This window comes from Panthera pardus, unplaced genomic scaffold, assembly GCF_024362965.1.
Source record: "Panthera pardus isolate Hobbes unplaced genomic scaffold, ASM2436296v1 HiC_scaffold_20, whole genome shotgun sequence".
Lineage (NCBI taxonomy): Eukaryota > Metazoa > Chordata > Mammalia > Carnivora > Felidae > Panthera > Panthera pardus.
The window spans coordinates 82674207-82744410 of NW_026526766.1; the positions used below are offsets into that span (position 1 = coordinate 82674207).

At 51.4% G+C, this 70204-nt stretch overlaps 1 protein-coding gene and 1 long non-coding RNA gene across 3 annotated transcripts; one reads left to right on the top strand and one right to left on the bottom strand.

Annotated features, from left to right (window-relative positions):
• Nucleotides 1-11689: 11689 nt before the first annotated feature.
• On the bottom strand, nt 11690-15065 carry LOC128778642 (uncharacterized). The gene is made up of 2 exons (XR_008424343.1): nt 14894-15065; nt 11690-12732 (listed from the first exon to the last, which is right to left on the bottom strand). It is a non-coding gene; the product is annotated as an uncharacterized LOC128778642 (long non-coding RNA).
• An 805-nt stretch (nt 15066-15870) lies between these two features.
• On the top strand, nt 15871-48456 carry LHX2 (LIM homeobox 2). 2 transcript variants are annotated; one of them, XM_053908276.1, is made up of 5 exons: nt 15871-15993; nt 29912-30114; nt 31114-31517; nt 37161-37366; nt 47545-48456. In XM_053908276.1, exons 2-5 carry the CDS (start codon nt 29915-29917, stop codon nt 47830-47832), a joined length of 1098 nt encoding a protein of 365 aa, XP_053764251.1. In that variant the 5' UTR covers nt 15871-15993; nt 29912-29914; the 3' UTR covers nt 47833-48456. The 2 variants fall into 2 exon arrangements, with proteins under 2 accessions (XP_053764251.1, XP_019276729.1); XM_019421184.2 differs by lacking the exon at nt 15871-15993 and adding an exon at nt 27622-28402.
• The last annotated feature ends 21748 nt before the right edge of the window (nt 48457-70204 follow it).

A 70204-nucleotide genomic window follows, 5' to 3' on the forward strand; every position in this document is an offset into this window, starting at 1 on the left:
GGAGGGTGTCTTTAATAAGGGGTGTTGGAGATGCTGGGTGTGTTCCAGAAAGTCCCGAAGGCTGCTTCTGGAAGGAACCTGGTTAACATGGGCATAAAACAGACCTGGAGCTTTGGTTACACCCAAGTCCTTTGGCTAATTGGGATAATGTCCCCCTTAGGCCCAGAGAGGAAGGAGTGAGCCTTGGTGTGGTGCCCACCACACCCACGGGCGCTCGCGCATCCAGAATCCCACCCAATCCCCTCAGCACCCTTGCGGGTCAGTCTCCTTGTCCCTGACTCACAGTGAGAACTATAGGCTCAGAAAGGGCCAGCCACCTGTCACACAGCTTTAAGAAGAGCCAGAGAGGAAGCAAGGCCTATCTGACCCCCAAACCCAGTGACTTATTTCTATGAACTTAGGGGAATCATGTTTTATGTGCCTCCTATGGAATCTCTTCTGTCAGTCTCAGCCCCGGCCATGCTCTTTCCAGAGAGTGAATCTGGTGATGCCACCTTCTCAACCTCACCTTCGGTCGCTCGGAAACGTGCCATGGCCCTCTTGGCCTACAGCTCAAAGCTTCCTTAAGATGGCGGCTCCCTCCACCCTTCACTGGCCAGTGCCCACCCTCCCCCAGCCTCCTCCAGCCCCAGCAAGTGCCCAGTCCTTCTGATCGATTCGCCGTTCCTCAGTGGTGCCCCCATACCTTTGCCCACGCCTCTTCCGCTGCCTGAAGGATGTCCCTCCACCTAAATCTCTGCCTTTTCTCTCCTGGTAAAGCTCCAGCATTGCCTCATCCGGAAAATCATCCTTGGGGCTCCCACCAGGACCCCCCTACCACAGCCCTCTCTGTCACTGTCTATGAAGGGCCTTTCTCCCCCATGGCACCATAAACTCCTTGAAGGTCAAGGTACTTATGCCTCAAACTTCTAATTCTGGAGCTCATAAGATTTCTTTTTTTTTTTTTTTTTTAAGTTTATTTATTTATTTTGACAGAGGGGAGGGGCAGAGAGAGGGAGGGAGAGAGAGACTCCCAAGCAGGCTCCTTGCTATCAGCGCAGGGCTCAATCTCATCAACTGTGAGATCGTGACCTGAGCCGAAATCAGGAGTTGGACGCTTAACAGACTGAGCCGCCCAGGCGCCCCTGGAGTTCAAGCTTCAAAGGAAGCTTGAGGGCTATGATGAGGGCACATTTACCCCAGCATATGGTACCTACAATTTGCTAAGGCCTCACAATGAGTGAGTGTGCCAGGCACTTTACGTAGAATCTCCCATCGACTCCACACCCCTTGTGAGGTAGGGCCTTTTATCATACCCATTTTACCCATGAGAAAACTGAGTCCTGGAGAGCTTGAGCATCTTGCCCAAGGCCTCTCCAGCTGCGTAGTGGCAAATCCCAGATTGTTAACAAAGTCTGAATGTATTTTTTTCAATTAACCAAAATGTACTGAGGGCCTGCTCTGGGCCAGGTGTTGCTGTAGGCACTGGGGACGCAACCGTGAACACTAGAGAAGGTCTGTGTGAGCGTGCGTGTGAGTGTGTGAGCACGTGAGAGTATGTAAGTGTGAGCATATGTGTGTGTGAGAGTGTATATATACAAGTATCTAGGAACATATGTGTGGTGCAGGCTGCATGCGAGAATCAGGGAGGGCTTCCCGGAAGAAGTGATGCGTAAGCTGAGTGAGACCTAGGAATGAGAAGGGATTAGATCAGCAGAGAGGGGGTGTGAGGGTGCCTGTGGGAAGGGAACAGCAGGGGCAAAGGCCTGGGGAGAGAAAGAGCACAGTGGCTTGGGGGAGTTGGAAGGAGGGAAGACAGAAGCTGGTGACAAATGAGGCTGCAGAAGCAGGCAGGGATCTGTGCATGGAGGGCCATCCCAAGAAAAGTCACCTTCACAGATCTTTAATGACTTAATCAGTCCAGTGCCCTTTGGGGCCGGAAGAGGATTTCTGTAGTTTCAATGCCAAGAGATTTCCTGGGCCCACAGCCCTGCTGGGTGTTCCTCTTGCTGGACAACCAGACAGGGGGCCCCCAGAGGCTGGGAGGGAAGCAGCCTCAGCTCTCAGAAAGCTCCAGAGTGGAGGGTAGTATCTGCTGGGTCCTGGGCCAGAAGCCAGAAGCTGGTTTTGGGCCTTGGGAACTGACCAGCTGTGTGGGCCTAGGCAAGTTGCTTTACCTCTCTGAGTCAAAAGTTATTCCAGGTGAAATAAAGAGACAACTTGCCACATAGGTGCCCTAAAAAATGCTTGCCCCTTCATTTCCTCCCGGAGAAAAGAGCTTATTTTGCCCAAGAGAGCCAGCTCAGGATAGAATAAAACATTTATTGGACATGCTCTGATTCCTTGCAATTCCCAGCAGGCAATAAAACATGGGGAGGAGAAGCTGCCCCAAGGACTTTTCTAAGATACAAAAAGGGTGTCCGCCATAGGAAGGGCTCCCTACCGGCCTCTCATAGACCCTCTTTGCCAGCCCCTGGGCTGCCTGTCCACCCTGCCTAGAGGTCAAGTATGCCAAGGACTTTGACTTCTCCCCGCTTTTCACTCTGCCTCTGCACCAAAAAGAGTCTGACAAACAGGGCTGCCACTTTAGGCTGTGCTCCTTTGGGCAAGTCCCCTGTGTCAGCACATGGGCTCCGGGCACCTGGGTGGCTCAGTCGGTTAAGTGTCCCACATCGGCTCCGGTCATGATCTCGCGGTTTGCGAGTTTGAGCCCCGTGTCCGGCTGTCTGCTATCAATCAACACAGAACCTGCTTCAGATCCTCTGTCCCTCTGCCCCTCCCCTGTTCATATGCGCGCTCTCTCTCTCTTTCTCTGTCTGTCTTTCTAAAATAAATAAACATTTAGGGTCACCTAGGTGGCTCAGTGGGTTAAGCGTCCCACATCAGCTTAGGTCTTGATCTTGCAGTTCGTAAGTCTGAGCCCCGTGTGGGGCTCTGTGCTGACAGCTCAGGGCCTGGAACCTGCTTCAGATTCCGTGTCTCTGTCTCTCTCTGTTCCTCCCCCACTCAGGCTCTCTCTGTCTCTCTCTCTCTAAAACAAATAAACATTTAAAAAAAAAACTGTTGAAGCAAATAAAAATAAATAAACACACATTTAAAATCACACAAAAAAGGGAGTCTGGGTGGCTCCGTCCGTTAAGCAGCTCAGGTCTGACTTCAGCTCAGGTCTTGATCTCACAGTTCATGAGCTCGAGCCCCACATTGGGCTCTGTGATGTCAGCACAGAGCCCACTTTGGATCCTCTGTCCCCCTCTCTCTGCCCCTGGCCTGCTCGTGCGCTCTCTCTCTCAAAAAATAAATAAATATTTTAAAAAATTAAATTAAATTAAATTAAATTAAATTAAATTAAATTAAATTACAAAGTCACAAAACAAAACAAAACAAAAGAGCACAGGCTTTAGTTACTTCCTAGCTGTAAGGCCTGGGGTGTATCTCTGTGATATTCAGCCTCCTCACGTGGAAAACGGGTACCGCTGTGACGGTTCCAAAGGACTAAACAGATGATGCATGGAACTCAGTTGCCACGGTACCCGGCACGCTGTGAGCCCTCACTAAAGATCACACCGCACAGGGGCCCCTGGGTGGTTCAGTCAGGTAAGCATCCAAGTTTTTGTTTGTTTTTTTTTTTAATGTTTATTTGCTTTTTGAGAGAAAGAGAGACAGAGCACGAGCGGGGGGAGGGGCAGAGAGAGAGGGAGACACAGAATCCCAAGCCGGCTCCGGGCTCCGAGCTGTCAGCACAGAGCCTGACGTGGGGCTCGAACCCACGAACCGTGAGACCGTGACCTGAGGCGAAGTTGAATACTTAACCAACTGAGCCACCCGGGAGCCCCAAGCATCCAACTCTCGATTTCGGCTCAGGTCAGGATCTCGAGATTCACGAGTTCGAGCCCCACACTGGGCTCTGTGCTGACACTGCAGAGACTGCTTGGGATCCTCCTTCTCTCCCTCTCTCTACCCCTCCCCTGTTCTTGCGCTCTTGCTCTCAAAATCAATAAATTAATTTTTTTTAAAAAAGATTACATAGCACATTGTTCTTGATTTTTGTTTTTACCTTTTCATCCGGGAAGACATTTTATTAGAAATAGGGGCGGAGTGACTGGGTGGCTCAGTCGGTAGAGCATGCAACTCTTGATCTTGGGGTTGTGAGTTCGAGCCCTGCACTGGGTGTAGAGACTACTTAAAAATTAGATCTTTAAAAAAAAAGAAGTAGGGACAATGCCAGCTTTGGGTTTTTTAATGGTGTTAAAATATTCATAATTTAGAATTTATCATTTTAACCATTTTAAGTTTTCAGTGCCATTAAGCATATTCACACTGTTGTGCAACCCTCACCACCATCCGTGTTCCACTTTCTCATCTTCCTAATCTTTTTTTTTTAAGTGGGCTTCATGCCCAGTGTGGAGCCCAAAATGGGGCTCGAACTCACGACCCTGAGATCGAGACCTGAGCTGAGATCAAGAGTCAGACGCTTAACCAACGACGGGGCCACCCAGGTGTTCCTCTCATCTTCCCAATCTTCAACTCTGTCCTCATGAACATGAGGACTCCCCATTCCCCAGTCCCCAGCCCCTGGCAATCACCATTCTGTTTTCCATCCCTGGGAATTTGCCCATTCGAGGTACCTTATATAAGTGGGTCCGTATAGCACTCATCCTTTTGTGTGACAGCTGAATGTCAGCACAATGTCCTCGAGGCTCATCCATGTTGCAGCAGGGGTCAGAATTTCTTTCCTTTTTAAGGCTGGATAATAATCCACTGTATGCAGAGACCATATCTTGTTTGTCCTTTCGGCTGTCAATGGACCCTTGAGTTGCTTTTACCTTTCGGTTATTGTAAATAATATTGTATGAACATGGATGTTAGAGTCTCTGCTTTCAATTCTTTTGGACGCATATATCTAGGAGAGGAATTGCTAGATCATGTGAAAATTCTTTTTTTTCCAAGTTTATTTATTTATTTTTAGGAGAGAGAGAGAGAAAGAGAGAGAGAGAGAGCATGAGCACAAGTGGGGGAGGGACAGAGAGAGAGGGAGAAAGAGAGAATTCCGAGCAGGCTCTATGCTGTCAGCACAGAGCCCGATGTGAGGCTCAATCCCACAATGTGAGATCATGACCTGGGCTGAAATCAAAAGTCAGATGCTTAACCCACGGAGCTACCCAGTCACCCTGATCCTGTGATAATTCCATGTTTCATTTTTATAGTGTGTGTTTTTTCATGTTTATTTATTTATTTTTTGAGAGAGCGAGAGAGAGAGAGAGAGAGCACAAGTGAGCCCGGGAGGGGCAGAGAAAGAGGGAGACAAAGAATTCCAAGCAGGCTCCATGCTGTCAGCACAGACCCTGATGCGGGTTTTGAAGTCACACACTGTGAGGTCATGACCCAAGCCAAGATCAAGAGTTGGACGTTCAACCGACTGAACCACCCAGGCGCCCCTATATAGTGTGTTTTAAAGTCTCCATTTCTTCAGCTTAAACAGAGACACGATGGCCAAATCGGGGCTCTTCTCCACCTTTCCCAGGCCCGGCACAGAGTTAACGCAGGTTCTCCCCACCACCAGGCTTTGCACCCAACCCAAGGCTCCTCTGGGCCATGCTGACCTCCACTATGATGGTGTCGTTGTGTGTTCCTGGCCCTCCGCTGACACACGCCATCCAGCCATCCCTCGTCAGGAGCTCCTGCTTCTTGCTCTCACTTCAAAGGGGAATTTAGGAGCCACCCCCTGTTTCGTGGAAATCCCTAGATGAGGCTGAAGCATAGACACCATGGAGCCCAACTGCCTTAAAGCGCCACCGACTGGGAAGATGACCTCTTCCTGCTTGACAGCCCAGGGGACCCCACTCCCAGGGCATCATTGTCTTCCAGCCCCACCGGCTCTCCAGAGTGTGCATCCAAGCATCTTAGTGTCCTACTTACAGTCATGGGCTCCGGGACCAGACAAATTTGGGCTTGACACATAGTTCTGGCAGTTGCTGGCCGTGTGACGTGGAGAAAGTCACTTCTCCCTCTGAGCCTCGGTTTCCTCACCTATAAAAGGGGACAGTGATAGGCTCTGTTAATAAGAAAAGTGAGCCAATCCAGTGAAATCCCTAAGCCCTCCGCCTGGTACCATAAATGGAACTTTCACGACCAAGGCCATCATCTGGTCACCAGACTGAAGGAGGTGAAGCTTCCAGATGGAAGGGAGCTAGGATGGTGAGACACTTCAGGGTCCCAGCTGAGGACATTTGGAAGCAGATCTCGGGTTGGCCAAACCTCTCTCCTCTGCACAGGTCTATCTATCTCCATTTAATTTTTGTTAAATGTTTATTTATTTTTGAGAAAGACAGATGGCACGAGCAGGGGAGGGGCAGAGAGAGAGGGAGACACAGAATCCAAAGCAGACTGCAGGCTCTGAGCTGTCAGCACAGAACCCAACGCGGGGCTCAAACCCATGAAACCGTGAGATCATGACGTAAGCCGAAGTTGGACGCTCAACTGACAGCCAAGCAGGCGTCCCAGGCCTATCTCCATTTAAATTCCCCTTCCTTAATATAAACCGATGGTGGGGAAGCAAACACACATTTATGGAATATCGCTAGTATGCCTTGTGTCTCACAGAAAAAGTGTCAGTCCCTACAACTTAATTTATCCTTCTTTAATTGAAGAGAAAAATTTTTATCAGAAAATTGGTCCTGTTTTTTGCCACTAAAATATGACTAAAAGGGCATGAGGCAGTCATATGGAGGTTGCTTTCTTATATTTCTTTAATTCCCTGTATTTGAACAGGGCTTTCTGTTCAGTTTTTCTGTTCAATTTTCACACAATTCTGTCACGTGGTGCGTTGGTCATCTTGGCCCACTTTACAGATGGTAAAAATGAGGTTCTGAGATGGGCGCCACAGAGAACTGGAGTTGGAAATTGCTCTATTTCAGGCCACCCTCACTAAGTCCGTGTCGTGTGCCAGGCACTGAGCTAGGCGCAGGGCCTGGGAGATGGTGATGATGTGGGTGTGGGTCTCTCCCTCCCTCCCATGGAACAGGATTTCTTCTGTCCTTGGCCTGGGAGTAGACAAGTTTCCTAGAAGAGTCAGTGGCTCTGTATCTCCAACCCTCCTTGCCCCCTTCAACCCATGCTGCTCTGGGGTGGCTTCTAGGGCTCCTAAGTCACGGTCAACTGTATCTTGGCCTGGGGTGAGGGAGGAGGATGCCACACTGCCTCCCTCCCAGCCACCCCTGCCCCAACCCTTGGTTTTCCAGGTCCCACAATAATCAACAGTATGATTCTGAACCTTCCTATTCTTGCCTCCAGTTGCCCTTAGAATCTTTACCGCTCCCTGTCCCCACTTTCAAACCCTCTTCTATGCTACTCTATAGAAGCGGAAAGGCTCTACATGAAATTAGAGAGTGCAGGTCAGCCAAGGTCCAAGCATGACAGGGCCGGAGGACCCCCCACCCCCCATCAGTGCCCTCTCCACTTCACTTGGGCTGCTGTTGGCCAGGTCTCCCTTCTGAGCTGATGCTGTTGGTGTTGTGGAGCCAGGGGCAGGTGTTCATGTTTTCCCCTGCCTCCCCTCATCTTGTAAACCCCATCCTGTTGAGATCATTTTGGATGCTTATCACACTAAATGTGCTTGTATGATTTCTCCACTGAACAGTGAGCTCTAACAGGGCAGGTACCTGTCTGTCTCTCTGTCTGATTCTTCATTATTCTACCAGAGCCTAGTTCAGGTCCTGGCATAGTAGGCACCCCTCTACTACTCCCCCATCAAAAAAAAAAAAAAAAGAGTGTTATCATTCAGCAATCTCTGGTTCTTCCTTCCCAAAACCATCTGCCAGTGGGACAAGCAGGCTGTCCAATGTTCGGCACCATCACATGTGACTTGGATGGACAGAACAGGGCCTAGTAGAGAGGAGCTAAGGTACCCCACTAGAGTTCCTTTTCCATGAAACAGAGACCTGTCAACACCCTTTGATTATGGGTAGTCAACTTCCTAGTCATCTTCAGATCCATCATACGTCTCTCTGTCTTGTTCGTAAGAACACAGTGAGAGGCTGGGCTCACTCCATTCACCACATCCTTCATGATCTACCCATCCAGTGACTCCGGCAAAGAAAGAAATGAGACTGATCTGGCACACCTTGTTCTTAGGGAATCAGTGTGCAGTCCTGAGAATCACTGCCTTCTCTTCTAAGTGCTCTTGCAAGCCCCGAGTTTTCTGGAAAGCTGCTCAGAGTAATGTCAAGCTCACCACCACTGTGTTTGCCGAATCTCTTGGCCTGCAGACTTTGAAAATGCAAACCACCCTTGTCCACTTCTTAGGCTCTTGAGCCTTCTCTGGTTCTCCCAGATTCCCTGGGAAACCGGAACAGTGGCTTGGCAATCCTGTGTGCAAATTCTCTTGTTGCCCTGGAATGAACTCCTCCCAGCCGGGATATATTAAATTCTGTGCCCCCTGGTGCCCTCTCACCACTGCCTCATCTTTCCTGGCCTCCTGTTTCTAATTGGCAATATTCATTCAGGTCTCTCGGGGTCTGGTGATCATTTTCCTTGCTGGTTGCAGTGGGTTGACCCCAAAAAGTCACGTCCATGTCCTGGAACCTATGAACGTGAACATATTCGTGAAAAGGGGTCTTGGGAGACATAATTAAGGGTCTTGAGATGAGAGCATCTTGTATTACACAGGTGGGGCCTATATCCAATCAATGGCAGGTGTCCTAAGAGACAGAAGAGAAGACACGGAGGAGAAAAAAGCCACGTGAAGACGGCAGCGGAGATGGGAATTAGACAGCCACCAGCCAAGGAACACCTAGAACCAGCCATAGCTGGGAGAGGGAAAGAAACATCCTCCCCTACAGCCTTCAGAGGGAGTCCGACCCTGCTGAGTCCCGAATCCGACCTCCAGCCTCCAGGGTTGTGAGGGAATACACCTTCCTCGTTTTCAGCCACCCAGCTTGCGGTGATCTGTTACAACAGCAGCAAGAAACTCGCGTACTGGTGGCGACCAGAGCTCCTAGCTCTGCCTGCTCTTCCTCATAAGCCGTCTTGGGTGGCTTCATCATAAGCCAGCCTCCCCTCTGGCCTCCTTGCCTCCAAGCTCACCCCCTTCCGTCGCTCGGCTACACCGTGACTGACAGAGTGATGTCACTAAAATACACATGGTGTCACATTCCCGTTTGAAGCCTATCAGCTAGAATTTCCCGTTCCAAGTGACGGAAAACACAACCCAAACTGGCTTACACAAAAAGGAATTTACTGGCTCACGAAACGGGGGGCTAGGGCTAGCTAGCTTCATCTTGGCTGGGCTTGAAGGCCAAACAATGTTACTGGAACTCCTTTTGATGTGTGGTGCTGCCTTCTGCTCTGTTGGCTTCGGTGTCAAGCTCTGCGTGGCAGCGGGAGGGTGGCAGCAGCCCTGGGCCCTACATCCTGCTATATTAGAGAAGGACAGAAAACTCAAAGACCTCCCCCAGGCCCTTGAGCCTGAGCCCAGGAGCGGCTCTCCCCCATTGTCCATCCCTCAGCCAATCACTGTGGCCACAGGAATGGAATGTGCTGATTGGCTTGGGCCTAGGTCACGTGCTCCCTCCGTAGGCGTCTTGGTGGAGTTGCTTCTACCAGAACCAGGGGGACTGGAAAGGAAGGAGAAAAAGGCAGGGAAACACAATTCCCAAAGAAAAGTGCCAGTCCGAGGATAGCAAGTGCATGCTGAACAGGCACAAACAAACAAACAAACAAACAAACAAACCGTAAATGCCCGCCCTGGTGCTCGTCAACGGTTATGCCAAGACGCATCAAGATTCGAGCCCCTGGTCTCCTGCCTGACCTCAATTCCGATTCCCTTGACATCCCAGATGTATCCTGCCGTGTCTTGCCCACATGGTTTTGCTCATGGTCCCCTTTACTCAGAAGATTCTTTTCCCCTTCCCCACACTCTTCATCTGACTGATTTCTACTCCTCCTTCAAGATTGCTCAGCTGGAGGCTTTACCTCCACTCTGGATCCCCCACAGCATCCCGAAGTGCGTCTGTACCGACCCTTACTCCACTGGAGTAAACTTGACTGGTAATGAATGTATCTCTTCTTTCAAACTCTGTTCTCCACGAGGGCAGAGATTTATTTTATTTTATTTTTTTATTTTTATTTAACACACACACACACACACACACACACACACACACACGGCCCTATCTGGGGCCGACCACCATTCTAAGCTCTTTACAAATATTAACTCAGTTAATCCTCATAATAAACACAGAAATTAGGCTCAATTATTAACCTCAGCTTAAAGATAAGGAAATTGATACAGGAAGATCATATCTGATTCATCTCTATTTCCTGGGCCCAGCTCAGGGCAAGATACATGGTTGGCATTCAAAAAATAGGTCTTTTACGTTGTCTCTCCTGGTTGTCCAATCTTACCACAATAGCCATATCCTCGCATTGCCCTATTTCCCAAAGTGGCCCACATTCTGGGTCTTCCCAGCCTGGAAAGGGGCGTTGCTGAGGCAGCCTCAGCCAGAACACCCTGAGCTGTATCTCTCTGGCTAAGCATCTGGTGCCCAGGCTAGTGACCCAAGGGCTGGTACAGAAGTCAATGAAATGTGAGGGGCACCTGGGTGGCTCAGTTGGTTGAGTATCCAACTTCAGCTCAGGTCATGATCTCGCAGTTCATGAGTTCGAGCCCCACACTGGGCTTGCTGCTGTCAGCCTATCAGCACAGAGCCCTTTTCGAATCCTCTGTCCCCTCTCTCTGTCCCTCCCCCACTTGTGCTCTCTCAAAAATAAATAAAACATTAAAAAGAAGAAGAAGAAGAAGAAGAAGAAGAAGAAGAAGAAGCAGCCTATGAAATGTGGAAGGGACTACAGTCTGGACCCTTTCGGCCCAGCAAATCCCTGTAATTAGAGGATGAGCCCAGGAGACGCCCCAGGGTGGTCTTCTTCCTCATCTGTCTCAGTGTCCCCCACACTTCTGTGTTCCAAGAGCCCAGCCCTGGGGTCCCAACCTGATGGTCACTTGCCTGAACAGACTCTCGAGGATGGCTTCTGTCTCTGGAATCCTAGCCTGAGACCTCCTGAGCTTTAACTGGCTTGATATTAACAAGCATCCACCTCTGCAGACCCTTCTGGTTCTGTCTCTTTGTCTCTGTCTCCTTACTGGACTCATTCTCCATCCCTCCTCCACCACCCTATCCCAGCTGCCTCTTCCTCACAGGTCCTGTCTGACCATCCATTCCTGTCCTTGCTCTGCCCCTCTTCCTTTGTCTCTTGTCCCAGTCTCTTTCTGTCGGCCTATGTCTCTTTCTCCTGTCTCTTTCTCCTGGACTCTTCTCTACTATGTCCCCCAGTGTGTGTCAAGCTGTCTGTGTCCCCTGGATCTCTGCCCGTCTCTCTCCCCATCCTTGGTTAGTTGGGATGTCTGGAAATAGACCTGGGACCTCTTGCTTTCGCATCAGAGTGAGAGAACCCCTCTGTAGCAGGGCAACCTCAGGATCCCTCACTCAGGACTGTCTCCCATTCTATGAGCTTCCTCCCTGCTCTCTCTGTTCCTACAGGCCCCTCTGCCCAACCCAAGAGGCAAGAACCCTCAGGGCCACATGGGCAGGGTGGCCGTCTGCTGCCCTGAGGACCCAGGCCGCAGCAGCTTTCCTTAATGAGCGCGCCTTCAGTGACACATTCATTATTCCTGTTTGGTCGCTGAGAGTCAAAACTGATTAGTTACACTTACCGCTGCAAAGATGTAATGATTTTATTGTTTATCTTCAATTTATTTTGATTAACATCTCCGTTCTTTTCATTGCAAGAGCAATTAGGTGCAATCTAACAGCGACTACTTTAATTTTGTTGAAATTAAGATGAATAAGTGACGGCTTATGGTGCTTTGTTTAACAAATAAATCATAGTTAAGAGGAGCGTATTAGTAATAAATGAAAAAAGACAGCTTAATTAAAATGCATGGAGCCAGCCTCTTGATGTACATCCAAAATCCAAATCTGAATTCCAAAAATCAGAGGGAGCCGAGGGTTAGGAAAACCCTTCGCCGCTGCTCGAGATGGTGATCACGAGAGGACAGTGAGTGTGGTTTGGTTTTGAAGCCGCTGCCCAGAGAAGAGCAAGGTGTATTTTTATAATAAGCCTTGGGAGACGGTCGCACCTGGTCAGTAAATACCACCGGGAACCCTGGCAGAGACCAGGCTTGGGAGGACACAGGAAGAGAGGCCTTATCCATCCAGGAGGAAGCTGCTGTCAAGCCCACATCCTGAATCCTCCCTGGAGACCCACTGAGGGCAGGGGGCAGTTTGCCCTCGCCCCACTGAGGTTGCCTTGGGAGGCTCCCTGCCTTGGGAGGTTGCCTTGGGAGGTGGGGGAGCCCGGTGCCAAGTGGGGAACCCCAGGGCAAGTCTCTCAGTGCGATCTCCTCCCCGCTGGGCTGAGAGGGACTTCCCCATCTCTTGATTTGGAAACAAAGTGCAAGAAGTCAGCCCTGGAAAGTTTCCCGTGTGAAGTTGAAAAGCGCTTGTGCTGAGGAGGCTGGCTTTGAAGCAGCTTGCCGGGGCCCCTCGGCAGGCTCCTGCGAGTCAGAGGGCCGGCCTCGCCTCAGATCCGCTGCGCCAGCCTCTGCAGGGCTGGGAAATGGGAATTGTTTTTAAGCGGAAAAATTACTCGTGGAGCTCACTCCTTTGCCACAGCTCTTCTTTTGTTCTCGGTTGTCTCTTTCCTCTGCCTTTTCCCTCCTCTTTTGCTTTCTTCTTTAGTGAAGGAGAGCAGGCGGACCTGGGTTCAAGTGCATATGCAGTCTCTTACTAGCTGTGCAACCTGAGCCCAGTGACTTCACGTCTCTGGGCCCCAGCGCTTATTCAGAAAATCGAGGTCAATAGTGCTGATGAGGCAGGGGCACTGTGGAGGTCAGCTAAGGTAACTGCACAAAAGTGCCCGGTACCCGCCTGGCCTGGAGAAGCTCAGTAAGCATTATCTCCCTCCCTGTATACAGACTCTTGGGTCTCCTCCCGTCTATGTATTGCTACTAACCAGATCTCCACAGGCAAGTCTCCTTATCCTCACTTGGGTCACTGAACTCCTACTTGTCCTTCACCCTTAGTTTAACTATAGGATCATTTAAAAGTTAGTTTTCTTTCTCATCCTCTCAACACATGTCACCGAGTGCCCACCTTGTGCCACACCCTTAAGACCACACCAGGAGAGTAAACCTGGGACGGGCCTGCCATCAAAGAGCTTCCAATCCCACATCTCAAGTTCCTGTGGGACTCCTTCCTGATGGCCATCCTAGTCCTGTCTGTTCCAAAGTGTCGTCCCCACAAAACGAGCACTTTGTGATGGCAGGTGCAATGCCCAGCATAGAGCCCGGCACACATCAGGCACTTGGTAGCTACTGATTGTTCAAATATCAAATGCCGGCTGTGGGCACCTCCTGTGGGACTGACTGTTAAGGGCCCAGAGAGGAACCAAGCCTGGGTGTGTGCCCTCAGGGGGCAGGGACATAGGTGCCAAAGCAGGCGATGACACTGTGGAGTGGACAGTGCTGGGACAGAGCAGAGGAGGGGACAAGAGATGACATCCCCAAGAAGGACCAAAGGCAAAGGACGTATATGGGAAGTGGGTCTGGCTTCAGTCTTCCTTCCACTTCAGAACAGGAGAAATCAGGACTCCTGGGGTTCCCCTGTACCTTGGTACAGGCTCCTCCTCAGAATCTGCAAGCCCCGCCCCCTCCATGCCGGGCTCTGCCCACCTTTCCAGCCTCATCCCCACCCTTTTTAGCCTCATGCCCCTCCTTCCTTCTGGTCCAGCTACACTGGCCTTCCTACCACCCGCCAGGCTCCCTGCTGCCTCCCAGCCCTGTCACATGCTGGTCACTCTGCCAAGAACAGTCTCCCTTTAGCAGCTCCTTTCCACTTCCTGCCAACTGCAACCCTCGCCCCACACCTGTCTTCAGGTCTCAGCTTCTATGGCACCTTGAGAAAACCCTTCCTGAGCCCCCACCCAGGGCAGTTTCCCTGATGTTAGGTCTCACTGCACTCTGTATTCCCCCATGGCACTTGTACAACTGTCGTGAAATAATTATGGAATTGCTGTTCACAGTCTGTCTCCCTAGCTAGACTGCAAATTGCACGAAGGCAGAGACCATGCCTGCTTTGCGAATTGCTGTGTCCTCAGTGCCAAGCAAAAATACTTAATAAGTATTTGTTGAATAAAAGTTGAACAGAATGAATAACCTTCTATAGGCTGGGCACTTTATGCATACTACGGATAATCCTAAAATAATCCTAGAAAGGAGGTAGTTATTGTTCCCATTTACAGATGAGGACACTGAAGCTTAAAGTGGTAGGACTAGCCCAAGGCCATGCACTAGGTAAGTGGTCTTGACCCCGAATCTGTCTGACTCTGAAATCACACTCCATCCAGGAAACATCTTTGAAACTTAAAGTCACTCATGGTGTGTGTGTGTGTGTGTGTGTGTGTGTGTGTGTGTGTGTGTGTGAGCGCGCGCCGGCGCGCGCACGTATGCGGGTGTAAAGTCGGGAGAAATAGGTTTTCTCCTGCTTGGGTCTAAGGACAGGAGAGTACTGCCCCTCTGCTTGGTGTCAGTGAGGGAGAACCAGCAGGTGACAGAGGCTGAAATGTCGGTTCCAGCTCTGGGGAGGTGGAGAGAGGTGGCACAGAGGCTTCCCAGGAGGGACTTTGGGGACCCTAAAAAGCCCTTGACTCTCTCTGCTCAACTGGCTTTCTGGTACTCGTCCTGGCCCTCAAGGCTGGCGACAAGGGTTTTGCGGGGCACACGTGGCACCCCAGGAGCCCTGGTTCCAGGCGGCTACCACAGTGACTGCTGCCTCCGGGTAAGTATGAACTCCGAGAGGGGAAACCAGAGTCACTGAGCACCTCCTGCGTGCCCCCCACCCAGTGCCCCTCCCAGCCTCACCACCAAGAGCCGCTTAACGCCTTTTAGAGATAAGGACACTGCAGCTGGGAGGAAGTGACTTGTCCGAGGTCTCAGCGGAGAAATGACTTAAGCTGCATTCCCGGGCTGCCGTTCCAAGAAGGGATAGAGGGAGGGACAGCGAGTCCTCCTAGCAAAGGGAGAGAAGGGTGGAGAGTGAGGGGAGGTAGCAAGAAGGAAGAGAGGGAGAAGATGGTGGGAACGACCGAGGGGAGAGGGGTAAGAGTCAGCACCACCATCCAAAGAGAAAAAGAGAGGCGCAGTGAGCAGGAGCGCTGGGGACACAGTGAGAGACCGGCAGAGGAGGGCAGACAGAGAGACGCGACAGAGACCGGGAGATGAAGAGAGACAGAGGGAGGACGGCAGGGACGGCCAGATCCAACAGCCAGAGCTAGTGACAGCGACCGGGGGCTGGGGGGCCCAAGAGCGCGCGGAGCGGGCGCGGGACGGCGGCGGGCGGGGCGGGGGAGGCCGGGGAGGGTGCGCCGCGGGGCCGCCTCCTCCCGCCCCCTCCCGGCGCCGCGCCGCCGCCCCCGCCCCCGCCCCCGGCCGCACGCGCCCGCAGCCCAATGACCGCAACCCAGCCGGAGACGCGAGGCCCGCGCCCACTCGAGGCGGCCGGCAGCTGGCGGCGCGGGGCCGGCCGGGGAGCCGAGAGCGCCGCAGACACGGTGCCAGTCCCCCGGCTCGGCGGGCCCTGATTGATTTGTCAGCCGAGGCGACAAAACAGCCCCTCTGATCCGCGCGCCCGGTCCTCGGCCGCCCGGGCGCCGGGCCTCCCTCCCCGGCGCCTCGGCCGGCTCCCGGGCCGGTCCCGCAGGCTGGAGCCCCCCGCCCCCCGGCCCGGGCCCCGGCGCCCCTCCTCGACCTCCCCCATCTCGCACCTCCTCCGGCTGGGCCGGGCTCGTCCCCACGCCCCGGGGCTGCCAACTGCCCCGTCGCCCCCCCTGGGCACCGTGCCAGCCCCCCCAGCTCTCACCCTGCCGCTCCCCCCCAGCCCGGCGCTCCCGCCCCCTGCCCCCCGGCCCCGGCTCGGGGCCGCCCGCAGAGCCGGCCACACCCGCTGCGGAGGACTCGGAAAGGTAAGGAGGCGCCGAGGCTCGCCCCAGGAGTCTGGGGGCTGCGCGGGGGTGGGGGTGGGGGCGGCGCGCGCAGGGGCCCAGAGGGCACCCGCGGACTCTGACCCGGAGCTACCTCTGCCACCGAGCCGGGGACGCGCGAGAGCCCCGCCGGGGCCGGGAGGGCTTTGGACGAGTTAGAATTGCACAGGGAGGACCTGGTGGGAAATGGGTGAGGTAGTTACCCGTCCTTCCGTCCTGGGATCGGGGGCGAGGGGGTGGGGGTGGGGGTGGGGGGTCTTGCTCTCGGGGACAGAGATCTCTGTTCTTGTCGTTTATCTTTCAAGGAATCCTCATCCTCTCTCGCCTTCATCTCTGTGTCTCTAAAAATTTATGGGACCGTTTTCCTGTGTCTCTTTTGAGGATTCAACTCTTTGCCTCTCTCTTTCTCCGGCAGAAAGAGACTCCTCGTTTCTTTCCCCAATTAAGCGTATTCTCTCCCTGCTCCGATTTAGGATTTTCTTCCTCTTTCTCACTCCCCAGTTTATAAGGAAGTTCTCTCTTACAATTTACAACCGTCTTCTGTCTCACTCTCCCATTTTGAAGCCTAGATCCCCTTCTCTGTCACCTTTTTAGCCCACTTAATTCTGAGTGTGCAGACTCAATTTGAGGTTTCGGCCAGGGGTTGGACCTTGTGTTTTTCTGGTGCAGGGGCCAGTTATGGGGACTCATCACCCAAAGCAGGGTACCAGCCATCCATGTTAGCCTCCAGGCAAAGGGCAACTTCCCCAGTGAACAGGGCATTTGTTTCCAGGGGCAGGGAGGGAAGACTTTACCCCGAAACAAAGAATTGAGGGCAAGGAGACTGTCCCAGCCCCTTCGAAGGCTGAAGAATCCCAGCCTCTGGGCTGAGGGGCCACATCGAGCCTCCCTCCCCCATCCCTTTAACTTTAAAATAGTTTAATGAACACAGAGAGAGAAATCATTTTTTTTTTTTTTTCTGCGTGGTGAGCAGTCTACAAAGAGAATGGGGAAAGGAGAGAGAGAGCTTTAACTCTGATCCCCGCAATTAGTTCCCTGGGATTGGGAAGGGGGGGTAACTGGGGAGCCTCAGTTCTTCAGATACAAAAGCATTTAGATCGCTTTAGACCGGTTAATCCTGAGTCTGGCTCGGGTCTCTTTTGTTTCCCAACTCCATTGTGGGTTTTGTGCAGTTTCTCTCTGTTCGCGTGATTGACTAGCCAATGGATGGTAATTATCCAAATGTCCCCTCTGTCCTTTGACTGACTTCTCCGTATTATGGGCAACTGTCATGCATTCTGTCATTCCATATCATATTACACGTATTATCATATGAAGTCTCCCCCCCCCCCATATAAAGGAGGGAGCCTCAGCCCAGATGCTGCTGCTTTTAGAAGGAAGGGCCCCAAGAAATTTGTCCCGGGCACGGTTCGGAATACAGAGCAGGGGACTCCCGAAATGGGAGGTTCTGCAGGTAATATGTTTCACTGGCTGGGAGAGGGGGGTGAGGGTGATCTCTGGAGCTGGGGTTAGATGACTGTGCTGTAGCCTTGGAGCAGGCTTGCCAGCTGGTATTCCTGGGCTGGACCCTTGGAGCAGCTTGGACAGATCGGGCATACCTTATGGAGAAACTTAGAACCAGCCTTCTGACCCCTGAATATCAGAAGAGTCTGCAGGGCTAGGTCCTTTTTGGGGGTACTGGAGGTTACTGGCACATGCTCAGGACATCAGCCCTTGAGATCCCAAAATACACCTCTTCTACTTGTGGCCCTTTGCAAGACAGACCCTTTGGACTCTTGTCCCTGTTTGCTGCCAAGCAGACTGAGGACAGAGGAGCCAGCCACGTCTATTTCAAACCCTCACAAGCTGATGCTGAAGGTCTGAGAAGGGACAAGCTTCCCCAATGATGCTTTTGCACAGATAAACTTAGTGCCCCTTGGTGCAATTGTGCGTGCCATCACTTAAGAGGGAGGCAGGATTTATAACAAGGAGGCTTTGCAGACGGAGACTCTGGGGTCCTCTGAATCTGTGGGCAGGACTAGCCTTTCTTCTGCTAAAATGGGAAAAAAGTGTTTTATTATTGCAATGGATATGAAGTGCCACCCAGATGTACAGCCTCGCAGTTAATTACCTTGTTCTTCATCAAATATATGAGCAATAAATTCTCCAGAAGGGAGGGGCGTGTGTGTGTGTGTGCCTGTGTGTGTGCCTGTGTGTGTGTGTGTGTGTGTAAATAGATGGATAGATAGATAGATGAATGCAGAAGAGAGAGAAGCTCACACTCTTTTCAAGACCACAGAAAAAGGCAGGCTATTTTATGGGAAGCTTGATACAGTGCTGCAAGATGCTTTGAATTTTTTGATGATCAAATATACATGATCAAGCTGTGCATGTTAGGGTGTGGGGTGCACTGACGGTCAATGGCTATTGATCAGGCTGTTAAGTATTTCTGCTCGGTTTTATAAATATAGATGGATCCCAGATGATTTTAAGAATTGGATAGTTACAAAAACTGGCATTCTGCATTTCTTTGGAGAAGTAGAAATAGCTGGTCAGTTACAAAAAACACAAACCATTGTTTAACTGCCCCCCCCCCCACCAAGTACTTTGGAAAATGTGAACTTCATTTGAAATGGTGTTCACAAATAAGGTAACGATATTCCAAGTGTTTTGGGGGGGAGTCTACCCAAAACAGTCACTTTATTTGAGGCTTATTCACAGACTGGGAGTATACTTCCTTCTCTCTCTCCCTCTCTCTCTCTCTCTCTCTCTCTCTCTCTCTCTCTCTCTCTCTCACACACACACACACACACACACACACACACACACTGGTAACCACAATTTTGCTCCAGACTGATGTGCTATTAAAGAGATGGAGAAGGTGTCATTTCTGGGAGTGGAGTCTAAGGTCCTTAAAACCTTTTTGGTTAGGAACAGGGTGAACTGGCCACAAGTCCTTTCCAATTAACTAATTTCTTGCTAATCTAAAGATCTATTTAGAAAGGTGTGGAAGGGGTGGAGGGATAGAGATTTAAAGATAACCTCTAATTGGTCTAAAAAAAAATCAGTCGACGTCTAGAAAACCTTTCCCTTTCATTCTTTTCCCCTCTCTCCTCCTCTCCTACTCTCTTTCACATCTCTTTCTCTCCTTTTGCCTTCTAGAATTTAAAAGTGGACTTTGGAAGGAAGGGGTAATAAGAAATAGTTGGGAAGGGGGAGGAGAGAGAGCAAACTTTTCATTTTTTTGATTGAGTTGCTTGGCAATCTTATTTGCAATCATCCAATTAGCTATTTTATAGAAGGATCATGCTCAAGAAAATCAGCCTTCACCCAGATCAGTGAAACTTAAGCATACAATTTATAGTTAGGTTTTGGTTTCACATCTTAAAAAGACAGAGTGTAGATTTTAGATTTCTCTATCTGCAGAAAAATCTTTTCCAGCTAAGAGCCGCTCACTGGGGGAGCTCAGGCATTCCTATTGATAAATCCTCCCTGGAAATAGAACTGAAATTGGCATCCCTCAAAAAAGTTGATCCACCAAGAAATGGATGAATCAGTCCTGATTGGGTGGACATGCCCTTTCACCTCATTGTGTCTGACCTATCACTTAATTAATCTCTCCCAGATGCAGAGCTGTTGACAATGCCAAAGATAAGCAGTATTTTGAACAAAGCAGGACGCTTTTTAAAGAACAAGGCATAGTGAGGTTTGAGGCTCTTAAAAATGTGTAAATCATCAGCATTTAGATGGAGAGTTTGTTATAGCATAGCTGGAGCCGAGGTGGTCCCATCTCTGCACAAAACTTTCTGTGTCTTTCTTTAACCACTGATACCTACCTACATTCATTTTCTGCCTCTCCTCTCTGATGGTCCCCTTCCTTCTGCCACTCCTTCTCTGGATTCAGACTATCCATGGTTGGTTTACTGAAAATTGTCTTCTGCTTCCCAGCCTTGTCTCTGAGTCTTCAGATCCTTTTTATAGCTTTAGGACAATCGAGGCGGTCAGCTTCGAAGGCTTTGGGTGACAAAATATTGACTGCATTTGCTAGTACCTTGTGAAGGAGGACATTTGTACTGGAGGCACCTTGGTGACTTACAGGGAATAGTTCATTAATTAAAAGACTTGCTAATTGCTACTTGAATTACTGTACAGAGAGAATGAAATGAGTTTATAAAAGATAACAATTTGGAGAATAAATGTGTGGGGGTTTTTTGTTTTTTACTTTTTGCTTAAAATATTTTTATAAACAGGTCCTAGAAAATGTGTTGCTTTTACTCATGCCTCTATCATCAACTATTCAATTGAGCCTCAATTAATGATAATATATGGTCCGGGATCCTTAGCTGGGTTGACTGATGGAAGAGCTTTGTTGAATTTGGTGCAGGTGGCACTGTTTAATAAGCACAGGAAAGAGTGAATAATGTAGTGCTTGCAAAGAGAAGTAAATGCAAAATAGATTGCTCTAATTATGGCAGCCCCCAGAAATGGAGATACAAGCTGAAATGGCCAAGTAGCTGAGAAATTCCAAATAGAGCTGATTGTCCCCTGCCTTTTTTTTTTTTTTTTTTTTACTTTCGAGGACTAGCACAGTAATGTAAAAGTGAATTTGGATCAGCTCATCTGACTCAACACAAGCACAAATTCAAAACCTGTGTCTGATGACCTATCAATGTTTGCTTTAACTGTCTAGAATCCTTTACCAGGTAGTATAATTCAGCTCTAAAACGGGGGCCATCTGAACACTTCTAGTAAGAGATCAACACAAGCTTGTTACTACTAGTCTTCCTGCCTTATTGCAAAGTGTCAGGAGATATTGTTTTTGTTTTTGTTTTGTTTTGTTTTGTTTTGTTTGAATTTCTTCATGCCTGAGAAAATGAGTCTATTGGAAATCAAAGTGTGAATACTTAAGCAAACAGAATTTCCGGTATACCTGCAAGGGCCCATAATGATTTTCATTCACGCAAAGATCATCGATGGGACATTAGTTGTTTTAATTAATGGAAGAATAAAAATGGGGGGGGGAGGCATGAGGGGCTGGGCTTCAGCTGAAACATGTGGGAAATGACTGTTCCTCGCCTAAAGAGACAATGCCAGCTTCCCAAATAGCAGTAGAGATTTGCTAATGGGTCCAGTGGGAAGTTGGGCTGGGGTAGGGGAAAGGTTCTGCCGGAAGTTCAGGGTGAGAGATAGTGGCCACAGTGAGCATTTTCCCTTCCTGCAACCTTACTGCTCCCCTCAGAAACGTACATCCTACATCACCTCACAGAAGAGGAACCTTCTTACCTCGAAGGAAGGTTCAATTTCTTCTAGGAGCCTAGAATGTTTTGTGATGGTAAAATAGTGCCAGTGGCTGGGAAGCCAAAATCAACATTCTTTAGCCTAAATTAAGTAGACGCTGGCGCTATGTGTGGGTTTCTTCGTGAACTGGGCTGAGAAACGTACTGGGTCTGCTAGACACAGGGTGATCTATACAACAATGCCTACAGTGAGTGTGTAGAGACTCTCATCCTATGACTGGGGACCCAAGGAGGAGCCAAGTCCAGCATCTTTAGCCAAAAACCCCTCTTTTTGTTCTCTGGAAATGTTTACCAAACCCATTCCCTGGTATGGTCAGTGCTGGCTGGGCACCCGCGTCGATTAGTGTATGTAAAGCTCATAAAATGTTTATGGGGAAACCTTCGCTTAGAAAGAGTTTAGGGGTATCCTGCTGTCAGAGAGGGATGGCAGAGATGCCTCTAAATTAAAAAAGACTGTAGTGGGAAATACTCCCAGTCTCCAGGGCATGCATGTAGATACAAGAGTTGCCAGCTAGTCGAGAGTTCAGCTTCTTCATCCCCCATCCCCCTTTTTTTCACACAAAGTCTTCCTGATTTTCCTTTCAGCAAAACGTGGTTCCCTGTGTGAAGAAATTTATTGCCGTTTATTTGTGTTTCAACCTAAAAGGCAGTGAGATTAGCAAAATGGCCCCTCTAGGACTGGGTCGTATTCTGGGTTAGATTAAAAAGAAATTACCCTCAAGGAATGGCTGTAGTTACACCGGCTGAAAAAAAAAATTGACCATCTTGTTGCAATATTTACTGTGTGTGTGTGTATGTGTGCCCCAGCCCAGGGCAATCTACATCTTTGCATGGAAATTAGTAGGTGGGGGAGATACAATCAGCTATTGTGTATTTTGTTACAAGTGTTCTTTAAGAATAATCTGATATGACAGATTTACATTGTTGACAATGTGATTTAAGCAGGACCCAGATACAAACTTTCCCCACCCAAATCAATAAGGGTAAATCCGTTTGCTGGGGTGAACCGTCTCTGACCTAGTATTCATATTTTTTTTACCGATTCGCTGTAATAAAATTGAACATTTTGTCACCACTTTGAGAAACACTGCCAAACACCTTAAAACACATGTCACACGCCAGCAGCCCCTCATTTCCCTCCTCCGGGAGTTTCTACATCTGGAATCATAATCACAGATAAAAACCTTGACAAAATTGCATCTGAGCATATTCCTCTCTGCAGCCCTTACTTCCTCATAACATTTAATACAATATTAATACCTGCTACCGAAATGCAGGAGGGAGGAAAGGGGCTGCCAGCCTCCACGTATCCTGATGCATCATGTTCAAACCTGAAATTCACACTTCGTGTTTCATTTTAAGTTCTGTGCATTTAACAGGGCCCTAGAGAGAGGGCCCTGGTTAGTTCCCCAACCTGCTCAGCTGACGCCCAGGGAGGCGGTTTCGGAATTGTTCAGATCGCTGCAGGGAGAAGGGAAGGAAGAATTGGGCTTTCTCTGCCTGAGATGGGCATTTATCTGTCCACAGACATGAGGTTCTTCTTGGAAACAACTAAGGCCCCACCAGTTTTTATTATCGATAGCGGCGACCACCGGATTTTCTCTAAGGTGTGACCAAGGCAATGAGCTGATTTCATAAAGAGGTAGCCATGCCTGAGCTGATTTGCTGCTGACTGACAGCCTCTCACATCAATATAAAACACTCCCCCTCTTTGCTGAAGGAGGCCCACAGGCCTGGGAAGGGAGGGGGGAATCCTTGTTGAAGATACGGGGCTTTTCTGCCATCCCTGTGACTTGGCCTCACCCCATCTTTTCTTGAAGATGTCCACAACCCCACATTCCTGCGCAGTGGCAAAGAACCACCATTAATCCCTCTGCTGTATAAACAGGAGACAGAGGTTAGAAAGGGGAAAGTGCAGGAAGCCTACCCCACTGGAGGGCGGCAGGGGGGTGGGGAGCGGATCCTGGGGGCTAGTGTGATACCTTCGAAGTGGACTTTCAGATGTTGGTGGCTTTGTTCAGTCCCTGCCATTCTCTAACCAGAATTAGGGTCAAGACAGACTATAGCAATCCCAGGGAGCAATGCTCCCTCTTCTTTTAAAATTTAAACCTTCAGGTTTCTGGAAGGAGTAACCAGCACTTCTAATAGCAGCCTCACTGTAGAGGGACACACACACACACACGCACACACACGCACACACACGCACGCACACTTCCCTAAGCAGGACCCACTCCCGGGAGCAAGGAATATAATTTGTTGAATGGTGCTACTGGAAAAACCGGCGACATTACACTTGACGCAGGCAACGGAGGCAGGCAACTGGCCTTGTGACTGCAACCAGCGGCTTTAAGAACACAGTCCTTTCTGCTTCAAGGCAGAGAAGAAATTGTTTTTGCCTCTTTTTCTATTTGCAGTTATTATCCGAGAGGCTTCCCCGACCCCAATCCCCAAGACCATCCTCAGAGTTTCAGGTCATCCACTGGCAGTGCCCAAAGGGGGGGCCCTAGGCAGCCGGTCTGGGGCCAAGGAGGGCGGCTCCCTCCGCGCGGAATCCTTCCCTAGTGACTCCCAAATCCGGCGATTTCTCTGCCTGCCTTTCCCTCGGGGGAGACTCTCGGAGAGGCTGCAAAAATCTGGGCGCCCGCTCGCTCGCTTGTCAAGAAGCAAACTGTCTTCACATTCTCCAAGAGCAACATCCCTGCCTAGGAAGAGGAAGGAAGAGGCAAAATAAATAAAACCAGTTAATGTTGTAGTTAACTTGCAAATCAAGTAAATCTGTTGGTGCCGTATTTGAGAAATAAACCATCAGAGCGTCACAGCAAACACACACTTCTGAACGTCTTCATTTTGATTTAATGGTATATCAGCGTCAACTATCGCTTCCTCTGCTGGTACACACGGCCTGATGCCGCGGGAGGAGGGTGCCCATGTTTATCACCGAGTGAGATGACTAATTACACCTTGTCAATCACCGGCTATGAAGACATAAAACCAGCGCGCACAATGAAGTAGTTGCCTGCAGCGTCAATTAGTTGGCGATTCGGAGGTTATTGCGTGGCCCTGCTTTGGCCGCCTCTAATAACGGGACCGAGCGCCGGGAACAGCGCACTGATCAATCACCCTCCTTCCGCGGCTCCCCGGATCCCACCCCCTCGTCCCCCGCCCCGCCCGGCCTCACTTTCTCTGGGCCGCATGTGCTTCCTCCCTCCGCGGCCCAGGCTCCGTGGCGCCGGCAGCCCCGGGAGCCCCGGGAAGTTTGCGCGCGGCAGCTCCGCAGCCGGCAGCCGGGAGCCCCGCAGCCTTCGGGGAGCGCCGGGGCTGGTGGCCCCTTTGTTGGAAGAGGCGTGGAGGGAGCGCTTTTGTTCTGAGTTAGTCACGGTGGCCGGCTGGAGGCTGCTACCTCATTATGCGCCGGGTCTGCTTGTCTGCGAGGAAGCAGATGGTGGGGAGGTAGGCAGCGGCGTGAGTAGCCAGACCTGAATCCCGTTCACCTGTCACCTCCCACAAAAGGCAGGTTCTGGGGATTTAGGGATTCTTTTTCCCTATCTGGGGGAGGGGCGTCGAGGGGTCGCCGTTTCCGACGCCTCGGAATATTACTTTTACCTGCTCTCCCTACCCCCTGCCTTCCCCTCGGCTGCGGCTTCTCGAACCGTGTAAATGTCACTCACGTGTCAGGATGTGTGTTTACAGCCTGTTCCTTTCCTTGTTTAGTCTTCACGGACAGGGCTCAGCGGTTGTGCGACGTCCCCCCACCCCCACCCCTGCCCCGCCGCTGGGGGAGATTAGCAAAGTTACCCGCCTCTGAGCCCAGGGCTAGGGCACCCAGATCCCACCCCGCGGCGGGAGATGCTTTTGAATCTCTAGCGGACCCGGGCGCGTCCCAGCCTGACACCTAGGGATGCTTAAGCGGGCGCACCGGCGGGAATCTTGACTGCCAGGGAATTTGGGGTCGGTCAGGGATGGGCGTGGGCTGCAGGTCGGACAGGCGGTAAAATCGTGTACTTACATTTGTGGGGGGGGGGGAGTGAAGAGCCGCAGGGTGCGTTTCCCTGTTTCTTGAGAAGCCCGCGGCAAGAGTTGCTGAGTGCTCCACCTCCCCCACCCGCCCCCCTCCTCCTAAAGCAGCCCCTAGAATTCTCGAAAGCGTATTGTATCCATCTAGCCTGGGCGCGGAGCTGCACCAAGGACACCCTCTCCAGCGTTGTTACAATTTTTTCTACCCTTTGGGCGACCTCCAGATGAACCCCGGTGACTCCCAGATTAGGTTTTCATTCCTTACTTTCTTTGAAAGAAAGTGCCCCAGATGCGTCGGTAAAACATGCCTGTGTATACGTGTAGGCGTCCGCGTGCCTGGGCGCGGGCCGTGTGCAGGCGCCAAGGCACACGTCTGTGTGAACACTCGCGCACGCGCGCGTCTTTGGGTTGATGGTCCTTCCGTCGCATTGGGGCATCTGTGCATGTGCAGCGTGTACACACATACTTGTAACTTAAGGAGTTTTTTCAAATATGCAAAACGTGGCCTCGGAGAAGCGCACGCAGTGATTTAGGTAGTATTGTCTGAACATGCAATTGCACGTATAACATGCAATTTACCCGTTTACAAGTGCATCCTCCCGCCTGGCACTGGACACTTACACTTGATGTGTCTGTGTAGACCCTAGCTCTACATCGCTGCCGGTCGTATTTTATGCCAACAGAGATGAACATGTGTGTTTGCACACACGAACACTAGTGCATGTGCTTGGGCAGTACAAGCACACATATATTTATATTTGAAAGTTACGTCCGGTAGGTAGAAGGTAGGACTTTGTGCCCCCCCCCCCCCATCTCTGCCCTGTAAGATGAACCGCACAGATCAGACTGACCCGGCTCCAAAGCAGACCCAGAAAATGGGACTCTGTCACTGACTTGCTCACTGAGTTTTTCCCCACAGTCACTTTTTATCTTCTAAATCTCAGCTTCACCACACACCTAGGTGTCATCCTTGAGTCCCCAAGAGACTCTAGGTTGAGCCTGAACTCTGGGGGCTGGGGTGGCAGTTGAGATTTACCCACAGGCCGGGTTGTTGATCTTGGAGAAGTGGTGCAGTCAGGCGGCAGGGTGGACGTCTGTCAACAGCTGGGTCTGTGGCATGATACAACCAGCCAGCAGAGGATGGGCCTGTGGTCTTTAGGAACCTCAGGAACGCTGAATGTATGTTGCAGTAGGAAAGTTTTTAATAGGGGGAGATGGAAAAAGAAAAGAGGGAGTGATGAAAGTTTGGTGAGTGCCTACTGTATTCTAGGTACTTTAAATCCATGATCTTTTTTTTTTTTTTTTCATTACATCTGTATAGAGGGTGCTGTCTTGGCCCTCGGTGGAAAGATCAGAAACAGGCTAAAGGAAGTTAAGTCACTTGCCTAAGGTTACATTGCACGTAAATGGCAGAACTGGGATTCGAACCTATTCCTTTCCTAGTCCCTAAAGCCATGCGCCCGTCCACTCTTCCAGGCTGCAGAGGGACAGGGAAGTGCAGGAATGAGCTACACGCTCCCATAAAGTGGGCCCTAGCTTGCTTGGAGCGAGGCTATTCCGGCTGGCCCTCCTCTCCCCGGAGTCTTAACAGCTCCCGCTCGCTCTTGCCGCTCTGGCTCAGCCCGGTCCTCAGGAGGCCTGCGCGGCCGCCCGCAACCCGCAGCGCGGAGCCTGGGCCGAAGGCTGAGCTCCGCGGGAAGCAGCCGAAGGCTCCTGCAGCTCTGCCCCAGGCTTGCCTTCCCAAGCCTCCCCAGCCGGTGCCCGAGGCGGAGGCTCTGGGCCGAGGGGAGACCCGAGTGAGAGCTCCTCAAGCATCCTCTGGCTGCGCCTTCTTAGGATGGAGACGGCGGGGAGAGAGGGTTTAATTTTCCGTCCCAAAGAATCGCAGGAAACTGTTCGTAGCTTAAAAACTCCAAACCCCGCGCTCTCCCTCCTCCCTCCCTTCCTCCCGCCCCCTCCCTCCAGCCTTGCCCACCAGCTCCCACCATCTCGTCGCTCCTCTCCTCCTCCTGCTTCTCCCCTCCCTCTCGGGTCTCCCGCCTTCCCGGAGCACGCGCTGCCAGGGCCCGGGGTGCTGGGCGGCCAATGGCGCGGCGGCAGGACGTGATGTAAGGCGCGGCTGTAGAAAAGGCGCGGACGCTTGGCTGGCGCGGACTGCAGAGCCGGGGCTGGGCTCGGCGCGCTCTTGGAGAGCATTGCGCGCGGCTGGGCCCGCGGTCGGCGGCTCCACCTCCCACTCTGCTCCTCCTCCTTTTTCTCCTCCTCCTCCTCCTCCTCCTCCTCCTCCTCCTCCTCCTCCTCCTCCTCCTCCACCACCACCACCACCACCACCACCACCACCACCACCACCACCATCACCACCACCACCTCCTCCTCCTCCTCTTCCTCCTCCTCTTCAATTCTCTCGGTGTCTCGGCTCTGCTCGCTGGCTTCGGAGAAACCCGTACTACAGTCGCCGACCCAGCGCCTAAGCGGGTCGCCTAGGGCTGGGGGCACACCCCAGGGAGGGGAGAGGTCCAGGCAGCTGGGCCGCCGCGGGCACCTAGCTGTTCCCGAGTGAGCCCCGACCGCAGCCGTCGCCGCCTCGGGCAGAGTTTGCGCTCCTGCTTTGCGCCCGGGGCGCTGAAGCCGGGCGGGCGATGCCCGCGGCGTGAAAGCGCCCGCGGCGGGCGCCGACCTCTGCCCTCGGCTTCCCCCTCCCCGCCCCCCCCCCCCGCCCCTTGCCCTTGTGACCCTGGCTTTGGCGCCGCCGCCCAGGCGCCCCGCGATGTAGCTGCCCCTGCGCCTCGGCGGGAGGCGTCCTGGCCCGCGGGCGCCCGGGGCCCGGAGCCCGGCCTGGGGGCGCAGCCGAGCTCGGGCGGGGCCGGGGCCGCGGTGGCGATGCACCGGGCCCGTTAGCGCCGGGAGCGCCAGGCAGCTGAGGCGGGGGGCAAGCCCTCCCGCGGAGGAGCCGCGCCCCCGGCCCCGCCGGTCCCGCCGCGATGCTGTTCCACAGTCTGTCGGGCCCCGAGGTGCACGGGGTCATCGACGAGATGGACCGCAGGGCCAAGAGCGAGGCTCCCGCCATCAGCTCCGCCATCGACCGCGGCGACACGGAGACGGTAGGCGCACGGCTGCGGGGTCGGGGCTGAAAGCTGGGACGGGGCCGGGTCGGTCCGCGCTTCTGCTCTCCGAAGTTTGGGGGCACTTTGGGGAGCGTCCTTCGTGCCGCACGGGACTGGGCGCTGGGGATCCGCGGACAGGATGCAAGGCCCGTAGCTCCCGGCTCGGGGGAAACCCGGCTGCTGGGGCGGAGGAGGGAAACAAGGTTTAAACCGAAATTTCAGACCCCGAGGGTGCAAGAGAGCATTTCTCCCGAAGTGGGAGCGAAGTCCTACCCGCGTCCCGGGATGGCCCTCTTCTCACTACACCGGGCCCCTCTGGTCGCCAGCTCCGCGTTCCCCTCCACTACTCGGCTGTAGCTGCTGGCGGCGCCGCCTGCGGCGCTGGGAAAGGCGAACCAAACGGGAGCACTGGGGCTCCAGCCGGCGTGGGCTAGTCGCGTCCCGCCTCCTGGCAATCGGAGTTCCCTCCCCAGCACAATTTCAGGGGTCCAAGTCTTCTGGGCCAGTGCTTTTCGTTGATCACGCCCCTGGCCTCCTGGCCGGCCGACCTGGCCAGGCCAGGCCAGGGCTGGGACTTCAGGCCCTGGCCTGGCTCTTGTGGAAGGGGAGTCCATTTGGATCTCCACACCTGGCTTTGCCAGCCCAGCTCCAAATAGCCAGTTCCTCACCTCAGACCTCCCAGAGGGCCAGGCAAGCAGTCGCTATCCAAGTTGGGCCCAGAAGTGACCTTTAGAGGCCAGGCCGAGGAGGTGGGGAGCAGGAGGGAAGCCTCTCCACTTGGAAAGCAAGGGCAGCAGCCTCAGTGCCTCCGGCTTCTGAGTTCTTCTTCCTGGATTAAACTCTCATTCTGTCCTGCACTCGGAGACTTTGAGGGTGCCTCTGCACTCCACTCACCATCTCCCAGAACCCAAGAGGGCCCCAGCCAGTGTGGCCAAGGTAGTGGAGGGGCAGACGTGGCTGCGACCTGTCCTGGCCTAAACCTTTGGCATACGGATCCAGAGATCACTGGGGCTCGGGGCCAGGAACTCTGTGTGTCTCCTGAGAGGAGAGGAGTCTGTGTAGAGAGAGGGGGACTTTTAATGGTCATCTTACCCCTTTTCCTGGGGCCCAGCGGAGTGTCTCCTTTAAGAAACAGTTTTGAGAGAGCTTTTGCAGGGCTTGACTGGAGTAGCCACTGCTGCCCCAGCCCTCAAACACAGCCCAAGCCTTTCTGGGAAAAGGGCAGAGGGGGCAGGAAGGGGGAGAACTAAGGAGGGAGATCCGTCCAGGCCAGCAGCCAGGCCTGGGCCTGTGGCCGGCTTGGGCTGTGTGGGCGGGCCTGGGTTCTGAGCCTCCTCACTATGGGCCTTTTGGGGACGAGGAAGCCACCGCACACCCCGGCGGCCCTCTCCGGGTTTAGGGCTAGCCGGAGCAACCGGGGGGGAGCTGAGGGTGCCCGTTTCCAAGCGGTGGTGAAGTCGCAGGCTGACGCAGGCGCTGCGGTCTCCCGCCTCCCTCCCTCCGCAGACCATGCCGTCCATCAGCAGTGACCGAGCCGCGCTGTGCGCTGGCTGCGGGGGCAAGATCTCAGACCGCTACTACCTGCTGGCGGTGGACAAGCAGTGGCACATGCGCTGCCTCAAGTGCTGCGAGTGCAAGCTCAACCTGGAGTCGGAGCTCACCTGTTTCAGCAAGGATGGGAGCATCTACTGCAAGGAAGACTACTACAGGTACCCCCAACTCAGGACCCTCTGCCCCCCAGGACCCCCTATTCTCAGACACAATCTGACCCGGTCTTCTTGGCCTCCAGTCCCAAGGGAGGGTTCCCCACCTGGGTCCCCCCTTCTCCAAGCCAGTACAAATGGGGTGACAACCTTTTCAAACAGGAATTTGAGGGAACTCCTGGAAAGGTCTGAGAACTATAGGGACCCAGAGTAAAGGGCTCTCTTCTGAGCTTAGACCATAAATAAGCTTGGGTTGGAGGGGGGGGGTCTTTGCACCCCTCTCCCTTTGAAGTTTCTTGGGTCAAGCAGAGAGAACAGAAACAGGCAGCACCACCTCCCCCCCACCCCAAGCCCAGGCAGCCTGGGCTGGTGTGCGACAAAGTTGGAGGGAGAGCTGGGGGATCAGTTGGGTGCGTTTCCGGGTCTTTCGTGGAGATGGGGGTGAAAGCTGCCTGTAGGGTTAAAGAGCCAGAGTCACTAACAGGCTGCAAATTTCTTGTTTCTCCCCTCTGGTTTAGGGTTAGGGTCTGTTTATATTCCTTCTTTCTTTCTCTCTCTCTCTCTCTCTCTCTCTCTCTCTCTCTTCTTTCTCCCTTCCCCTCTCTCTTTTTCCCTGTCTCTGTTCCCCCCTCCCCCCTGCCAAATTACAAAAGTCTGTAGGATTGTCAGGTACCGGTATGGAGGGCAGGGGTAAAGGTTGAGAAAGGGTAAGTGGGTAGTCCCCCTCTCCCTGCGTTCCCAAGCAAAGGCTTTCCTGGGGCTTGCCCAGACTCTGGGTAAGGTCGAAGCATTGTGGACATACATATGCTTAAGGGAAACTGTATTTTAGGGTAGGACAAGACCTGGGCCAAAATCTAGTTCCCTCTTTCCCCATCCTCCAACTTAAGACTGGTTCCCATTTTAAGGAGTAGATCTCCCCCCGTGGCAGCAGCGGCACCTGGAGGAGGGATATGGGGGGTACCCAACCGTGTGTCCCCACAGTCCCTCCCTCCATGGTCCCTACAGGCGGTTCTCTGTGCAGCGCTGCGCCCGCTGCCACCTGGGCATCTCGGCCTCGGAGATGGTGATGCGCGCTCGGGACTTGGTTTATCACCTCAACTGCTTCACATGCACCACGTGTAACAAGATGCTGACCACGGGTGACCACTTCGGCATGAAGGACAGCCTGGTCTACTGCCGCTTGCACTTCGAAGCGCTGCTGCAGGGCGAGTACCCCGCGCACTTCAACCACGCCGACGTGGCGGCGGCGGCGGCCGCAGCGGCGGCGGCCAAGAGCGCCGGGCTGGGCGCAGCCGGGGCCAATCCGCTGGGTCTTCCCTACTACAATGGCGTGGGCACGGTGCAGAAGGGGCGGCCGAGGAAGCGCAAGAGCCCCGGCCCCGGGGCGGATCTGGCGGCCTACAACGCTGGTGAGTTCGAGGCGCACCGAGCGCCCCCGTCGGGTTGGGGGAAAGTGCGTGGCTGACCACCGCCTGAAGCCAGAGTGAATCTCAGTGTGATACGCATATGTATATATCACTCTGGGTACTCTAGTCCTTAGATTCCCCAGACCCTAGGTGCCACAGGACCTAGCAGAAGGGACGTTTAGGCTCCTCGGCTCCAGCCTCCGCACACTCGGCTGGGGTGGAAGGAGAAGGTGCATTAGAGTCTTGCTGACCCCGGTGCAGGGCCTCGTCGCTGAGAAAATTTTTAGAGGCAGTTTTTTGGTTTGGGCCTTTCCCCCACTTTGTTGGTCAGAAAGCGTGAGGATAGAGAAAGCAAGGAGGAGCCGGCACCAAACAGGCTCTGGGTTGGCAGGGCTGAGGACAGGGAGCTGGGGCGATGGATGAAGGAGGCAGGGCAGCGACGGTCCCAAGAGAAAGGACTGGTGGTGGCCTGGGGTAACTTGCTGGGCCTGGCGTTGGGCCTGTCAGGTGAAATGTACTGAGGGCAGCAGGCTCCGGAAACTTGGGCCCAGGACCCTTATGAACAAGAGCAGGTCACTGTGCCCGGGGAGGGGGGGGGGATCCTCTTGCTCCGCCAGGTCTCAGTTTTCCCCGGGCTCCTTCCTCGGAGTTCTGGGCGCCAGCGGGGTGCTGGGATGAGAGCGGCGACCCTTGGAGGCCGGCGCCCGGGGATGAGAAGACCGGAGTAGGCCTGGCCTCTCACGGAGTCGGGTGGAGGGCTCGTTTCACATTTCCGGCATCTCAGAACCCCAAGCCTTTCCAGGAGAGGCTCTGCCCCCTCCCGCACCCCTCCCTGCTGCTCTGGACAGCTGTGGAGGTTCTGGGGCCCGGCAAATTGAACCGTCAACATCTGCCCGACGTCTGCAAGGCCGGGAAAGGTTTATGACTCCCCGGGCTTCTGAACTAGATAGAGTTTATTTGCAATTATTTTCTTTCTTTCGTTTGCGACAGAATCGGATTCCGGGATTTTGTTTTCTTCCTCCTTTTCCCCTTAGTCTAATGCGCAAGTGGAAACAAAACAAAACAAAAACCCAGGATTGGGGGGAGAGGGCAGCGTGGGGAAGTCAGGGTTATTTTGATCTTTAAAAATCTGAGCTGGCTGGGGAGGAAAATTCAGCCAGGGGCAGGGTGGGGTGGGGGTTGTCCCCTGTTCGATCCAGCGAAGTTGCTTGTTGGAAGATGGATGGGTGTATGTGTCTCAGTATGTGGAGTTGGGAGGAAAATGCAGCCCCCAGTCTGGTAAATGGTGAAGTGGCCGCAGACAGGTCTGTGGCGGCAGGTTAAAGATTTGTTGAAGGTTCTGCCGGAGATGCCGGCTCTCAAAAACTTCCATCCTTCATCTCTCAGCACCCTGAAAATAAACTAAATCGGGTCCAGGCCGGGTCCCCCCCCCACACAAACAAAGCCACGTCTATTTATCAAATGGGGTCGGCCCCCAGTAGGAAGCAGCAGGCTGACTCGGCCGCAGAGCGCGTGGGGAGTGGGATCATGTTTTTCTAGGTAGGCAGGTTTGCAACTGGGTTTGGAATTGAAAGGCAGAAGAGTTTCAGAAATTTATTTGTGCTTCTTGCTGCTCTGCCGCCTTCGCTGGCGAGGTCCGGCGGCACCGAGCGAGAAGATGTGACTGGAGGCTGAGTTTCAAGGGATCTGGCACCACTGCAAGGCATTCCCCACCCATGCCATCTCCTCGGTTTTTGTTTTTTGTTTTTCTTTGACCCTTCTCTCTTTTTTACCTTTCAACTCTCTCGATCCCCCTTTCTCTCTGTCTCTCTCCCTCTGTGTGTTTTTGTCTGGGTTTCTCTGTTCCGGTCTTTTTCTCTCTCCCGGCACGCGTCTCTGGCCTTGACTCAGGCGGAAGAAACCGCACACGGCGCGCCGGCGGCGGTGGCCGCGCTGCTCGCGTATTCGGGGCTCCCGGGGCCGGGTTGGGAAAAGGGGGCGCCTGTCTGGCCGCGCCGGGCCCAGCCAGGCCTCCCCGGGTCTGGCTGCCGTTCTCCTCCTCTCCCCGCACTGGGCAGGAGAGAAATGGCCGCAGTGTGGGCCGTGGGGCGGCTGGAAAGGGCACCGTGGAGGGTGGAGGGTGCACTGCGGGTCGTGTGTATGGGCAAGAGCGTGTGTGCGTGTTTCTGACCGTTGAGGACACGAGCTTGCTGGTGTGAGTGTCCCACACCCGGGAGCCCAGCTACACCGACCCCTTGCAAAGCCCTTCGCTCTGTGGGCCAGTCCGGTGGCGGAGCGGCGGCACCTTATTCCAGGGCGGCGAGCTCGGGCAGACTGGGGAGGGACGGCCGTCGGTGCGCCCAGCCCGCCGCCTGGGGAAGGGCAGCCAAAGCGGCGGGGCCGCAGGCTCGGAAAGTCCTTCCGGGGCGGTGGCCGCGGCAGCCCTACTCCGGCTGCCCCTCGGGTCCGAGAGCGCAGCCCCGGTCCCAGAGGCAGAAGGAAACCCCTGAGCGGGGTTGCCAGCGGGCCGGGGCGCGGACGAGGCCCGGGCCGCGCACTTTGCGCCGGGGTTTGTAAGCCACGGCCGCGGGAGTCCCGCGCGGACCGGCCGGACGCCCGGGCCTCCCCCAGCCCCAGCTTTTTGTGTGTGTGCCTGGCGGCGTAATTACTGATTTGATTCCAATCCATTATTTAGACAATTGAACCTACAATCTCGTCTTTAGTAAAATGAGGCGAAGTCAGATTTGATTACAGGTTCAGTCCCAGCGACAAGAGCTCGAAACCCGATGGGTTAATAACAGATCACGAGTAAATTATTCATGATTTTACGAGCTCTTTAGCTCCATTGAATCGGCCTAATTGAGAGGAAAAAAAAAAAAAAAAAGGAGAGAGAAAGCCTGTTCCTCCCCCTCCCCTCAGCCCCTTGCTCCTCCCCGGATCCGATCTTGGGGAATCTCGACCCAGCCGGGGCGTGGGGAGGGAGGCGGGAGTGAGGGCGCCTGGGGTACCGGACAAATCTGGACCCAACGGCTGCTTCCCGGCTGCTTTCACTCCCCCAGCGCAGCCCCCCTGCCCGGGCCACTGGCCACCTCGGCCTCCCAATCTTGGGCCAGCTCCTTTTCTGCCCTCCCCTCTTTTCCCCTCACTCCCCTTTTCGCCACTCCCCGGCCAGTAACGGCTCTGGAATACGCTTCCCCGAAGGGACCTGGTTTCCTTGAGATCCGGGATTCTGTTCCTTAACCTGGGCCCTCCACCACACAGTCCTCCTTTTTTTCCAGGCCTCGCTGTCCCCTCAGGCTCTCTCTGTGTCTTTCCTGATTTTTTTTTCTGTCTTTGTAGCTGTCTCTCTCCGGTTCTCCCCATCTCCACTGTTTCCTTTCCCTCCGTCTCTCCTCTCTTTCTTCCTGGCCCTGTCCACCTCCCCTCCCTCCCCCCTCTCCTTTACTCTCTCTCCCTTCTGTCTGTCTTTCTACCTCTGTGTCTTTCTCTCCTTTCTGTGCCCTTTCTGTCTCCCTCCCCCAAACCACCTCCTCCCATCTAGGCCGCACTCAGGGCACGTCCCTTGGGTGAATGGGGCGCCGGGGTCCCCACGGAGCTCATTAAGAGCAGCAAGGCCCAGGCGGGGACTGGGCAGAGGGATGGGCCCAGAGATCCCCCGTGGGGAGGCCTGCCCCACCCCCCCGTGGAGCTGGGGACTGGGGGCAAGGAGAGGGTCGCTCCCTGCAGTGGGGGCAGGGCAGTTTCCATGGATTCTGTTTGGAGTCATTTTCTGATCCCTTTTAAATTGCTGGACCCCCGTTCTTCACCCTGGGCGCTCTCAGTGGGAGTACAGCCCTGGTGGGGGACTTGGGTGCCTGGGTGCATGTGGGAAGGGACGCTTAGGAAGTGTAGCCACTTGCTGACAGCTTCAAGATTTGTGACAAGACCAGCATCTTGCAAATTCTTTCTGCAAGGGACTGTTCCCCACCTGAGCAGTGGGTGGAGTAGGTCACCAGGAGATCGGGAGTACTTCTGAAGTGGTTTTGCCAGACAAAATGCAGGACATCCAGTTACACTTGAATTTCAGGTAAACAACAAATACATTTTTTAGTGTGAGTATCCAGTGCAATATTTGAATTTTAAATACATGAGTAATTTTTTAGTGTAATTGTATCCAATGCAATATTTGGATTTTAGGTAAACAGCAAATTAATTTTTCAGTAGAGGTATGTCCCATGCAAAATTAGAGCCGTACTAAAAAACTGTTCATTGTTTATCTGAAATTCAGATTTAACTGGATGTCCTGCATTTTTATTTGCTAAATCTAGCAGCTCTGTTACGGGCATGTGATGGGGCACAAGACATATTCCCAGTTGTCCGCTTTAAGGGGACTGAATTGATCTCCTCTGAGGTTTTCCCCAAACCAAGACTTTACATGTAGGATGGCTGGGGATGTGATGAAGGAATCTTGGAGTTCTTGATGTCCCCATCAGGCACCGGGTTACCAAGCAACTTTCTGAGGCCTTAGGTTTCCACCCCTGTCCCTCACCCCCATTGCCTTCCAGGCATTGGCAGCCAGGCCCCAGCTGGGCCCCTTCTGGATGGGGACCGGCTCCCCAAAGAGTCGTGCGTCATCTTTGCCTGCCTTTGTGGCGTGGTGGAAGGAAACGGGCAAGGACTGCAATACTGAATCTAGGCTCAGCCCTTACCAGTGGTGTGGCTGTGTACACATGGCTTCATTTCCCTTCGCAGGAGTTTCCTCATCTCAAAAATGGGATGAAAAGCAGTAGCCACCTCTTGGAGCAGTAGTGAAGGCCCTATGATGTATGTAAAGCCAAAAGCATACCCTGGGTGTCAGATACATGTCAATTTCTTCCTCCAACTTCCTTCTCTTTCGGGTTAGAATCCTACCACTCCGTGAGATTTCTAGAGATCGCTTAACCTCTCTGGCCCCTTCAGCCCATTTGTATAACTGGAAAACAAGTACTTCCCAGGGCAGTGGTGAGGATCAGGATTAAACTGCAAGATACAATTTCCGACCTTAGCCCAGTGCCGGCGGCCCAGTGTCATCCAGAACTTCTGGTTTGGGGAACCGATGAGGGTGAAATCAGGGTGAGTGGAGAGATGTCAGTCAGTCATCCACTTTCAGGTGCCGGGTGCCGGACACTGTCGGGGGAGACAGCCTCCCTCCTTAGAGAGTGCAGGGGGAAACAGGAAGAGTGTGGGCGCGGGAGTCCTGAACACTGCTCTGTATTCAAGTCAAGTGACTCCCGTTTCTAATCAACGTTTGTAAAAAGGAGGAAATAATGCTAGGCTCTTAGAGTTGTTTTAAGGATTCAGTGAAAATATATAAAGCCTTTACGCACATCATCCATCTGGAGTCGAATAGCCATCAACAAGTTGTAGCTGTTGGTTGTTATTATTCTGACACGATGGCACAGAATGGTTTTTGGATTCTCTTAGAGCTGGGTTTGAATCCCGCCATTTCCTAGCTGAGTGACTCGGGCAGGTGGCTCTCGGGGAGCCTCAGATTCTCCTATAGATCTAGAAGATGGGGATAATATTTTCACCTCAGCGCGGTGCAGTTCACGCTGTGTGGTCCTGCGGCTAGAAGCATTTGGTGGCAGGTGGGGCGGTGTAGGGGGCAGGTCAGGAGGTTCACCCGCCGCCTCTGCGTCCCCTCCCCAGCGCTGAGCTGCAACGAGAACGACGCGGAGCACCTGGACCGCGACCAGCCCTACCCGAGCAGCCAGAAGACAAAGCGCATGCGCACCTCCTTCAAGCACCACCAGCTTCGGACCATGAAGTCTTACTTTGCCATTAACCACAACCCCGACGCCAAGGACTTGAAGCAGCTTGCGCAAAAGACGGGCCTCACCAAACGGGTCCTCCAGGTCAGCTGGGCCGGGACAGGGGCTGAGGGCGGGGGCACCCGGGGCCTGCAGGGCCTGCGGCGGAACCCCGTAGCTGCCATGGGCTTTGGAAGGACCTTCCCTTCTATGTGTGCCCTTCTCTTTGTCATTCTCTACCCTTTCTCTACCTCCTCAGACTCTAGCTGTATTTCAGGGATTTTTTTTCTTTCTAACTTTTCCTCTTCTCTTCCAATTTTTTGTCTAATCTTTCTATTTTGTGTATGTGTCCCTCTTCCTCTTTGTCTCTACACTCAGCCTCTTTCTTTCTTGTAAACACTTCTTAGTTGCTCTTTATTACTAGAGTGACACTCAAATATGTTCATGTAGTAAAAGGTTCAAGCATTTCAGATAAACGCAGCGCATCCCAGGATGGCTGTCCAAGCTAATTGCCGTTAGCTCTTTCCTCCTTCTGCTTCTTTTCCTGACTTGCCGTCTCCAGTTTCTCTTTCTTTCTCTAGATTTTTCTTCTGTCTCTTTGTTGTTTCTTAGACTCTCCCAGAAGCAAGGTTGGGGGGGGGGGGTGTGGGCTGATCCCCTGGGTGGGCCCGGGAGGCTCATCTGCCTGCAGGGAGCTGGAGGCAGATGGGCACCTCTGAAACTGCGCAGAATTGCACTTGTATGTGAGGGCGCTTTCCGGATAGAGGATCCAGAGCTTTCCCTAGACTTTGAAGGTCCTGTCCCTACCTCAGAGACGTTAAGAAGCCCAGTTTGGGGAGTCCCAGGCTCCTGTTTGACCCAGATTCATGGCAGGGATTTGGACTAGCACTTCTCAAATCTTTAGCTCTTCCTGTTACTCGTTTCATAGTCCTGGGCAAATCATTTAACCCCTCTGGGCCTCAGTTCCCTCACATGTGAAACGGACACAAGAAATTATCTCGCTGCAGGCTTATTTGAGGAGCCGTTGAGATGAGGAAGTGTCCACCACGGTAGCTAACGCTTACCTGCTCAGTGGATGGTAGCTAAGAATAACATGAGCTAGGTTAATAAGTCAACTGGTATTAAGTAGCAGGAACGATTCTTCTGGTCACTGGACTTCAGTTTTCCCATCTGTACAGCGATAAGGTGGGACAGCATCTTTCTTTATAGCACAGTGTAACCAGTTTATTCTTTAGAACCTGTGGCTGTGGGGAGAGCAATTTACATTTGGCGGGGAGGAAATCGAGAGAGGAAGATCTGACCAGAGTCTCACAACTGGAGGGGAGGTACTGAGATTCAAGTCCAGGCCAGTCTGATCTCCCCCTCCAGCCCCAGGTGGTTGGGGACTTAGGGCTGGGGGACTGCAACACTGCGGGGGTGGGGGTGTGTGTAGTGAGAATGACGATAATGGAAACCAAGGGCTATGCAGTCACCCTAAGATCTCCTGCGAGTATGTCATGGGGGGGGGGAAGCATTTTGGGTGTGATGGCTGCGCGGGATGGACTGTGACTGGGGCGCTGGTTGGTAGATTCCTGTAGTCGGGCCTGCACCCCTGCGCAACGGGAGGGGAGCCTGTGTCTGGAGGGCTCAATGACGTAGCTGAGGGAGTTGAGTGCTGGCCAATGGGGCGCCGATGCGCCTCTCTGGGCCCGCCCCCTACCTCCGGGGCTCTGCTCCTTGTGGGACGCTCCCCTCCTTGCGTCCCTTTTGTCTGAGGGGTCCCTCTGGCCTGGGCTTGAGAAGGGGCGAGGACGTTGCTGCGCCTGACTGGGTCTCAGATTCCCCCTTGTCCATTTCCCTTGGACTTTACCTTCTTGGGTTAGGTCTGGGGACCCTTCTTGGCACCACCCCCTCCCCCCTCTCCCCCCCCCCCCCAGCGCCATTCCTCAGCCCTGGGCGAATTTGGTCATCAGCCTCTCCTCTGGTTATTAGGATACTTTGTCCCTTCCCCTCTCTAGAGCCCCTTATGGCATGTTGGTGGGAGCCATTTGGTGAATCAGGCCAGGACAGGAGCAGGCACTTGGAGTCAAGCAGAGAGCTCGGTTCAGGAGGGCCTGGGTTCAGTTCTGTCCCTCTACTCACTCGCTGGCTGTGCATTTTAAACAAATTAGTTACCCTCTCTGAGCCATAGCTTTCTCACCTATATAATGGGCACCATTAGGACATATACCTCCCCCTGTTATCCTGACTAAATGATAGAGACTAAGTGTCCATTGTTGAGTCTGAATCCACATAAGGAGCCACACTCTGCTGGCCTTTGAGGCAAGAGGCTTGGTTACCTGATTTAGGAACAAATCGGATTTCCAGTATCGTTGTCTCTCATTCTTTCATCTGGCCAAATATCTATTGGCACCTTGGGGTGCCAATATCTATTGGCCTTGGAGACACAAAGATGAATGAACCACAGTCCTGGCCCAGAAGAAACTCACCTATTAGCTATAGAGGCAGACCCACATTCGGTTTCTCCGCAGTGTGATCAGTTGGGAGGGGCGTTCTGTTGGAGACCAGAGGAAGAACTAACTGTTCTTTGTTTAAGGGAAGGTTCACCAGAGGGACCTGGGTGAATGCTTGCCCTGAGCCTTCCTCCCCTACAATCCCGAGCCAGGCCTGCTCACACCTGTGTGTCCCCTCTACCATGGGGACTCAGAAAAGCCAGGGACATGGAACTAGCTGAGAGAGAAGAGCACGGACAGTCATGGTGGGTCTACCAATCAATGAATGTTTGAGTGCACTACTGTGTGTCAGGCACTTTGAAAGGCCCGTGAAATACATTTGCTCATTGAGTTCTCACTGGTAGGCATCATGATAACCTCCTCCCCACTGCACAGATGAGAACATTGAGGCCCAAATGCTTTCCACTTGCCCCAAGTCATATTTGCTAGTAAGTAGCAGAGCTGGACCCAAATCCAGGCCTGTCTGGTCCACGGATGTAGCTCTTTCTCCACTAAGCCAACCTGGCAGTGCCCGCTCCTGAGTGGGAGGATCATGTAGGGCCTGTATGTTGCTGGGAGTGGGGGGGTACTAGACCACTTTTCTCCCTCCTCTCAGACATCCAGGTCTCTTGCACTGATCCTTAATAGTCCCTAAAGCACAACCGTTCATGATTATGCAGCAGTTTGCAAAACGTTCTCTTTCCAGCCACTCATCTACCTTCCCTTAATGTTTTCCTGCCCATGTTACAGATGAGAAGCTTAAGAAGTAGCGAGATGAAGTGATTTGCTGGAGGTCTCAGGAGCCAGGCATTGGCAGGGTGGGGCTCTCTCCCAGGGGTTCTGACTGCTGCTGGGCCAGCTGGGGGAGGCGGGGTGAGGGCAGTTTGGGGCCACGCAGGTGGTGGTGTGGCTTTGGAAGGTAACAGAGTGGTTCAGATCCTTTTGGACTTACCAGCAGTGTGATTTAGGCACTTTAACATCTCCTCCTGGAGCCTGATTACTTATCTACGAAACGAAGGTAATAATAGTTTGTATCTTGAGAACTGAGGATTGAGAAGGCGTTGGCAGCGTGCTGCCTGCTACAAAGTAGGTGCCAATGAAATGGTTCCTCATCACTTGTCTGCACCAGCTTAATGGTACTAGGCCTTGGGGGCCCCACGGAGGTGGTGGTCAACCTCCACCCTTTGGAGAGAGTCTGTGTGGCAGGGACAGGTTGAGATTGAGGCTGTGTTCCCAGAGGTCAGTGATATAGGGTGTGTGTGTGTGTGTGTGTGTGTGTGTGTGTGTGTGTGTGTAGGTTTTCTGGGATGTTCCTGGATCTGTAATGCAGAAGCACCATCAATATGGGAGGCCTGGGATGCAGTAACCCTGCTGGAATTTGGAGTCAGTTGATGTGAGGTCCAGGCTCAGCTGTCTCACCTACTTTCTGAGCAATATTGAGCAAGTGACTTAACCTCTCTGGGCCCCAGCAGCCTCAGCTATAAAATGGAGACGATACTAATACCCACTGGGTGTTTGCAAGGAGCCAATGAGATGACTTCAAGTGTAATGTATAAAGTACAGATTAGGGGGGCTCCTGGGTGGCTCAGTTGGTAGAGCATCCAACTTCGGCTCAGGTCATCATCTCACAGCTCGTGAGTTTGAGACCCGCTTCAGGCTCTGTGCTGACAGCTCGGAGCCTGGAGCCTGCTTCAAATTCTGTCTCCCCCTCTCTCTGCCCCTACCTCACTCATGCTCTGTCTCTCTCTCTCTGTGTCAAAAATAAATAAAAACATGGGGCGCCTGGGTGGCTCAGTTGGTTAAGCATCCAACTTCAGCTCAGATCATGATCTCACGGTCCGTGAGTTCTAGCCCCACGTCGGGCTCTGTGCTGTCAGTTCAGAGCCTGGATCCTGCTTCAGATTCTGCATCTCCCTCTCTCTCTGCCTCTCCCCTGCTCATACTCTGTCTCTCTATATCAAAAAATGAATAAATGTTAAAAAATAAATAAAAACATTAAAAAAAATTTAAAGTACAGATTAGGGACTCAATGCACATGGACCTCACACACACTTTTATACAGTAGGGTTCAGTCAACCTACCTCTCATACACAATAAAAAAATTTAATTATCTTTATTTTGCAGATGAAGAAACTGAGGTTCAGAGAGACTAGGACCCTAGCCCTAAGTACCACAGCTAGTAAGTGAGGAAGCCAGGAGTCGAGCCTAGATCGGTCTGATTCCACAGCTCTTTCCAGCATCGCCCAGTGTAGGGCTTTGGCCCTCCCGCCTTGGGTCTAGCTGTAGAATGCAGCGGTACAGGTGGAGAGAAGGAAAGGGAAGGGGCGGGTCATAGATGCCATGTCTTGGTAGCAAAGCATGTTTCCTGCTGTAAAGCCATAAATGCATAAAAAGTGCTCAAAATTGTCATCACGGCACGGCCACCACAATTCTCACATTCTACCAGTGGGCAAGGTCACTGGAAGAGAGAATGGTCCCTTGGACAGAGGTCCACGAAGGCCTTAAGCTTTGTAAATGCTTGCAGACCTTCCCGCAGCACATAGATGCCCGTCTGAGCAGTCCCTCTTCCTTCCTGGGGAAGGGTCAGGAAGGCAGAGTAGGCCAGGCTTCGGGACGGGGGAGGTGAGCTGACTGATTTGGGTGGCTGAAAGTCTCCTTAGGGCTTCCTGGTGTGACTTTGGCAGAAAATATATTTTAGCCACCAACAGCTTAAAAACATTCTTCAGATGACTGGTTAGTGGTCACTAACTTGTGTGAGAACACAGGAACCGAGAATGCTAGCTTTTCTCTGGCCACCCATTTGTTCTACGCTGACCTTCCGCCATGTTCTGGGTGGGGTGTGACCCAGACGGTGAATGGGACCCGCTGGAGCTGGAACTCCAATCCAGAAGGGAGACAGATGTGCAACAAAGAATTGCAAATGGCAGTCGTGTTAGCGCTCACTTGTGGGGTGCCCGCGTGGCTCAGTCGTTTAAGTGTCTGACTCCTGATTTCGGCTCAGGTCATGATCTCTCGGTTCTGTGAGTTTGAACCCGCCTCGGGCTCTGTGCTGACAGCGAGGAGCCTACTTGGGATTCTTTCAGGTTTTTTATTTTATTTTTTGAGAGACAGAGAGAGACAGAGCACGAGCAGGGGAGGGGCAGAGAGAGAGGGAGACACAGAATCCAAAGCAGGCTCCAGGCTCTGAGTTGTCAGCACAGAGCCCAACACGGGGCTCAAACCCGTGAGCCGCAAGATCATGACTTGAGCCGAAGTCGGACGTTCAACTGACTGAGCTACTGAGGCACCCCTCAAAGTAAATAAACTTAAAAAAAAAATAATGTTAGCGCTCACCTTGTAAAGCACTAATGAGTTACTATGTGTGAAATGCTTAAAACTCTCCTTAGACAATGCCTGCTACTTAGTGAGTGAATATTATTTGTCGTCATTACTTTCTTTATGAAGTTGCTGTACCAGAGGACAAATTCTCTCTCTCTTTTTTTTAAGCTTTTGTTTTTAAGTAATCTCTACACCCAAAGCGAGGCTTGAACTCTCAACCCCGAGATCAAGAGTCGCACACTTCACCGACCGAGCCAGCCAGCCGGGCTCCCCAAGACATAGCCTCTTTATTCTTTTTTTTCCTCATATAACATTCATCATAAGACATTACCCCTGCAACTGCATGGAGTGTCTGTGTCATGATTTCCACTTGCCCCATCTGGTTGGACACTTTGCACGCGGCCATCAGTTGATGTTATTTAAAAATACCACAATGGAAAAATGAAATGTTAATAAAGCGGGGGGGGGGGGCGGGTGGGTGGGAGGGGGAACGGTGCCCGGCTGGCTCGGTCAGTGGAGCACACAACTCTTGATCTCCGGGGTTGTGGGTTTGAGTCCCACATTGGGTGTGGAGATTACTTAAAAATAAAATCTTTTTTTTTTTAATGCCACAATGGATATCTTTGGGCATAAAGCTTTTGTCGTTGGGCTGGTTCCCTTAGTGACCTAGAAAGGGATTTGTGAGGCAAAACGGGTTTTTCACTTACTCCCTTGGTCCCCTTGATGAAAGAATCTTAAGGAAGGGAATTTGTGAGTCAAAACACAGCGTGCAGGGCCAGTGGGTGCCTGAGGAGGGGCATGCGGTAGTGTGGGCTTCTTCATTCACCCAGGACTTACTGGGGGTCCCCTGGGCACCAGGCGAAGGCACCCCTCGTGGATGAAGAAAAGGGGCTGCCAGTTTAAGAAGACGGGTGGGTGGGGCAGATCGTCTCGCGCCTGCTGGAAATCCCAGACTGTCAGAACCCCAAGGGCCATAGAGGTCATGCGGGGGTGGTCCGACCCTCTTGTTGTGCAGGTAGGGAAACCGAGGCAGACCCAGAGGTAAGGGACTAGCACAAGGTCACTGGACTGGTCAGTAGCAGAACCAGAACTGGAAACTGCAGCGGGTGCTCTGTCCACCTCGCCACAGTTGCTTTTGTGCTCATTCACTCATTCACTCATTCATTCATTCATTCATTTATTTGCTGACTCAGGATCATGTGGTAGGGAGCGTATGGACTTAATGGCAGATATTCCTGGATTCCAGTCTCAGCTTGGCCTCTGTGTGACCTTGGGCAAGTGACTTCACCTCTCTGAGCCTGTCTGGTTTCAAATCTATAAAGTGGGGATGCTTGGCTTATCTTGAAGATAACCTACGACTGCATGTTAGAGGGTGGCACGGTGCCTGGGACATGGTGGTCCACAAATGTTGTCTATCATCATTGCTATTAATTCAATGCATATTATTGAATCTTAGTCTTTGCCGGTCCCTGTACCACATCCCAAGGACATGAAGTGGACTTAGGGGGCCCTGCCCCAGCAAAACGCTCAGGAGGGGACTTTGTAAAATGGTCAGGAGAGAATTCTGGTGAAGCCCTGCTTCAGGTGAAAAACACAACACCAAACCCCACAGCAACCCGGCTTCTAGTTGAGTTGTTGATTTTCACCCGCCAGATTTCCAGCGCCTCAGATTCAGTAAAGCAGAGAGGGCGGTTGTGGAAGATGGTGTCATTGTTTACAAATCACTGTTAGGGGCAACGCAGAGGAAAGAGCAAACAGCTGGCAGCTAACTGGTTCCAGCCCTTCCCGAGGGCTTAGAGCCCTGGACCTGGGAGCCGTGCACCCCACCCCCGGGGCTCCCTGCTCCAGCTACTGCTTGGAGAGAGACACACAGGCCAGGACAGAGGCAAAGGGTGGCCCCAAGGCTCTCGCCTTGTCGGAGGCCATGAGACTTTGGGGAAGTTGCTTCCTGTCCCTGAGGGCCTCTGCAGACTTTATCCATTTTACCATCAGCCATTCCCGGGGCCAGCGAGACAGTCTCACCCCTGCAGACATCTGCAGGCTGGGCAGGGAAGGATTCCCTACCCTAAGAGGAGCACGTTGAGGGTGGTCTTAGAAGCACTATACTTATCTGCAAACCTCCAGAAGAGGTGATGGGCTTGCTTTGGGCAGAAGGCCAGGGGAAAATGTGCCTTCTTCCCGGGAAGATCCAGCATGCTGGGGAAAGAGCTTTATTTCCTGACTTCACAGGGTCCAAGTCTCTCTCCTTACCCCAGGATTCTCCTGGATGTGCTTTTTAAATGAGCACAAATCTTATCAGGCAACTAGAAAGGCTAGTTTGACACCATAGGCCCAAGTCGTGGGGTGGTCCCCAGGGGAAGGTGGGGCCAGGGGTGAGGTCTTCCCACCCCTGCCTGAGACACTGGGAAGACAGGCAGATGCAGGCACATCTGGAAATATGCAACTGGACACCCCAGAATCCGTAGAATTCTCTGAGGCCCTTTGTTTTATGGGGAGGCTTCTGGCGGGTGTTGTTCTCATGCAAAGGGAAGTGAAGGGGCCCTGCCTTTCAGGCTTTTTTCTTTAGGAGACACAACCCCCCCTCTCCCCCCCTACCAGCCCCACGGTGGCCTGGATTTCCTAGGCCTCTCTCAAAGTACTCTGAGGACCTCTGGGTACAGCTAGATCTCTCTGTGCAGTTAGACAGGTGGTCATAGTTGGGGGAGGGGGTGCTGTGGAGATGAGTTTCCACACATGTCTTCCTGAGAGCGAACAGGCTTGTGTGCAAAGGTATGGGCGTGGATGGGTGTGTGTGTGTGTGTGTGTGTGTGTGTGTGTGTGTGTCTGTGCCCAAGGAAAAATGAAAATAAACCCTTATTCTTTCTCTTTGGTATTCTTTTCATACCAAGCTCAGTTCTTTTTAAAAAAATTTTTTAATGTTTATTTATTTTTGCAAAAGAAAGAGAGAGAGCGGAGGAGGGGCAGAGAGAGAGAGAGAGAGAGCAAATGCAAGCAGGGAAGGGGCAGGGAGAGAGAGAATCCCAAGCAGGCTCGGCACTGGTAGTGCCATGTGGGGCTACAATCCACAAACCATGAGATCATGACCGGAGCAGAAGACAAGAGTCAGATGCTTAATCCACTGAGCCACCCAGGTGCCCCTCTGTTGCCTGCTTAACGGTGACTTTCAAGGGGGAAAAAAAAAAATCTCTCAACCATTGTGAACAATGATCAAGATTTGATTTGTGCACATCTTCCAGAACAGTGCTGTCAAATAGAAATGCAACGTGAGCCACGTATGTAATTTTCCATTTAAAAATTTTTTATAAAAAAAAAAAAAAAAAAGGGGGTTGTCTGGGTGGCTCAGTTGGGTAAGTGGCCAACTTCAGCTCACGTCATGATCTCATGGTTTGTGGGTTCGAGCCCCATGTCAGGCTCTGGGCTGACAGCTCAGAGCCTGGAGCCTGCTTCAGATTCTGTGTCTCCCTCTCTCTCTTCCCCTCCTCTGCTCATGCTCTCTCTCTCAAAAATAAATAAATGTTAAAAAAAATTGTTAAATTTTTTAGCAGCTACATTCAAAACACAAAACGAAGCTGATAAAATTAATTTTAAGAATATATTTCATTTAGCCCAATATATCCAAAATATCATTTCAACATATAACAGGTAGAAACATTATTATTGAGATATCCTACCTTCTTTTTTTCATACTGAATCTTCCAATGTAATTCTGTGTTTTCATCTACAAAGGAGCCACTTTTTGGCTAGTCATACTTTTTTTTTTTAAGTTTATTTATTTATTTTGAGAGAGAGAGAGAGAGAGAGTACAAGCAGGGGAGGGACAGAGAGAAGGAGAGATAGAATCCCAAGCAGGCTCCCCGCCATCAGCACAGAGCCCTATGTGGGACTCGAACCCACAGACCCATGAGATCATGACCCAAGCCGAGATCAAGAGTCTGAACATCTGGGGCGCCTGGGTGGCGCAGTCGGTTAAGCATCCGACTTCAGCCAGGTCACGATCTCGTGGTCCGTGAGTTCGAGCCCCGCGTCAGGCTCTGGGCTGATGGCTCGGAGCCTGGAGCCTGTTTCCGATTCTGTGTCTCCCTCTCTCTCTGCCCCTCCCCTGTTCATGCTCTGTCTCTCTCTGTCCCAAAAATAAATAAAAAACGTTGAAAAAAAAAATTAAAAAAAAAAAAAAAAGTCTGAACATTTAACCGACTGCACCACCCAGACGCCCCTAGTCATACATATTTCAAGTGCTCAGTAGCCACCTATGGCTAGTGCCTACCATGTTGTTTAGCTCTAGAACCTTCTAACAGAAAGGGAAACCCAGTAGTAGGCAATTAGGGCAAAGGCAATTTTATTTTATGAAGAGCAAAATATTGCCAGCCCAATTTTTTATCCCCCCCTCCCCCGAAAACCCAGATTAGCATCCCTGGGGAATGCTCTGCTACTCTCCAGTCCCTGCCTCTCTTCCCCTAACCAGTCCTTCTCTCTCTCTCTCTTTGCCCCACGCAGGTCTGGTTTCAGAACGCCAGGGCCAAGTTCAGGCGCAACCTCTTACGGCAGGAAAACACGGGTGTGGACAAGTCTACGGAGGCAGCGTTGCAGACCGGGACGCCTTCGGGGCCAGCCTCGGAGCTCTCCAATGCCTCGCTCAGCCCCTCCAGCACGCCCACCACCCTCACAGACTTGACTAGCCCCGCCCTGCCAACTGTGACGTCAGTCTTAACTTCTGTGCCTGGCAACCTGGAGGGCCACGAGCCTCACAGCCCCTCACAAACGACTCTCACCAACCTTTTCTAGTGACTCACGCCCTCCCCACCCCCGCCCCCCGCCCCACAATTTCTTTAAAAAAGAAATTATCTTTAGTTGAATTCCAAGTGTATTTTAAAATAGAGGCTTTGAGCAACTAACTAACCACATTTTAGGATCTCGCCTGGAAACAGAGGAAGAAAAAATTGTGCGTCCGGCTAATGCAGCGGTGTGGATTGAGGAGTTACTTGGAAAATCTATCTGCAACACAACATTTGTGTCACTGTACAGTTTTGTGGACTGAGCGAGGAAAAACAACAAATAATTTAAGTTGGCTAGAGCTTCTGTATTTTCAAAGACTGCCACGTGCCTTAGGAATACTGTTTTATGTCCATACTTTGGATGACTTGTTCATTTTTCTCTCCCTCTTTTTCTCTCTGTATATTTATGACCAGAGCAAAAATGCAAAAAAAAACAAAAACAAAAACAAAAACAAAAAAAAAAACAAAAAAAAAGTTTGTTACTTTGAATAGTCCTAAAAAAAGAAAAAAAAAAAAAGAAAAATCAAACCCCCTCCAACGGTCGCTTTGTTGTTTTAGAATTTTAAGGTGGAAGTCTGTTCGAATATCAGAATTTGTAAAATCTAACCAGTAATAAAACCACTTATTGAAACTAGTTGGTGTCACTGCCGTTTAGTTGGGCGCGAAATTCACAGGACTTAACTGTCTTACTGAAGTCCAGACGTATATCCGGGGTCTACCCTTATTTATCTATAATATTTATTTTTAATGTGCATGGGGCCCCTTCTGCGCCAGGCTTTGGAATGCCAGAAATTTGGATCCAGAGACGAAGTCCGTACAGGCCCTGCCATCAAGGAATTTAGAGTGGAGGCAGAGACAGAAGAGATCATCTTTTTTTTTTTAAGTTTCTTTATTAATTTTCGAGAGAAAGCGAGCAGGGGAAGCGCAGAGAGAGAGAGAGAGAGAGAGAATCCCAAGCAGACTCCGTGCTGTCAGAGTAGAGCCCTATGTGGGGCTCAAACTCACGAACCATGAGATCGCGACCTGAGCCAAAATCAAGAATCAGATGCTTAACCGACTGAGCCACCCAGGCGCCCCAGAAGAGATCATCTTAACATGGTGCCATAGGTGCCGAGTGGAGAGTATGTCCACAAAGTATATCATTAGTTCATTCATTTCAAATATTATGTACATCCTGCTGAATACAGAAGTCAAAGGTCATCACATCTGCCTCTTCTGCTCTTCTTTGGGCTGGGAGGGTGGTTCAGGCAACGAGGAAGGCCTATCCCTATTAGGAGTGAACCCTGTCACCAAAGGGCAGCTTAAACTCCAGTTTTCCTAATGAATAAAAAATAATTCATTAAGTCAATAAATCATTTGCCTAGAGGGCAGAAGCAAATGAATTTAGCTCTTTTATTAAGGCTTCGGGCAACCTCAGAAACCCACAGAAAAGACACATCCAGGGAGGACAGAGGACTAGCGACAGGCGGAATGGGGCTGGAGTCTGTCCTGTAGCAGTGTGAGTTAAGGAAGTCACTTTACCTCTGTGGGCCTCCAATTCCTCAGCTGGAAGATGAAGATAGTGACCTTTATAAACAGTTCTAGTGAGGACGAGGCAAGGTGTGTTGAAGGGCCCGGCAAAGGGCCTGGCATATAGCAGAGGCCCACTATCTCTTACTGGGTCACAGACATGACTCATGAGGATGTTGCAGGTGGAGAGCAGGCATGTGTGTATCCAGGCATCGCCTGTCATTGCCGGATGCATCAAGCGGGTGTGGTATCTGTCCACTGGGCATCTTACATCCCTGAGTTCTTGCTCTGAGCCCTGCTGCAGACCATTTTGTTCCCAGCTTCATCGAATGCCAGCAGTTACCTAGCAAAATGTCCCTTAGTGGCCTGCCAATGTGAAAATCCAGAGGGAAAATCAGAGCTGCCCTCAGGAGAAAACAGCCAGGAGAGATTGGGCAGGGGAACAATCCAGCCCAGGACTGGGGTCTCCCCTGTCCTCCCTGTGCCATCCTGGTGGGGACAGGATTGGGGAGGAATGGGTTGGGAGTGCTTAAAGCCTGGACTGACTCACTTCCCGAAATGTTAAAAACACACTCACAAACACTACTGCGGTTATTGCTGTTGAGTGCCTGGAAAACGGCAGGAGCTCAGTAAGTTTTTGTAAACTATTCTGTTGATGTATAATGTACATAAAGTGCCCACATCTGAAACGAACAGCTTGATTAATGTTTTCTAAAAGAACAACAACCATGCAAACACCACCCAGATCAAGATATAGGACATCGACAGCACCCAAAAGGCTCCCTTGGGCCTCCTCCCTGTGAACCCCTCCCAAGGTAGCTCCTATCCTGACTTCTAGCACCATGGGTTAGTTTTATCTGGTTTCGATCGATACATTTCTGCTGAATGAATTCAGGATTGTTCAGGATTAGCCAACTTGCCTGAGGTCAGGCGGCTAGTGGTGACGGAGCCAGGATTTGAACCAGATCTGTCTCCAGACCCCAAGTTCTGTCAGACAGGGTAATAGGATCTGCACCGCACGGATGGCTGCATGAGAGAACGCGAGCAGGGGGCCTGGCGTGTTGGAGGAGCACAAGATACAAGTGCAGGTACTCCCGGGGGCTTGTACACATGCCCACAGACAAGCGCACGTGTCCGCTCTGGAGACGCTCATGGAGGCTGCTTACACCCAGACAGCCCTACATACAGACACACATACAAGCTCGCAGACAGACATAAACAGGCCCAGACACTCACAAATACATCTAGACAGACACCCAGACCACCCCACACAGGGAGACCCGCACACAAACCCAGATGTGCACACGTGCAAACGTTTGCAGGCACCCAGGCGCCCCCGCATAGCCTGGTTGTGCCCCCTTGCTCAGGCCCGGACAGAGCCGAGTCCGATCCCTATCTCGTCTGTCAGCACTGCCACCCAGATGGAGCAGACCCTGGAATGATGCCCGGGGGTCCCCCTCCCCCTGCATGGGAGCAGCTTTAGAAGCAGGGCCTGCTGTCAGGCCAGGGATGGGGGCGCTGTGGAGGAGACACTGCTTTCCCCAGAGTCAGAGACTGGGAGAGACACACACACAGAGACTCAGAAAGATAGTGCTCGAGACAGGGAGATAGGGAGGGTGGCAGAGAGATAGTGCAGAGTCTGGGTGACAGAGAAAGAAAGGGACAGTGACAAACATACAGGGGGCAGGAGGCAGAGACAGAGGGATCAACAATAGACAGACTTTTGAAAAGAGAGAAACAGCAGCAGAGTAGTGAAGAGGCAGAGAGGCAGACAGACAAAGACGGGGGCCAAGATTCAGAGTGTCAAGGCACAGAGGACAGATGACAAGACAAAGAGACTGAGAAGAGAAGCCTCAGAGATAAAGGCAGACCCCGGGACAGATTCGGAGGCTGAGAGAGGCCAAGACAGAGAGAGCCAGAGAAACAGTGAAGGGCGCTTAGAGACTGACAAAGGGAGACTCTCAGAGAGGGAGAAGGGAGACAGAGTCCCAGGCCAAGGGAGAGACAGACATAGGAGGGCAGGTGCTTAGTGGGGAAGGCGCTGAGGCTGCCAGTCCAGCTCAGTCTACCTGTGCTGGGATTGAAGGAGAAGGTCCTCTCAGCACTGCCATCTGTGGCTCTGGGGCACTGTCCCCACCTTCCCTCATGCTGCCACAGAGGAGACCAAGGCACCGTCTCCAAGACCCTCTGGGCTCCCCACTTGTTGTGAATATGGGGAGTCTCTCGGTTCTTGGGACGCATGCCCAAGATCGTCGTTAGGCACCCTACAGGAGCTGAGGTCTCGGCCGTGACTTTCCCCCCGTCCTGTCCCAGCCCACCGAGTCTCCTTTTCCCCAGAGTGGGGAGGTCTGGGGCAGATCTTCCACAGTCTTCTCTGCTTTGAAATAATTTTGGCAAGGTACTTAGCCACTCTGAACTCCAGTGTCTTAATCTGTAAGATGGGGCCAAGGGTATCCACTTGACAGGGGCATTGTCAGGACCCATGTGTACGTGCTGTATTTGTGTACATGTTGTATTTGACCAAATATGGGGGGGAGCCATGGAGGAGATGTGAGGAAGCGTCCTGCGAAGTGGGGAGACTCCAAGGAGGAGATGATATTTGAGCTGGAAACTTGGATGAACCAAATGTGACTGGGTGCAGGAGGGGAGCAGGGGAGCACTCCTGGCTGGGGAAACAGCCAGGGCACAGCCGAGAGGCCACAGAGCACATTCAGGAGTGGAGAGTGATTTAACGGTGGGGGTGCCCCTGGACAGGTGGGTGAAATTTCAGCACAGATAACCTTGAACACTAGGAACTTCATCCTGGGGGCTACGGGTAGCTGCCTCTGACACCCTTCTTCTCTCCCAGGCTGCGGGCCCGACAGGCCCCCTTTCCCACCTTGTGTTCAGGCTGGAGTCCCACATGGGACTTTCTGGAGAGAAAGTGTTTGCTGCTGTGACCTGTGTGTCCTGCTGTAAGAGTGGAGGCTGTCAGGCTTCATCTGCCAGCGGAAGCCCCAGGGAGGGCCACCTGGACCCTCTGGCCCCTGGGGACTGTAAGCGTGCCAGTAGGCCCTTCATTTCTCCCTTTCCACCTTTCCCTTCTTCTGCCCCCCCCCCTCCCTGGCCCAGTGCTGGGCACTGGGGACAGGGGGCATGGAGATTATCTGGCCAACAGCCCCTCCCTCTGGCTCCCGGGGCTCTCTGGGAGACGGACGTGTCAACAGCCAGCCACTTCCCAACATGAGGGAATCCCAGGGGGTTACAGGACCCCCCCCCCACCCCCAGGAGAGAGAGGCTGGCTCTGCATGGGGTGACCATCTTGCCACACAACTTGCCACACCTTTATAGTCATGATCTCACTGAGTCCTCCCCACAGCTTTACGAGACAGGGATTATCATCCATTTCACAGAGTGAGAAGCCAAGGAGAAGCGTTTTGCCCAGGATCACACAGTTTTGGGGGCCCCAAAGATACCTTCATCGCAATTCAGCCAATCCAGTTGACCCGTATCAATTCCCCCGTCATGCCAGGCACTGTGGCGGGGGGCACCTTGACAATTCAGGCCCAGGCTAGGATCTTACAGAAGCAGACCGGGTGCGAGTGTAGCTGGAACTGGGGTTTCCAGATGCGGGGGAAGCCCAGAAGAGGCTCCTGGCAGAGACTGATGTTGGGGTGGGGGGACTTTTTGAGTTGGAAGATCAGGCGACTGACCTAGAAGTGTTTGGGGCCACAGGGGGATTAAGGGAGAGGACAGAAGCGTGCGCTCAGGGTGTGGTATTTTTCCACCAGTGAACGGCACTCACGTGGGCAGGAGAGAACCACTGCCAATTTTTGGAAGCAGCCTCAGAGAGCCTCTAGCCAGAGACGTGCTTCCGAACCGTTCCAGCAGCTTCTCCCAAATACCCTTACTAGCTCTCCACCACTCACTGGGGAGGAGCCCTGGCTGGCGTATCCTATAAAAAGCTTTTTATTTTGAACAATTTCAAACATATACAAAGTAAACAGAAGAGTGTACTGAACGCCCGCCCGTGCACTCACTGCCCGGCTTCCGGAGTTATCAACATTCACTCCGTCTTGTAACGACTGTACCTCCATGCACCCACCACTCCCAATTCGATGATGTCGATGGTGGTCACCTGGGCGGTTTTGAAAAGTCCCTCAGGGATTCTGATAGGCAGCGCCACTTGGGGACCTAGCGCCTTCATTTTAGGGAAGAGCAGTGTAAGCTCACAGAGGGGAAGGGACTTAGCTAAGGGTGCCCCGTCAGGAAGCAGCAGAACTGGGTTTATCCTGTGTAAGGACCCTTATTGAGTGGCAGGTCCTGTGTTGGTCACTGGGGATACCAGTGAATGAGATGGTCCTTGCCCTCCTAGTAGGGCAACTCAGAGACTAGTGGAGAATACAAATGTCCAACAGCCTCGAGAGTAACTTCTTAATGATGTCTGTGATAAGGCATATGTGGGACCATGACAGCGTATACACACATGAGGAAAAGGACAGCTTCCTGGAGAAAGGGATCACTAAGAAATCAGACAAGCGAGTGGCAATTAACTTAGCAGGTGGGACGGGGAGGTGGAGAAAAAGGAGTAACGGTGTGTGCAAAGGCCCTGAGCCCAGCTGGTCCAAGGCATTAAAAGGTGTACCCCTCCAGTGTGGCTGGGGCTCTCAGAGGAAGGGCCAGAATGGTGGTGGGGGGGGGGGGTGTGGCTGAAGACACAGCTATGGGCTTTCCTGGCAGCATGATTAGGTATTCATTCTGGTAGCACCAGGAAGTTGGGAATGATGAATCAAGGCAGGAGGGGATAGGGATGGATGAGAGGAGGCTCTTGAGATCAGTCAGATGATGAGGCATCTGACTGGGTGGAGAGAAGGCAGACCGGCTATGAGGGGGAAGGAGGGAAGCGGGGGACAGAGCCATAACTGGGTAGATGGTGATGCCCTTCACTGCAATGGGAGAAGTCACTGGGAAAAGGATGTCGGGGGGGTGGTGGAGGGACGAGAATTAAGGATTTGGGGTTGGGACTTGCTGAATTTTTGATGCCTTAAGACATCATAGCGCTAGCTGGTTCTTCCCTTTGGGGCCTCCAAGCCACATGAGAAAGGCACGAAAGAGACCTGGGACATTTACCCATTGCTTCTCTTCTTTGAGTTTCCCATCCCTCCTGAGCAAGTTGGTCCTTAAGCTGGTGTTTGAGACTTGGGCACAAGCTGGTCCCTGCCCACCTCTCCGGCAGGACTTGGGACCCACCTGTCTCTGGGCTCAAAGTCAGCCAAGTGCACCAAATTCATCCAAGCTTTACATGGCAGGTGGGCCCTCCCTGCCACGGCCAGCACCTAGCTCCTAGTAACACATCTTTAGTAAGTGAGCCAATTAATGATGAACTGTAGGTGCGTATTCCGGGACTATTTTACTATTTTTCCTGCCACTGTAAGTTCCATGACTCAGTGCGTCTGTCTTTATATTACACCCAGACGATGCCTGGCAGGTAGGGGGTGGGTCCTTAAATACTTTCTAAATCCTGCAGAGAAGAAATGTTAGTAGGGGCAATCACTGTGGTTGAGGGTCTGTCTAATCCTTAGAAATTTGGCCCTAGACCCTGTCCTGCCACCTCATGCTCCAAGGATCCTGTGCAAAATACTTAACCTCTCTGAGCTTCTAGCCTTTTAAATCTGCAACACGGGTAACGGTAACACCCGCTTCCCAGGGTGTTGTGAACACTGTTAGAACTCACGCAGCCTCAGCGTCGAGCAGGGTGCCTGGCACGCACGCAGGAATGCGCTGCTCGAGGGAAACGGCGGTCTTTCAGTTCAGGCACCTCTATGAGTCCCTGCGTGCGCTGTGGGATGGTCTCCGAGGTTCTCAGAGCCCGGGGTGGGGGTGGGCTTGGGGCGGTTCCGGGCCGAGGGGGTGGCCGCGGGCCCGGAGCTGTTGGAGATGGCCCCTGGGGACCAGGGAGGGGGCGGAAGCCGGAGCCGAGGTCGGATCCGGCGGGGTGGGGAGCCGAGACATCCTGCGGGGGCGCCCGCCAGGACCTAGGGAAGCTCCCAGGGGAGCCGCGGGGGCACCGCGGGCACCGCGGGGCTGGGAAGAGGGACGCCAGACGCGAGGCGACTGAGCCCCCGCAGGGGCCGGGCGGAGGGCGCCCCCTGGCGGTGCACCGCGGCATAGCCCTGGGGTTTCCAAACCCGCCCGCCCCCGACACTCCTGGCCAGGAGGTGTCTACGCTAAAGAAAACTCGCAGGAGAGAATCAGAGACCTGAGATCTATTCCAGGCTCCGGACTCTCTCCTCAGTTTCAAAACGGGAGTGATAATTTTGAGCCCCTTAACGTGTGTGTCCGGTCTAGTGGCTGTGACAGTATATGGAAGCCCACAGCGCAGAGACTGGCACACAGTAGGTCCCCCCATTGCCCTCCTTTTAGGTTCATTCCTGTGCTCCTATGGGCAGCAGTGTTGGGCTCAAGCCTGAAGAGCTCCCCAAGTACGGGAAGGGGTGAGGAGGTGCAGTTCCAGGCACTCATCCTGGGCTCCCCCGAGGGGCTCACTCTGCCCTCCAGTGGCCTCCTTGAGCACTGGAGCCCGTGTGTGATGGGGGCGGGTTGTGGGGCGGGGGTCGGAGATGTAGTGTGCACTGAGGCGTGGTGGGTGTAAGGGGGTGTGTGCGATCATGTTGGTGTGGGTGTTAATTTGGGGGCGCCTTTGTATTGTTGAGATGTGTGTGTCTGTGATCAGATGTGTGTGTGTGTGTGTGTGTGTGTGTGTGTGTGTGTGTATTCCGGGGGTGTGTCTATGTGTGTCTCTTACTAGGAGTGTGTCGATATGGGTCTACGTATGCCTGTGATCAAGGGTGTGTGTGTGTGTGTGTGTGAGATCAGGGGTGTGTCTGTATTCAGGTGTGTGTGTTAGTGTGCCTCTGTGTGTTCGGGTGCACACAGGCGTTCAAGGTGGTTGCTGTGTACTGCAGGTTGGGAGGTGTGTGTTGGGGTTCAAGGGCGATCGGGGCCTGTCCGTGGAGGGGGTGAAAAACCCTAACCACGTTTCCACCCAACATAGAGGTGGCCAGGCCCCCGCCCTGTCCCTTTGCTGCAGCCCTCTCAGGACCACTATCTTCTTTTCCTCTCCCTTCCTAACCCTCACCTGTACCTGAGTCCAGCTCTCTAAGCCTCATTTTGGAGATGAGGAAACCGGGCTTAGAGCCGGGAGGGACGGGCCCAAGGACCCTCCACCAGAAAGGCAGTGGAGCCAGGGTATTGGTCAGACTCTTGACTCCCGCCTGAAGTTTTTCCTCTCCCAGAAGGGCACTGCACACCCTTTGCCCAGCCCGGGGCAGGGGTGGGGACAGGTTTCGGGGCTGGGCCGCGTGGGGAGCAGGACACAAAAGGCCCAGTGTCTGCCCTCGCCTCCCCTTCCTGGCCCTGCCCTGCTCCAAGAGCCGAGTGGGTGTCCAGTGACAGACTGGGCAAAGATGGCCACTTGTGACATTCATGCTCCCCTGGGAGCCAGCCCAGCACTGGACCCACTAGCCTCACCACCCCATGGGCTGACTGTCATTGGGTGTGACCAGGAAATAAAACTTTGCCCACAGTTTAGGCTCCTGGCACCAGCTCTCAGCTGGCACCCACCCAGGGCCAGAGAGCTCCAGCTTGCCCTGCTCGAAGAAGGGATTGATGAGTAATTAAGATCGTGATGATATCAACACATATATTAATAAAATCATAATAACGGCTACTGTTCGCTGAGGCTGGACCATGTGCCATTTCTAAGTGCTTTACGCAGCTTCGGGGAGGCAGGGAGGCAGGGTGGCCAGGACCTTGGACTCCAGTGCCAGCCAGACTGCCAGGATTGTTTCCTGGCAACACTTCCCAGCTGTGTGACCTTGGGTAGGTTGCTTAAAATCCCTCTGCCTCAATTTTCCCAGCCGTAAAATAACAGTGGACAAATTCATAAATAAAAATCACTTTAAAGCCCTGTCTGGCATTGAATACGTGTGCAACAAGTACGATCTCTTACTGTGATTTTCTTGGCTCCTCACGGCACCCTGGGAGATATTGTTATCCCCACTTTACAGATGAGGAAACTGAGGCTGAGCCATTAGCCGTAGGTCACAAAACAAAAAGGTGTCCAGGCTGGGTCCTGAGACCAGGTCTGATGCCAAAGCCTTGTCCGTGGCTGTATTTGCCCCACTGGCCTTGATAGGATAGTTTGTAGCTGATAGAATAAGCCCTCTGAGAGCCTAGAAAGCGCTTTCACCTGCATCGACTTGTTTGAATCCCACTGGAGCCTCCCAATGGGTCATTAATAATAGCATCTCCCTTGATAATCAGAGAAACCGAGGCCCCAAGAAAGAGTACTTCGCTAGAGCTTACACAGCAAGTAAGCGGCAGAGTCAGTGTTTCATTCTAGGCCTTTCCACTATTAAATAGTATCGCTTTATGTAATTAAGGTTTGGGGGTGTACCTACTGTGTGTCCCGCTGCATGCCAGTGCTCTGTGCACGTGATCTTATTGTAATTCCCATAACATGCTTAGTGATGTCCAAATCCACTGGGTTTCCTCATTGCCCCTTGCTCTGTGTACCCATCTTTACCCCACCAGGCTAGGAACCCCTGGAGGAATGTGGGCCAGAATGTGATTTACCTCTGGATGCCCAGGGCCAGCACGAAGCCTGGCACACAGCGGGTGCAGAGTCTGATGGAGAAGACACAGGTCTGGGGTGGTTACGTGGGCAAAGAGGGCTTCCAGGAGGAGTGGAGAAGGGGGACTTGGGAGGGAGTATAACTGGGGCACCTGACCTATGGCGGGGGTCAGGAAAGGCCACCCTGAAAGGCAGATGTCCATGCTAAGATGGAAAGGCGGATATTTACATCTACGGGGACATGCTCCTGTGTGATATTCTGCGCCAGACATTATGATAGGCATACTTTAAGGGTTTCGTATTCATTATCACATTTAATCCTCAAAATGTCTCGTTACGGTCTCAAAACTTGAGGTTGGTACAAGAATCAGCTTCATTTTATAGATAAAGAGACTCGGGCATAAGGTGATGAGGTCGTGCCGCTGGCAGAGCTGGGATCTGAACCCTGGTCATCTGCCTCCCTCCTGGCAAAGATGGGTATGGGCTGGGGAGGGGGGACGTCCTCCCCGGTTGGTTGTCTCCTTTCTGTCTTTGACAGCTCCGTGAAGGTCTGCCTCGGCTCTCCTTCATTCTGAAAAGCAAGAAAGGAGGCCCCGCGGACGGCTGCGATTCCCCATTAAGGTTCTCCTAGCACAGGCTCATTCTCGGCTCTTTCCTGGTTCCCATACCTCCATCGCCGCCGCCCCCCGGAGCAGGGCCAGGCATGCAGCGAGCGCCGGGTGAAGCGGTGCTGACGGATGCCTGAAGCGGCCCCTCCTGGGCTCCAGGCTGGGGCGGGGAGAGGGCCAGAGCTGCCTCCCCGGGAGGCCCAGGCCGGTGCTGGGGCCGGAGGGAGAGGGGTGAAGACCCGCACTGATTAACCGCCTCCTGCATGCTGGGCTCAAGGGCGAGGCGGCCTGGGCTTGGCGGTGGGGCTCTGGGTGGCCCCCTAAGAGCCAGTCTTCCGGCACAGGGGACCCCCAGAGTTTCGCCTGAGCCCCCCGGGGAGCTGTCTGGACGGGGCCTCTCTGGGGTGAGCCAGCGTCTGGGGCCCGCGGCTCCAAGCAGGCCAGGAAACGCCTGCTGGTGCATTTGTTTTTCCATCAACAACAGGCTTACGTAAACTCCTCGCCGGCTCCGAGGGCTGCCAGCGCGGGGGAGGCGGCCTTATCTGATGGGGGCTGGGCCAGGGCCGGGGTTCCCTGCGTGTCCCGGCACAGGCCCCGCGAAGGGAGCCCTGGCGGTGGGTGGGGGGCGGGGTTTGGCGCCTGGGGCTCTGCTTCTCTCGCTCAATCCCGAGGCAGAAAGCGCAGGGTCCCCTTCCCCAGTCTCTGTCCCCAAAGCCCGGTTCCCAGTTCCCTGTCAGGCAGGTGCCTGAAGGGAAAAGGGCCCTCTTTACCTGCGCCCTGGAGGGAAGCGGCCAGCAGTGAGATGCTGGGGTGGCCCAGTCACCAGGCTCGGTCACCTGGCTTCTCGCCCCACCTACGTCCTGGTCCGGTGGTGCTCAGAGTACAAGGGTGCTTGGGAGAAAAAGTTGGTTTGCCAGCCTTACCTCCAGGGGTTCTGACTTAAGAGGTCGGGCGGGGACACAGGAATCAGCAACTTTTAAAACAGAAACAAAAAAAACCCCAAAACCCTTTATTTGGGAAAAATTTCAAAATTGCAGAGAAGGCGATAATACAATAACGCCATGAACCCCTTTGGAGATTCACCAGTTGTTAACCTTTGCCACTTGTGTGCCTTCTCTCCATCCTTAGGTGGGCAGTGTTACCATTCTCACTTTACAGCTGGGGAAGCTGAAGTTTAAGAGCTGAAAAAAAAACGTGTCCAAGAAGATGGTGGAGCTAACAGTTAAACTCGGATCTCAGATGAAAACTTTCACTTTTTTGGGCTTTCTCCAGGATCTGTTGTGGTTGTTTGTTTGATATATTCGATTTCTTTTTGGATGAGGAACACCTGTATGTAAAATAGGAAGGTTTTAAGTATGTAGTCACCTTGATCCAGCGTCCTGGTTCCTTAATTAAAGGCAGTCTCTGTTATTCGTTTTTTCTGTATCTTTGGAGAGACGTTCTATGCCTATGAAAACACGTCCATAAAGTAGGTCTTATACAAATGGTATTATACTGTCCGTGTGGTTCTGAGCTTTGCTCCCCGCCCCCCACTCCCTGCTTTTAACTACATATCAGAGATTTTTTCCACGTCAGAAATATAAAACTGCTCCATTTTCAAAACGGTCCATAGTATTCCACAGAATGGATGTTCCAGAACTTATTTCGCCAGTCCCCTCCTGGTGGAAAATCAGTCTATTTCCAATCCAACGCTACATTACAAGCTGCAATAAATACCCATATCCATAGTCAACTTGCCATGCGCATGTATTTTGTATGGTAAATTCCTAGAAATGGGGTTGTTGGTGGAAGGGTATGTAGATTTCTAATTTACTTAGATATTGCCAAATCCGCACTTCAGGGAGATCGGACCAATTTGCCCTCCCACTTGCAATGAATGACAGAGTCTGTTTCCCACAGCCTTGCCAGCACAGCATGTTATCAAACTTTTGGATCTTTGTCAATCTGTTAGATAGAAAATGATATCTCGTAGCTGTCATTTCATTTCTCCTGCTACAAGGGAGGTTGACCATGTATTCGTATGACTAAGAATCATTTACATTTCCTTTCCTGGGAACTGTTTGTTTATATCCTTTGCCTATCTTTTAATTAGGTTGTTTTTTTTTTCTTCCTGATTATGTAGGAGCTCTTAAAATAGCAAGGCTATCAGCCCTTTGTCAGGAACATGTGATACGTCTATAATATGTGCCTTTTGACTTTGTTTATATTATTTTTCATAAAGAATTAAACATAATTTTGTGTAGCCAGATTTATCAATCTTTTCGTTTATGGATTCAGTAAATTGTTTTATATTTCATAAGGCCTTCCTTAGTCTAAGAACACTTTTGAAATTACTACCAGGTCTTATTCACTCTAGAATTTGTTTTGGTGTAAGGTGTGAGGTAGGGGTTCAGCTCTTTCTCTGGTTGGCTACCGAGTTGTCTCAACATCTTTATTGAATAATCCATCTTTTTGGTACTGATTAGCAGTATCGCTTTTGTTCTAACTCAATTCCTATACACATTTAGCTACTGTATTAATTTCCCAGGGTTGCTGTAACAAATTAGCACACAAACTGGGTAGCATATAACAACCGAAATGTCTTCTCTCAAAGTTCTGGAGGCCAGAAGCCTGAAACCAAGATGTCAGCAAAGCCAGACTCCCTGTGGTGCCTCTGGTGGGTCACATCATGCAATTGGACTGTCCTAGCTTCTGGTGACTTCCAACAACCCTTGCCATTGCATGAGTTGTTGCAGTGTAACTCCAATATCTGCCTCAGTGTTCATATGGCCTCTCCTGTGAGTTTATGTCAATGTCCAAATTTCCTTCTTCTCCTAAGGACGCCAGCCATTGGATGATGGCCTAATCCAATATGACTTGAATTCAATATGGCCTCATCTTAATTTGATTATATCTGCAAAGACCCATTTTCAATTAGGTCATATTCACTAGGTTAAGACTTGATCATAACTTTTGGGGGGACACAATTTTATCCACTACAAGTATGCTTTCAAATGTCTTATTCTGCTCTATTGGTCCATCTATCTAAAATTAGCACACTGCTTAAAATATTGTAGTTAAAAAAAAAAATTTAACGTTTATTTATTTCTGAGAGAGACAGAGTGTGAGCAGGGGAGGGGCAGAGAGAGAGAGGGAGACAGAATCCAAAGCAGGCTCCAGGCTCTGAGCTGTCAGCACAGAGCCCAAGGCAGGGCTCGAACTCATGGACCGTGAGATCATGACCTGAGCTGAAGTCGGATGCTTAACCAACTGAGCCACCCTGGCGCCCCTTAAAATATTGTAGTTTTATATTATGTTCTAATATCTAAGACTGGTCCCCACTCATATTCTTCTTTTTTCAGAATTTTTCAGAATTTCCTTTTATTCACATTGCCATAAGGACTTTAGAAGGAGCTTCCTATTAGCCTTTTACCAGAATATATGTATTATATGTATCCAGAACATAATACATATATTCAGAATATATATATGTACATATATATATTATATACAAATATATAATATGTAAACTAGGAAAGATTTGGTACATATTTAACCATTCTACATGTTCAAGCTTTCTTCTAAGCCCCTCAGCAATTTATTAAAGTCCCTTTCTTTCTTTCTTTCTTTCTTTCTTTCTTTCTTTCTTGTTTTAAATTTTATTTCCAAAAATAAAATAAAATAAAATTTAATTCCAGTAACTATACAGCGTTATATTGTTTCAGGTGTAAAGTACATTCCTAATAATCTTGTATATTTTATTTTTGTTAAATTTATTTCTAAATATTCTATCGTTTTTGCTTCTATTGTAAACAGGGACTTCTCTTTCATTATATCTTCTCACTGACTGTTTCATTTTTATGAAGGCTTTTCATTTCAGTATATTAATTTTGCACCCAGCCATATTACTGAAGTCCCTTATTATTTATAAAGGTTTTTCCGTTGATTCTGTAAGTAATGATCAATTTTCCTCCTTTTTGATTTTTATACCTTTCGTTTCTTTTTCTTGTCTAATCATAAGGGTTGGTATCTTCAGACTATTTTAAATAATAGTGTTGAAAATAGACACGCTTTTCTTATTTTTCATCGTAATGGGAATGCCTTTAAGGATTTCCCCTAAAAACATGACACTGGCTTTTGGGTTAAAATAAATATATTCTAGGGGTGTCTTGCTGGCTCAGTCATCTGAGAGTCCAACTCTTGATTTTGGCTCAGGTCATGATCCCAAGATTGTGGGATAGACCCCCACGTTGGGCTCTGGGCTGAGCGTGGAGTCTGCTTAAAATTCTCTCTCTCTCCCTCTGCCCCTTTCACCTTCTCTCTCTAAAAATAAAACTAAAATAAATATATTCTATTGCATTTAAATATTTTCCTATTTTATCAAGAAAAAAAATTCTTTCTAAACTGCCTCCTTCTCTGGCCTCTTCCACGTACAGCCTAGACTCTGTGGTACAGAATCCCTCGTTAATCCCTGAGCAGCTCTGTTGTTTCATGCTTTCTAGTCCTTGCCCCCAAACTAGTCCCTCTTTCACGGAACACCTTTCGCCCCGGCTTCTCTCAGGCCCAGAATGAAGTCACTTCCTCTGGGAAACTTCCCAGGTCTTTCCCTCTGTCTTGTCTCCTCACAGCCTGTTTCATGCTGGACTATAACTGCCTGTGTCTTCCTCTGCTTTCCACACCAGCCTGTGAGCAGCTTGGTGTGTGTGGGGCGGGGAGGGGGAGCATGTCTGGGTTATTTGTGTGTCCCCAGTGCCTAAACTGGGGCCCAAACAGACTAAATATACGATAAATGTTTTTGAATGAGTGAATACTAGAATAAAAGCTAACAGTTTATGAGTAGTTACTAGATGCCAGACCTTATGTGAAACATTTCCCATTCATTATCTCATTTAATATGTACAAAACTCCTGGGAGGTAGATGCTTATTATCTCCACTTTGAGAAGACCAAGTAGAAGCACTGAGAGGCTAAGTAACGAGTACAAAGTCACACAGCCAGAATGTGAACCCAGGTTTGTCCCGAAGCAGCGCCCAGGCCTGAACGTCTCTAGGCCATTCTGAAGGGCTATACGTAAATGTATGAATGAAGACATGCTATGCTATCAGGCCTGGGGTGGCGGCTGGGCCTGGACGTGGTACCCCAGGGAGAGGATCCCTGAGGCGATGTCTCCTAACTGGCCCAGAGGGTGGAGCTAGGAACGGGGCGACGAACCTCCCGGTTTGCTCCAGATTGAGGGCTTTCCTGGGACACTGGACTTGCAGCACCCGAATTGGGAAAGGCCCGGCCAAACTGGGACAAGTTGGTCACCCTAGTGATGGAGCTACAAGCCACGGATTTCCTCTCCTTGAGAGCAAGGACTTGTTTAGTCAGGACCAGTTAGGGAGAGGAGAGGTACCTTGGAAGGTAGTAAGCTCTGCATCACGGGAGATGTAAAAGCAGGAGGTGGAGACTCCTTAACTTTCCTATTTTTCTCCCTAACTCTTTGGGGTTCTTGAGTGATCTTATCTTGGGTGGAGGGGTGGAATCGTTGCTTTGTTCCAAGTTCCAGGGTCCCTGGAGAAGACAGAGACAAGCCGAAGGCTCAGTTGCTAACTGTTTGGTGGCTGAATGTTCCTCTGTATGGCTTAGGAGGAGCATGAGTGGGCAGAGTTGGCCTATATGTCATGTGGCTAGTGGTGCTCCTGCCAAGCCCGGGGGGTCCTCCTCCTACTACCCCTCCTGCAGAAAGGGCCCCAGAAAGGGGGACAACAATCTGAGAAAACTAGGCCTTGGAAGGGTGGGTAAGGAGCTGGGCTGCAACTCGTCTCCTGCCTCCGTCAAGTGAATGGTGGGTTTCTGGGGGCGCCTGGGTGGCTCAGTTGGTTGACCATCTGACTTTGGCTCAGGTCATGAGCTCAAGGTCCGTGAGTTCGAGCCCCACATTGGGCTGTCTGCTCTCAGCACAGAGCCTGCTTTGGATCCTCTGTCCCCCTCTCTCTCTGCCCCTCTCCCACTCTTGTTCTCTCTCTCTCAAAAATAAATAAAAACATTTTTAAAAATGAGTGGTGGGTTTCTGGAGGCAGGGAAGTCCGCCTGGTTCATCTCCCAAGAATGTTCCTCCGGACGGACTCCAAGACCCACAATGGAATCTGACACTCAGCAGGGAAAAGCGGTTGGTGTTGGGAGAAGGAGAGCTAGAATTTCTTTAAAGAACTTTGCATTTGTCAACTCCTATCAGTGACCGTGGGCTTATTTCTTCTTTATGTTAAGTAATCTCTACACCCAGCACCAGGCTCGAATTCACGACCCTGAGATTAAGAGTCCCATGTTCTCCTGACTGAGCCAGCCAGGCACCCCCATGTACTTTTATAGCTTATATACACTGAAAACATTTTTATTTTTGAAAGTGGCATTACATGCAGTAACGTGTGTAAAAATGTATGGTTTGGTAATCTTTTAACTTATGTATGTACACCCATGTAACCACCCAGGTCAAGGTGTAGGCATTTCCAACACCCCAGAAAGTACCTCTACGCAGTATGTATCTGCCCCCAGAGGTAAGTGCTGTCCTGTCTTCTATTGTCTGTAATAGTTGTACCTGTTCTTGAACTTCATGTGTATGGCATAATACAGAAAGTCCTCTTGTCTGTCTGGCTTTCTTGGTTCAGCATAATAAAGGTGTGATTCATCCATGTTGCTGCACATGTCGGTGGCTCATCCCCTTCTTACTGCTGTGCAACACCTCATCGTGCAAACACACAACTCATTTATCCCTTGATGGCATTGAGTTGTCTCCGGTTTGGAGCCCTTCCAAACAAGGCTGCTGTGAACACGTGCGTCAGGTCCTTTCGTGGCCATATGCACTCATGTCTGCATACACGAGTAGGAGTGGAATTGCTGGGCCGTGGAGTCGGTGTGTATTTATTTAGCAAAGCATGTACCACCTTTGTTATAAAAGAAATTTGGAAGAGTCGACAAGTGATTTAATATCACTTTAGAAGGAGCACATAGAGAGTGCCATATGGAAGGTGAGCCCGCAACCTTCAGGCGCCCCAGTTCCAGCTTCTGGGTATGTGGTTTGGATTCCAGAGGGGAAGGTCAAGCACAGGTATTTGGGGGTGGGCTGGGAGATAATTAGCTGTGCCTGGGCCCTCTCGGGTCCCCTTCCAGGGAAGAGAGGACAAGGTCTGCCTGTATGTTTTCTCCAATGGGCAGATCTGATGGGCATTCCTGTAGAGTCCGATTTGGGGCCTCACTCTCCCTACCTGTGCAATGGGCCGGAAAGTGGTGGACTCAGTGACTTCTGGGGCTTTGGGGTCTTGGCAGTCTTCTGGCGGTCTTCTCTTTTAGCCCCTCTCCTCCGACCCCCTAGGCTGCTGTCTGCGGCAGTACTGACTCTGGCTGGTTTTAAGGGGTGGGGCAATGCCCTGGGCCCCAAAGTTCTGCCAGGGTAGGCTCTGTGGAACTGGGCCCCAGAGGCTTCCTCCTACCCTCAACCTGGCCTCAGCTGTGCCTCAGGCTCCCTGGGAAGTGGGAGTGGGGGGTCTGGGGGAGGCAGGGGGAGAAGGGGTAAGGTGTGCCAGCCTCAACTATTTCCATGGAGTCAGAACAGCTGCTGTGTACTTTGGGAAGCCATCCTGCCAGGGAGCACCCAAGGGAGGTGCCAGAGCCAGGGCTCTGGCCACGGCTGTGTGCTCAGTTCACCCCCGGATGAGCTTAGGACTTGCACCCATACCCGGCCGCTGGGCAGAAGTGCTTACCAGCGTGATCAAATACTCCTCGGCCTGGCGACCAGACTCAGCAGCACGCTGAAATGACTCTGCAGCCCAGTGACACCACTCACAGGCAGCTGAAGACACTCACTAAGCCTGGAGTGGTGCGTATCCATCCACAAGCACTCTCTCTCTTGGAAAGCAACAAAAACTAAAAACGTTGGACTGCATCTGGGTTCACGTCCTGGCCCTGCCCCTTCCTGAGCTAAACTTCTTCTGTAGGGATATTCACTCCGTGTGTGTGTGTGTGTGTGTGTGTGTGTGAATGTGTTTACATTTATTTATTTTTGAGAGGCAGAGAGAGACAGAGTGCAAGTGGTTGAGGAGTAGAGAGGGAGACACGGAATCTGAAGCAGGCTCCAGGCTCCGAGCTGTCAGCACAAAGCCCGACATGGGGCTCGAACCCACAAGCCATAAGATCATGACCTGAGCCAGAGTCGGAGGTTTAACTGACTGAGCCACACAGGAGTCCCATGGGATGGCTTCTTTGAACAAAACACGTGAGCATTACACACAGCTTGAAACATCATGCGACCCTTCAGGGTATCTTTTCAGGTGTACTTTCTGGTTTTCCTTTGACTGTGTCTTAGAAAGCCCTGACCCCTACCCAGATCCATTTCTCCTTCTTTAATCAACAACAGCCACCGTCTAGTTTTTTCTGGGCTCTGGCTTCAGAGCTATTGGATTTGAGCCCTGTGTACATGGTTGATTACAGTGTGTTAGGAGTTGTAGTGACACTACTAATAATATCAATATAGTTGATATAATTCTCCCCTTTTATCTTTTTCCACATTATGAAGAAGTAGCCACATGAATTGTTTGGAGGGTATGTTTGGGATGGTCTGACTGGGTGTCTTTGTCTGTTTGGGCTGCTACAACAAAAATACCACAGCCCGGGTGGTTAATAGACAACACAAATTTATTTCTTATAGTTCTGGAGACCCAGAAGTCCAAGAATAAGGAGCCGGAAGATTGCGTGTCTGGTGAGGACCTCTTCCCGGGTCAGAGCAGCCATTTCTTGTGGTGTTCTCACATGGTAAAAGAGGTGAGGAAGCTCCCTGGATCTTTTTATATGGACACTCATCCCATTCGTCAGGAATGACCTTATGGCCTCCTAAAGGCCCCATCTTCAAATACCATCACATTGCGGGTTAGGATTTCAACATCCGTATTTGGACAGGTGGATACATCCAGTCTAAAGCACTTGATGTCCACCACATTACTCAAGAGTGGTTTAGGACTGGGGGCATGGGGCAGGGTCAGAGAGATGGGCATTACCCATCCTTGTCTTCCAAGGTTTCTCACATCAATGGTTATTGACAATCCATTGCTTGCTGATCGGGAGGCCACGTGTATTAAAATGGTAGAGAGAACAACTGGGGTTTAAACATGAATTCCAAATCAGCGGTCACTAGGGAAGTCACTGAATGTGGGTGTTAATTTATAATCAAGCTGCTTCAAATGCTGGCAACTCTGTATAGCTGCTTCATGATAAATAGAGGCAGGTAGTGATTTATTTTACTATGGGTTATTATCTCCCCAGCTAAGCAGGGGAAGCCACTCGGTAAACATTATAAGAGCCAGCATCCGTTAAACATTTTCTCTGTGCCCGGCACTGTGCTAGACCCTTTTATGCATTTTATCTCCCTGATTTCTCGAAATAACTCAGGGGATGAATGTGATCGTTAGTTCAGAGAGACTAAGTAATTTATCCAGCTAGTAAGTGGTAAATCCAAGACTCAAACCCAGGTTCACCTGTCAGATGGCAAAATCCGTGCTCGAAACACATAACCTACACTGTGTCCTGACTTGGGTTCTGTAAGTCAGCAAGTCCAAAGCTCCCCATCTTTCTTCCTGGAACTAGAAAGAAAGGGATTGACATTGCTGGATATGAGATTAACATAGAAAATCCATCATGTGCTTATCTACCAGGAACCAATGAGACTGCAAATGTAACAGAAAAAAGATAGGATTTTAAATGGTCTAGTAATGAACGAACAAAGAATGTGTAATAACTTAGTGAAGAAAATACAAAATATTATTGGAGAACACACACATACACACACAGAAATGAAGATATGCACCATGTTTACGGAAAGGAAGACTCAATTTCATAGCTACTTTAATTCTTCCACAATTAATTCATAAAATCTACGTAATCTCGATTTAAAATTCCCCCAACAGCATTTCTCATCAAACTTGTTAAGCTGATTCTAAAATCCACCCAGAAAGGTAAAAGTGCATGAATAGCTAAGATCACGAATAAAAATCTGAGGATAAATCTGAGGAAGAACAAGGTAGGGCTCTTATCCTAAACGTATCCAGATTTATTACAAAGCTTTGATAAGAATGTATCCTGGTGATTAGCACAGGAGTGGACTAATAGATCAATGGAACAGAAGAGAAATCCCAGAAACAGACCCAACTTATATGGGACCATAGTGTAAGTTCAAAAGGCATCACAAATCTGTGAGGGGAAGGGATGGACTATAAAAAAATGGGGGTTGGAGAAGCTTTCTGTATGGGAAAAAATGAAATCCGGCCCTATCTCACAATATACACAAAATAAGCAAAATGAATTAAGGCCTTAGATGTGAAAAACAATCTTAAAAGTTTGTAGAGAATAAATAGGAGAATTTCTTTACGACTTGGGATAGGAAAGGAGTAAATTATAAAAGACAGAAATCATAAAGGAAAATATTATTTGCTTTAGGCTCAACCAAATCCAATACTGTAGTGCAATAAAAGGCCCTTTGCAAAGTTAAAATCTGACCAAGAGTCTGCGGGAAGACATTTGCAGCATACGTAGAACTAATGTCCACATATGTAAAGAACTCTCATAAATCAATAAGAGAAAGACAAACCAATAGAAAAACGGGTAAAGGCTATGAACGATTCACAAAAAAAGGAAGCAGGAATGGTGAATAAGCATACGAAAGACACTTAACCTCACTGCTTCGAAGCAATGCACATTAAACAGCAGAGATTCCATTTCACACCCATCGATTGGCAAAGGTTCAAAGCTTGACGCTATTAGGTGTTGGTGAAGATGTGGGAAAATGTGAACTCTCAAATACTGCAATTTGGCAGTAACTTACGCAAGTTGGAAATATGCATACCAAGTGGCCAGCCGTTCTGCTCCCCAGAATGCACCCCAGAGAAATCCCTGCACGGTGGTCAAGGAAATGTCATGGATATTAAACTAGGACACAACTCGCGAATCTCTCAATAGAGTAATTAAATAAATCGGTATTACCTATTTATAAAAGAGAACATCATACCGTACACCAGAGGGCCTCGCCTTACATCTATCAACACTGGATAAACATTAAAGAGTATAATTTTGATTTTTAAAAGTGTTACGGAGGGGCACCTGGGTGGTTCCGTCAGCTAAGCGTCCGACTTCGGCTCAGGTCACGATCTCGCGGTCCGTGAGTTCGAGCCCCGCGTCGGGCTCTGGGCTGACGGCTCAGAGCCTGGAGCCTGTTTCGGATTCTGTGTCTCCCTCTCTCTGACCCACCCCCGTTCATGCTCTGTCTCTCTCTGTCTCAAAAATAAATAAACGTCAAAAAAAAAATTTAAAAAAAAAGTGTTACGGATTGAAAAGTCTTCAACATCGGTTTCTTTCATAAAAACCGTCTAAAGCAAAAATGATTCATTGCATCCACGTATTAACTCAGGGTAGCAGGTGTGTGTGGGTTTTGTTACGCTATATTCTCTGGGTTCTCTGTTACTCCTGTGTATGTGTGACCATATATGAATCATGCACATATGTGAATTTCGCATCTTTGCTTAAGGGATATGCGCATCTCTGTGTATTTCCCGTGTTCCTGTTTGCTCTGGCTGCCTTGCTGGCACCTTCTGCTGCTGTACACATTCTTGTGGCATGGTGGGGGCAGGCTTGCTGGGTCTGCACCCAGTG

Coding starts and splice junctions, on each gene's coding strand:
- LHX2 (XM_019421184.2), top strand. CDS start 28,283: ATGCTGTTCCACAGTCTGTCGGGCCCCGAGGTGCACGGGGTCATCGAC. Junction 28,403..29,911: donor ACCGCGGCGACACGGAGACG/GTAGGCGCACGG, acceptor CTCCCTCCGCAG/ACCATGCCGTCCATCAGCAG. Junction 30,115..31,113: donor TGCAAGGAAGACTACTACAG/GTACCCCCAACT, acceptor TGGTCCCTACAG/GCGGTTCTCTGTGCAGCGCT.